Source organism: Sapajus apella, unplaced genomic scaffold (genome assembly GCF_009761245.1).
Source record: "Sapajus apella isolate SASKATOON/1434 unplaced genomic scaffold, GSC_monkey_1.0 scaffold11, whole genome shotgun sequence".
In the NCBI taxonomy this organism is placed as follows: Eukaryota; Metazoa; Chordata; class Mammalia; order Primates; family Cebidae; genus Sapajus; species Sapajus apella.
The window spans coordinates 32,730,772-32,802,860 of record NW_022436951.1 but is presented as its reverse complement, the minus strand read 5'-3'; the positions used below and the strand labels follow the sequence as shown (position 1 = coordinate 32,802,860).

Here is a 72,089-nt window from a genome sequence, read left to right as displayed (position 1 = left end):
ACTAGCCTTCAGCATCATACACTCCCAAAGCTTCTGTCCTTTTGTTTAGAAGTCACCTTTGTGAAAAAGAAGGCAGATCCTACATAGGTGATGGATTTTATGCTCAGCCTGGACCACTTTCAATCCCTCCTTCTTATTTGTGTGCAAGTAATAGAATAAAAAGAGCTTGAGTTCTATAATCCACACAAAATCTTATAAAGCCCAGACTGAGCCATCTTGTTTCATTCTTTGTGTTCTTTCTTTCTGCTCATTTTGGGGAACATCTTTTTCTTTTAGACATTTAAAGAAAAGATAAGGCAACCACAGCTAGTGTGGGGAGGCAGGACTCTGCAAAGGGGGGGGAAATATTCCAGGGGTGCTCTCAGCCTAGTCCTGCCCCTTCGGTAATACAGTGTCAACAACCCCCACATTCCTGCAGCTTCAGGACAGCATCCTGCACGCAGAAGATTCCCTGGACTTCCCGTCCTCCCAAGCAAGTTGCCAATTTTTCCTTGTTCATCAACATTAGTAAGCATAAAGCCTAAGGAAGGTAGCCGTTAGATGACTTTGCTTTCTTTCTCCATCCCTTGGTATGCTGGAGGAATGCAAGGATTTAAGAGTTGCTGGGTGTGGTTCATGACTGTAACCTCAGCACTTTGGGAGGAATAGCAGTTTAATCTTTCTTAATTAATATTTCTCTGAATCTGTGCTTAACCATCTCCCTTAGACTCCAGGATGTTGTGGAGTGTGTATCAGTGCAAAGGGCATCATTGCCATCCCTCTTTCTTGGCTGGAGGAGGAGTGTGGTATAGGGTAAAATGTGTAGGGCTCCTGTAGCCAGGGAGAAGCCTGGTGGATTGTCCTTCCTCCTGATCAGGACACATGATCAAAGCTATGATGACAATAGAAGGGTAAGACACGTAAGCACATAAAGAGAAAGCAGTCTCGGCTATCTTGTAATCAAAGAATAACAAATTAACACAAAAGTACAGTGGAAAAAAGGACATGCATCTCTCACACTTAGTACCTGGGTGGCTTGAATGAGCCTGGTAACCCTTCAGAGACTAGTTTGTCACCATGGGAAATGAAGAACATAAAACCAAGCATATAGGCCTGTCCAGAGAATTGTGAATGTAATACCCCGCATATCTTAGAGGAAATGGTGGTTGCAATGTCCTTGGTGATGGGTGTATCATCTGATGCAATTCTTTTTTTTTTTGAGATAGGGTCTCACTCTGTCACCCAGGCTGGAGTGCCGTGGCAGGATCATGGCTCACTGCAACTTCCACTTCCCCAGGCCGAAGCAATTCTCCTTTCTCAGCCTCCTGAGTAGCTGGGACTACAGCTGCATGCCAGCACACCAGGCTAATTTTTTTTTTTTGCATTTTTTTGTATAGACGGAATTTGGCCATGTTGTCCAGGCTGATCTCAAATTCCTGAGCTCAAGTGATCATCCACCTCTGCCTCCCAAAGTGTGGGGATTACAGGCATAAGCCACCATGCCGGGCCTTGCAATTAAAAAAAAATAACAAAACTAAAAGTTGGCAAAATTGAGGGCAAACAAGTAAATTATGTACACTATTATAGAATGTGTGATCTTTTAAGAGCATTGGGTCACATATGTTTAGAATTCCCCCAAATATGATTCATATCATTTGTTTCATTGATTATATTCTGGTGAATTTGTGAGAAGAAAACAATTTAAAATGTCCTATGTGTCATAATGATAAAACTATAGTAATTAAGACAGTGCCTGGTTAGATGACTAAGATCAATGTGTAAGAATGGGAAGTCTTGTCACTGAATATGTGGATATGCAGTCGCCTGACGTGTGAAAAAGTGGCTGTGCCATGCAGAAGGATAGATGGTCTTTCTGGTTGATGGTGCTGGGCCAAATGGATATCCATGAGGAAAGATGATTCTGACTCCAACATCATATTAAACATAAAAATCAATGACGGATGGAATGCAGATCTAAATGCAAATGGCAAAACAATACATCTTCTGAAGAAAATATAGGAGAACATGTTCATGACCATGGAGCTGGCACAGATTTCTTAAACAAGATCCATAAGATGCTAATTATAAAGTAAACACTGATAAATTAGAACCACATTAAAATCAAGAACTTCTGTCTATCAAAACACCGTTTGGATTGAGAAGAAAAATCACTGAATGAGAGAAATTTTTTAAAAAATGTATCTGAAAAAAACTTGTATCCAGAATATATAAAGAACTACAGATTATAAAGAAAAAGGACAGACTACCCACTGGGCAAATGGCAAAAGACTGGTGTGAGCACTTCCTGAAATAGGGCACTTCAAAGAGGAAATACACATGTGAAAATATGCCCAATGAGACTGTGGAGAAATAGGAACACTTTTCCACCATTGGTGGTCATGTAAATTAGTTCAGCCGTTGAGAAAAACAGTGTGAGAATTCCTGAAGGATAGAGAACCAGAAATACCATTCAACCCAGCAATCTGATTACTGGGTATATACCCAAAGGATCATAAATCATTCTACTATAAACACATGCACACATGTATCTATTGCAGCACTATTTACAATAGCAATGACTTGGAACCAACTCAAATGCCCATCAATGATAGACTGGATAAAGAAAATGTGGCACATATGCACCATGGAATACTATGCAGCCATAAAAATAATGAGTTCATGTTCTTTGCAGGGACATGGATGAAGCTGGAAACCATCATTCTCAACAAACTAATCCAGGAATAGAAAACCAAACACTGCAGGTTCTCACTCATAAGTGGGAATTGAAAAATGAGAACGCAAGGGCACAGGGAGGAGAACATCACACACCGGACCTGTCAGTGGGTGGGGGCAAGGCGTGGGAGAATATTAAAAAAAACTCCTAATGCATGCAAGGCTTAAAACCTAGATGACGAGTGGATAGGTGCAGCAAACCACCATGGCACATGTGTACCTATGTGACATGTTCTGCACATGTATCCCAGAACTTAAAGTGAAAAAAATATGCACCCAGGAGGCAACAGTGAAATGCGATTAAGACCACAGGAAGGTGTCACAACATAGTCATTAGGATGGCTAAAGTGCCAACGATGAAAAGTATGGACGTGGAATTAATGAAACCTTCTTACACTGCTGAACACACCATATGCCTGTGGCCCAGGGTTTAGAGCCAATAGAATCAAACAAGTATGTTCATGAAAGATGTGTAAAAATGTTTATAGTGGCACTATTTCATAGGCCCAAACTGGAAACTACTTAAATGCCCATCCACAGTAGGCTGGATAAATTGCAGTGTATATTCACACATGGGATGCTATGTAGCTGTGATAATGAATGAGCTACAACTACAGGCAACAGCACAGATGAATGCCACAAACAACGGTGAGGAAAGGAAACCAGATATAGCAGGCAAAGGGAGTCTGCTTTAGAAGTCAGTAAAGAGGTTACTCTCCAGCAGGCTAAAGGAGATGTCAGGGGATCCTCTGGTGCTGGTAATGCTGTGTTTCTTCTGAGGACTGGTTGCAATGTGTGTTCAGTTTGTGAAAACTCCTTGAGCTGTATCCTTATGATGAGTAGGATTTGTATCCTTATGGTTTGTATGCATTTCTGGGTGTACGTTATGCTTCAATAAAAAGTTTACCCTCCAATTTACAATATATATTGTAATATACAAAGACACACATGCACCCCAAGCTCACTAAGGCCAGATTGGAGAAGCAATTTCAATGTCTCAGTCCTATCTTGTAACTCCTGCAGTCCTTTTAGTTGCTAACCCACAGAAGACTTCATTTTGGACACACTCTGCCCCAATTTAGCTTGCATCTGAATTTCCTTATTGTTTCATCAAATAACAGATATATCAAACCTTATCATTGGTGTTTGTTTCCCATAAAATCCGCTGCTCCATTTCCAGGTCTCGGCTTAAGACGCTGATGGGTGGAAGATTGCCAGCTCGGCATATCTCAGACACTCCAGCTCCTCTTTTGGTTGAATCAGCAGGTCGTGAATAAATATTGATACAACTGAGCTCAAAATCACTGGTTGTCATGACCAATCCGCAGAATACAAAGAGACAGAATCATCCACATTTCCCGTTGTGAAAGGTGAAGCACTAGAACGGATAGATTTCCACAGGGTGAGGCTGTGGAAACGAAGTATCTCAGTGGTTAAATGGGAAAGCCATTTTGCATCACAGGCTCTGCTCATCTTCATTATCCAAGAACTCAGGTGCCCAGGCCTTCCTCTTTCTATCATCACAGATAGGAAGGGGGCAGGTACTGGTTCTTAAAGCCTCTATCCAGAACACTCATATCTCATTGGCAAAGACAAACCCGAGAGTCTCCTCAAGGGTGTGCCATCCTCCGTGGAAGGGGCACTGAAGACTGTGGATTCTGGTGCCCTTTACCACAAAGGCAGCTAGGGGTTATCAGAACACAGGACGCTGACAAAATCACATTGATTTTCTTCCCAGGTGTGGTGTAGAGAGAGGAGCATTTTGGGTAATGAGGGAGAGGAGGCACAGTCATCCAGCCAGTCAGCAGGATCAACCCTGGTCCTCAGCAGGTGATATTCCATCCCGTCAATTATGTGTGTATTAACTCTCATTAAGGAACAAAAGTTGGGCTGGGCATGGCTTATGCCTGTAATTGCAACACTTTGAGAAGTTGAGGCAGGAGGATCACTTGAGCCCAGGAGTTTAAGACCAGCCTGGGCAACAAAGAGAGAACCTATCTCTAAAAAAATAAAAATGATAAAAGCAGCTGACCATAATGGCACACACCTGTAGTCCTAGCTACTCAGAGGCTGAGGTGGGCAGACAGCTTGGACCTGAGAGTTTGAGGCTGCAGTGGGCCATGCTTACACTTATTGCACTCCAGCCTGGGTGACAAAGCAAAACCCTGTCTCAAAAAAATATTTAAACAGAAGAAAAGTTATTTAATGATATTTGCTAAAGCCTGGTAAGAAAGACTTTCTTCAGGACCATCTCCATAGGCATAGGGACTACTGCAATGAGATTTTGCAGTGTGGGAAAGAGATTGGGCTCAACTCTGAATTACACCTGGACAAGTGGGGATTTCCAGCCAAGTTGCTTAGTGGGGGCAGTTGATGGAACATTACAAGGAGGAAACATCAAGGGCAAGGGGAATTCTGGCTAAGCAGACCTAATGGGATTCTTACTGAAGACAGGCCATGGTGATTAGACAATACCTCTGGAATGGTGGAGGTGGAAGTTCTTGATCAGATATAGACGAGATATTGAGGGTGGGAAGCTCTTGCTAAACTGACTTGGCTGGGATCTTGCTAAACTGAACTTTACAAGGAAGGGCACAGATGGGCCGAGTAGAAGGTTCAGGAGCCTGACTACAATTTAATCAAAAAAGAATATTTGTCATTTTGCAAGTTCAGAGGTACTCCTGGGTGATCAGTAATAATTTTGGGCCATGTTCTGCTGTTTGTCCAATGTTGTACTTTAAAGAACACCTAAAGAAAAAATAAAATACGATCAAAATTTGGAGAAATAATTTCTCATGAAGATGTGAGGGGCTGTGTATTTATTTAACTTAAAGATAAGGAACAGAGTCAACAGCCATTAAGTAAGTGACTTGATAATACATAAACACATTTCCTCATTCCTCTTAGAGATGAGACAAAAAGAATTTAATAGCAGAGACATCTTAGGATGAACACTTAGGAAAAGCTGACTTTGCACTTTATCGTCTAAGGAGATTGTGAGGTGTTAAGATCCCACTAAATGTAGTATCATTGAATTAATTTGGAGATTCCCTTCCACCGTACCCCCACCCCCATCAAATTTGGAAACATCTACTGAGGCTTTGCTCATTATATAGTAAAGTTAACCTCCTCTTTATAGAAGAAGTGTACCGAACATATGCATAGTATTTGCAGTTCTATAAAGTTTAAAAGAAAAATGACATTTATACTGCAGGTGGCACGGGCTCACTATAAGTTGTTAATTTTATTGGGTGAATTATTTTACCATAAAAGTAAGTTTCAGCATTTTCTAGAAACCCTCGTTTTGTCTGAGGATATGATAGAGCTTCTCTTAATGCTTACATAGCTCAGCTTGCAAAGGGAGGACAAAATGATTGTAAATAGCTTTGCTTTTCCTCATGTGAAGCCTTTTTAGGCTTTGAAGCCTCTAATGAAGGGAGAAGACATTGGTTCCACACTCCAGGTACAGAGCTGCTTGTGATAAGATGAAAAGGATGCTTTTTTTTTTTTTTAACCAGATACCATTCTCTTCAAAAGTAATGTTTCCTAAACAAAGCAATTGCATGCCAATGACTGGCTTCTTAGTTCCTGTTATAATGGTTAGCTCTGGATTTTTCCTGGGACTTTCTATATCTGTTTTCCTCTTAATGGTAATATTCCTGCATCATAACCAGAACTCAGAAGTTGTGTTCTGCGAAAGAATTAGTTTCCACTTTGTGAATTTTCTTTTCTTATCATATCATCCTAAAAATAACTATTCCCAACAGTGTTTCACCAAATGGTTCTCAAATTTGGTGAAATTTCATTTCATTCTTCCCATTGATTTAAAACAAAAGGCATATTGGATGCCTAATCATTGCTGCAGATATGTTCTGAAATACATAATATAATATTGACTAACTGTATTTTCTATAGTGGTAAAATGTAGAAAACACACATTGACCATTTTAACCCTTTCAAGGTGTACTATCAAGCTCTGGTTTTGATGGATGACACCATCCCACGGCCGGAGACCATCTCCCTGGCCTCACACCAGGACTCCAGAAGGGACACCCAGGGTATCCTACCGCGGAGCACAAAACCAGATGCTACAGAAGAGGTCTGCATGAACTGACTGCCAAGCAGCTCCTTCCCCAGCTCAGCTCATTGCCATCTAATCCATTGAAAATATACAGGAGTGTGTGTGCCTTGGCTGTCTCTTTCAGAGTGGAGAAGCTTGACATTTGGATACGAGCGGGTGCAGAAGTTAAGAACTAAGTTTCACTTCTTTATTTAACCTGAAAGTTCTCTTAATTCCTTGCATCATTGTGCCAATAATTCTGCCTTCTGAGACTTTGCTGGATGAAGAAGGCATCTGGATTCGATTTTAAAGAAAGAAAAAGCCAAGACTATGAAATGAGTGTGTTTGTAAACGTAACTTCTTGGTTAGATGCTTTTGTCCTGTTTCTTCCCACCCCCACTCCCCAATCCTCTTCCTGTTAAAATCTCAAATCAAATCACAAACCTATCTGGTTGCTTTCAAATGTAAAAGAAGACTTTAATTTACACCAAAAACATAGACTTCTCTAATGGTCTAAACTACAACTTTAAAACTTAAATAGTTCCTATGGATGCAAATGCTTGAGAAATCAGTCGTAAAATAATCCCTCTTTAAAATATAAACCCTGGTATTTTATAAAGACAACACACCATGTTTGTCCTTGGCAAAAGCACTAAGTCTCTCATCGCACAAGAATGAGAGCCTCACTAGTCTTCCCCCAGCACCTAGAGCAGGACCTTTGCAAAGAGCTGGCCCTCCTTTAGTATCTGCATAATGAATAACTCTCCATGGAAACCAGTGCCACCATGGTCAGTGACAACATGCTGTAAGTTACTCAGGAGACAGCAGGGGCAGGGGCTCAGCTAGTTTGCACCAGGCTCTCTCTGGGTCTTTGTTTACGCCCCTTCCCCTCCCTCCTCCTCTGCCGTGGCCTCTCCCTATGAAATCTCTCCTTTCCCTCCTCACCACTGCCATCATGCCTTTTCTTCTCCCTCCCTTTAATTCCCACCTTCTCCCTTTGAGCTTTCTCTTCCCTTCCTCGAATTTTCCATTGTTCTTCTCCCTTTTCCACATTCTCCTTTATTTCGTAAATACATGGATCCAACCTGCATTTTAAATTGGCATTTTAATATCATGTCAGCCTCCATTCTTCTTTTTTCTCATGGAGCATACAAATTGTATAGGTGTTTAACTGGTAACAACTATTTTTTGCTTGTTTGTGGCCCCCCCCCAAAAAAATTGCCACGATGACAAGCACCTCTTGCCAAGTCGGGTGTCCATGTGCAGAGTCACACCCAGCCGCCCCCAGGTCTGTGCATTGCTCAGTCATCTGGCGGTTTTCCCTCTAACCCCAGCATCCTGGCGCCTGCAGTGAGGGGAATAAGTGACCCTATTGCCCGCACTCCCAGGTTATGAAGAACACAGAACACAGAGCTCAAGGGAAAAGACAATTCTTTCGGAGACAAAAGATAATTTTGGTCTTTTAATAAGGATTGCTATGGTCATTCCCTCCCTTCTGACGATCACACCCCAGTTTACTGAAGTATAATAGACTAATAGAAATTGTATATAGTTATGCTGGACACTGTGGATAATTGTGTATCGCTACAGTGGACAAGGTGGATATATGACTCCATTGTGATATGATCACTATAATCAAGCTAATCAGCACATTCACTGCAACGCTTAGTTGCCTTTTACAGCCCTTGGATGGTGAGAACATTTAAGACCTGCTCTCTTAGCAATTTCCAAGCATACAGTGCAGTGCTGTGCCTTAAAGGACTTGGTGGCTTTGCGAGGTCTAAATCCTATGGTTTATCCAGCGCCTGCTTTTTTTCTCCCTTCAAATTTTTCTGTTCAGTTAATGTTGGTGCCACATATAATAAATTGAGTATGTGGTCAGCAGAGTGTGGTTCCTGAATTAAGAAAATAAAGAGAATATGAAAACCTATGATTTATTTCTTAAGTTAACAAAAATAAGGGTGAGGCTTATTTCTGGTATTTTCCATAGGACAATCAATACCTGTTTTCATCAAATACCCGCCTCCTTAATTTGGAGCAATAGCCGGCAAAAGTTAATTAGCAATGTCAACATGACCCTATCACATTGCCCTGCTCAGACTTCAATCAAAGAAAAATTACATAATGTTAAACGATTAGAAAGGAATAACAGAAAGTCCAGCATGCCTACTTTAAAACAAATGAGTTTTCAAGCTCTCCAGATATAAGTTATCTATAATTTTTATTACATAATATATTCATGTATATAATCTAAGAAACACCTTCTTTTTCCTGCTAACATCATACACATGTGTACTGTTTCCTTTGACAACTTGTAGAAAACTTGGAGGAGAAAGCATTTCTAGCCTGTCCTGTTGGTCAGCGGATTAATTTGCCTCCACTAAGCGTCTCTGAGGTTTACTGTCCGTCAGCTTACACCTTCTTTAGCCTGAAGCTTTCCCTTCCTGGATACTCAGGACATGAGATTTGAGAATAAGTGTACCTGGGCTTCTCAGGTGCCTTCGTTCCCTTCTGTTGATTCCGAAGCTCTTGCTAGGAACAGGGAAACTGACACATCAGCAGGCAAGGACCTTTCAATGCTTGCGGATGGGTGAGGGAAGGCTGAATAGCTAGAGAACACAAAGGGAAGAAAATAACATACTTTGCCATTTCTATAACCTTAATACAATTTTAATAAAATTTTTCTTTGGAGACTATAAATTCATTTTTTTAAATAAGAAGCTTTGTTGAACAAAAATATTCTTAAAATTGCCATTAAGTGCACCATTCTGTTCAAGATGAACCCATTAAACACTTTCTTTATCATAATTAAGCCCAATGCACCAAATGCCAAAGATTAGCTAACAGCTTAGAATGAACCAGCAAGCTGAAGAATAGCTGTATATTCAGTAAGCCCCAAAGAGTTTGTTTTTGTTTTGTTTTGATGCTAAGGAGAGGCAGGTGGCTTAAACCCAGGGCAGTGTCTTTGTCTCCCCAGGATAAGCCTATTTAACTCAACTTTGTTCACCTCTTCAGTTGCAATCCTTACTGGACCAGTGACCTCGGGGAACCCTAGAACCAGACAGACCACCTGCAGAGGAAATCAGAGGATCAGAGGAAAGTTACAGGTGGCAGGAATGGTGGGCTCTGACAGGAATAAGCCTCGTTAATGGGCTGTTACGTAAGCAAAGCTGATCACCTGGCCAGGACCTCTCGCCAGGACAACCTGGACCTCAGCTTCAATCCCGTTGCATGCCATTTAGATGTTTGTCTGCAGTGCTATGTGTAGGGTTCTTGAACTTATGACTTTTAAAGACAATACAAGGATAGACTGGTAATGACTGACATTTAGTTGAATGAAAATTACCCAGAGGTTTACTAAGCAACAAACTTTGTTCTAACTAGATACCAAGTAAATTGTATACAATATGCAAGTGCAGAATTAACTGATAGAGAACATTAATTATTTTTCTGTGATCCAATTATGTAAGGAAAAGAAGGTTTTTTTTTTTTTTGTCTCTTTCAAAATGCAAAAGGGGTTATTGGGAGAAAAAAGGTTGGATTCTTGCAAGTGAAGGAGTATAAAGGAGGGGTAGGTAAAGGAGAGCGGAGGGACCTGCTCAGAGAAGGATTCACTGGGCTAAGGAGCGGTAGTGATGTGGAATCTGCTGGGGTGGAGACCTGGACTCCCAGGTAGCACCCCACTTGTGGGTCACCTGTGAAGGTAGCTTGTGGTGACTTGAAGGCTTATCTCTAGGAGCTGTGACCTTTGAGGCTGCATCAAAGATCCAAATTATCAAATTAGTCGCAAGAGAGTAGATGCTGTGAGGAGCAGGTTGTCTGCCATCGGGTGGAGTATGGAAAAGTCAGCAAACATGGCTGGTGGGCCAGATCTGGTCAGCTTCCTGTTTTTATAAATAAAGTTTTATTGGCACATAGCCACACCCATTTGTATACTTATTATCTATGACTGCTTTCATACTTCAGAAGCAGGGTTGAGTTGTTGTGACAGAGACTGTATACATAGTCTGCAAAGCCCAGATTATTTACTAGCTGGCTCTCTACCAAAAGAAATGTGTTGACCTCAGGAGAGTTAGCTTGGACTGTGGGCTGAGAGGAGCTTGCACCTGCTGTTTTGTCTTAGCCTTGAGTCAGGAGACCCTTTGCAAATTTTCTGGATCCCTGAAGTCTTCAAGTGATCCAAGGACAATGAACAATAATGACTCATATCACACATGTCATATTCCCAATTCTTGCCAGCTTAGTTCCAGACTTAGGTATGAGATGATATTTTATATTTCTGTTATGAGCACCGTAACACAAATGTTTACCTTCTAGGTGTGGCACTGGTTTCCTATTGTTGCTGTAACAAATTGTCACAAACTTAGTGACTTAAAACAACACAAATTGATTATCATACACTTTGCTGGTCAGAAGTCCAAAATCATTCTGTGTGAACTAAAAATCAAGGGGTCAGCTGGGCTCTGCTCCTTTGGAGGCTCCAAGGGGAGACTCAGATCCTTATGTTTCAGAAGTCACCTCTATTCCTCAGCCTGTGGCCCCATCCTCCAACTCCAAAGCCATCACAATAGCATCTTCTCTACTCTCTGACCAATGCTTCTACTGTCACATCCTCTTTGACTCTGATCCCCATGCTTCTCTCTTATCAGGACCCTTGTGATTACATTCAACCACCTAGATGCACTGTCTTAGATCTTTAATGTAATCATAACTGCAAAGCCCCTTTTGTTATGTAAAGCCACATTTCCAGGTGTTAGGGATTAGGACGTGGAAGTCTTTGAGGGGCATCGTTCAGCCAGTCACACATAGAGAACTCTGAGGCTTTTGATATTTGTGAAGAATTGCTGAGAAGCTATGGATGTCTAGGGGGAATGGGACTGTTCTGGTCCTGTCTAGAGTCTCTACTTTCTGTTCATTCTCAACTCTCATTCAGGAAAAGGATAGGTGGGAAACAGCACAGGCAGTCACTGGTCCAAAGGTCTTATCGGCACTGCCTGCCAGGTGAGAATGGCCAGGGACCCAGCCCTGGCAATGCAGTGGGCACTTGGACAACCTTATTTAGTAACCTTGGAGGACCCCTCCTGTCCTCTACCGCCCTGACTTGCATTTCTCCTCCCTGGAAAGGGCTTCCTTGTCCACATCATGTTCCTCCATGGCCATACCTTAGGTGGACGTTGGGAAGAATGCCTTTCTAAGGAAAGCAGGTGTAGGTTTTGCAGTGCAGTGCCTGTTGCAGGTTTAGGGATCAGGACACTGCCGTGAGGGGTCAAACACTCAGAGGCTATTTGTGACCACACTCCAACCAGCTTTATAGTTTCCTTTAAAAAAAAGGTTGGAGTGCTTCTGATTTGTTATGGGCTGGAATGTGTTCCTAACTCATAGTATCTCAGATTGTGACTCTATTTTGAGGTAAGCTCTTTAAAGGGTAGTTATGTCAAAATGAGGTTGGAGGAGTGGGCTGTCATTCAGTATGTGCTGTCCTTATAAGAAGAGGAGATTAAGACCCCAGCACATACAGGTAGATGACCATGTGAGGAGGACATCAGAAGAGGACAACCACCTACAAACAAGGAGGGAGGCCTCAGAAGAAACCAACCCTACCGGCACCTTGCTCTCAAATGTTCAGCCTCCAAAACAATAGAAAATAAATTTCCGTTGCTTAAGCTGCCAAATGTGTGGTGCTTTGTAGTGGCAGCCTGAGCAGACTAACACAGATTCTAGGCAATGGGAGCTCTGCAAGGTGTGTGTGTTGGAGGCAAACATCAGAGGATTGTTCACAGCCGACACTCACAGCAGCTGGGGGCACTGGCCTAGGAAAGGGCTTCTGGGCCAGCCACTGAAACAGCATCTACCCCAGCGGGTAAGTCCCCAGTCACAAAAAAGCAGTGCAGATGCAGGAGAGTCAAACAGAATAAGACCTTTTGACCGCTCTAAGCTATGAAACACAAAAATTGGGACACCACCAGAACCTTTTGAAGTTGGAGCTTGAAGTCTCTTTGTAGGCAGAATATATTCTGCCTTAAAAATAGCACCCAATGCTAAGCCTTAGCAACACCCATTCTGCAGATAACAGGCCTCCTTCAGGGCCCATATAGGTGCTATTCTCCCCTTCAGTCAACTGTAGCCTCAAAGAGCCATTGAATTCAAAAGGAAGCGTGGAGGTGTAGGTCGTGTTTTCTCCCTTCTAAACCTAGAAGCAGGTAAGGATACATGCTCACCAGACACAAAATATCACATTTCCTTTGCATCTTAATCCACTCAGTCCTGCTTGCAGTCACCTTCTTATTATTCACTCCATACCAGATAGATGAATTTCCAGGGCTTTCTAGTTTCCATTCTGGTTCTCCTGTTCCTGGTAGGGATATCGGAGGATACTACTATCTTTTTATTTCTTCAAAGATTCTGTCCCGTGAAAATATTCCTCTCCAGTGATCTAGTGGAAACTGCCCCACCCAGCTCTACTCATGATTTTGCTGACTACAGATTCTTTGTGACAATAGATTCTTATTTCTCATTTCTCCTGTGATGTATCCTGTGTCAAGCACAGAAGAAATAATGGGAACTACATTCACCTTTATTTTTAATGCTTGATAGAACTACTGTGGTGTATAGCAGTTGGCATCAAAAGGTGACGGTACAATAGACATTTGATTTAGTAATCAAATAGGTGACTGAAGTAAGATACATTGCCAAGTTTTAGACTAATATTTATATGGTGGTATAACCCAACTGTGAGTCGGATGTTTTTTGTTAAAGCCTACACATTTTATTCTGCATAAGACATCAGACAAGAAAATACAAACATGTAGGTTTTTCTTTTTTGTTACAATCAAAGCTAGAAAAGTTTAGGGCGCTTTCTTAGTAAAGAGTCTTGGTACGGTTAGGAAGAGGTCTACAAGCAAATGTATAGTTTATGGGAGAAATTGGTCTTTCTTCTAACAACTGCTGAATTTAGTTTTCAGATATTAAGTGTGTACAAACCAAAGGGACATCCATCAAAAGGATTCAATTGGTGCAAAAATGAGTGACTTCTGGACCTTTTTATGATTGCTTTGAGAAGTACTGCATCTAAAAGTGGACTACGATGGAAAGCATAGACCCAGCAGAGGAACACACTGGGGATGAAGAGGGGCAATTTTAAGCATGTAGGTGACTCGGGTAGGCTGATCTCAAGTAAGCAGACCACAGAGGATCTGAAACCACCAACAATGTTGCACAAAGATGTCCAGAGACACTTATGTGGGTCCCGCATGGATGGTCATCCTTTCAGGTCTGTGAATGGGGTAGGGTCATGGGAGGCTCCCAGTTCAATAAAAGGAGGCAAGTATAGAGAAGAGGGTCTCTGTTATTCACAAGACCAATATTGAAATCAGTTCCAGATATGTTTGAGTAGTAATAGTTCAACAAGAGATGGATTCCATGGGAAAGAAACTTGCAAAAGACTAAGAAGGGAAGCAATATGCAATTAAGACTGTAGTTCCACAGACGAATGCTGTCATTCAAATATTCAGTCTGGACTTACTGAGGATTTGCTACATGCATTCACCAGGTCAGCACTCGGCATCAATGGAGCAATATCCCTTCCTTCATGAAGCTAACGTTTCACTGGCAGAGCAGGTGGCGATCCTTCCGTAAGGCAGGTGAGGGGCTGAAGAATGGAGAGAAAGGGGGTAGAGTGTTCTATAATGTGTTCATGGAAGGCTTTGCTGAGTGACACCCTGAAAGGAAATGAGTGATGCAGAGATCTTGGGGTGAGATGAGAGGAAAGGGGAATATTCCAGGTAAAGAGACTGTGATGGTTAATTTTAGGTGTCCACTTAACTGAATTAAGGGATGCCTAAAAGCTGGGAAAGCATTGCTTTTGGGTGCATATGTGAGATGTTTCCAGAGGAGATTGGCATGTGAGTTGGTGGACTGAGTGGGGAAGAGCCACCCTCCATGTAGGTGGGCACCATCCAATAAGCTGAAGGCCTGATAGAAGAAAAAGGCAGAGGAAAGGTGAATTCACTCTCTCTCCTAGAGCTGGGGCAATTTTCTTCTCCTGCCTTTGGACATCAGAACTATAGGCTGTCTGGCCTGTGGACTGCAGGAGTTGCACCAGTGGCCTCTTTGGAGTCTCAGGCCTTTGGCCTCAGACCGAGAGCTACACCATTGACTTCCATGGCCCTCAGGCCTTTGGACTTGGACTGAGCTTGGTCTTTCTGGTTCTTCAGCTTGCAAATGGCTTATTTTGAGACTTATCCACTTCCATAATCTCATGAGGCACTTCCTTTAATAAATCTCATCTTTCTGTCTATCTATCTAATCATTATCTATTTTTATCATATTGACTCTTTCTGGAGGACACTGACTAATACAAAGACCAGTGCGAAGATCCTGATGTGACAATGAGACAAGCAAGTTGCAGGAACAAGAACATTGGTGAATCTGGGACAGGAGTATTGAAGGAGATGATGTCAAAGAGAGAGACAGCGGCTGGACATGTGCGGCTCTATAAGGGACTCCCACCCTTCATGTGATGGAATTCCACCCAGCATTGTGGGTTTTGTTAAGGGAAGTGATGCAACTTGATTTCTCTATTAAGAAGGTGGCTAGGTGGCTACAGCGGCGAATAAAATTCATTCTGAGATCACCAAGTGTAACAGCCAGTGCATTTCATGAAGCATTTCACCTGTTGCTCGCGGCAACCCCATAGGAGCTCACTTATTATATTCTTGCCTGGAGTCACACAGACAGAAAGTGACTGAATTTGGAGTCAAACCCAGACTTGTAGGAGTAGAATAGCCACACTACTGCATTGCTTCAAAACGGAGTGTGGGTGAAAGGGCGAGAGTAGCTCATCACAGAGACAATTAGAAAGAGGTGAGGTCCAAGGGTTGGTCTCTGCTGACATCACCAGAGAGCACTGCAATGGAAATTGAGACCTGAAATCCTGAAATGGGCTCTAGCTCCATTAGCTCATACTAGTTTGTTGGCTGAGGCAAGCCGCTAAAATCAATCTGGACCTGCTGCTTCACAAATAAGGTTGCTGAACTCCAAGACCCCAAGTTACATTTTGCTCTCAGTGATCTGTATACTGTATAAATAAAATATTACATCATCAAAATATTTTATATTAAATTTAATTATGGTTTATTAGGTTTTGTAGAATTAAAAAATTATGGGATTAGAAAGGTCCTCAACAGCTCGTTTTACTTATTTTTCGCTTTGTGGATGAAAAATAATGAAAACCACAAATAAATAAAAACAACATTATTGCAGCCAGGCATGGTGGCTTATATCTATAACCCAGCACTTTGGGAGGCTGAGGTGGGTGGATCTCCTGAGGTCAGAGGTTCGAGACCAGCCTGTCCGACATGGGGAAACCCCATCTCTACTAAAAATACAACAATTAGCTGGGCATGGTGGCACGAGTTTGCAGTCCTAGCTACTTGGGAGGCTGAGGCAGGAGAATGGCTTGAACCCAGGAGACAGAGGTTGCAGTGAGCCAAGATCATGCCATTGCACTCCAGCCTGGGTGACAGAGTAAGACTACACCTCAAAAAAAAAAATCATTGCAAATATGTATTCATATACATTGCACACACAGACATGTTTCGTGTACAGATATACTTGTACACACATACACGTACTCCCTCAGCCATCAGTACTTCTGTGTCATGAACTCCACCCCACTGTGACTGTGCTTCCTGGAGCTCCACCAAAAAGTTCCTGCCATAGCAACCCCTGGTTTTACCCTCCGGAGACAATCACTGTCTAAATGGCTCTATCTCTCCTGGACGCTGACCACATTTTCTGGTTTCTTAGCCTCTTTGAACACTCTTGGATATGTCTGGGGAATTTCCAGCCTGTGGGTCCCACCTTCCCAAAGCAGATCCCAAAGGACTCAGAGGTGCAACTTTGACAGCTGGGTCCCAGGAGTTTCCAGGCTCCACCAAGCTGATCCTCACACCCCAGACTCTGCTTTAAGAAGGATCAGCCTGAGGAAGGAGGCTCCACTGGAATCTACCTTTGCTAAAGGCGTCTGACTCCTGGAGGTGACAGCTTGCCTTTCTAGCCACCAGAGCAGATGCAGCAAGGGACGTGGGGCAGCAACCATGTCCAAGCCTGACAGCAGGGCAAACTGCAGCATCCCAGGCTTGGTGACGGGGCTGGGGTAGGAGGACTCTTACTGTCAGGCCAATTCCTGGAAGCAGTGAGCCTATTTCTCTATGTCTCTTAAGGATGTTGTGGACTCCCCAATCTACTCTTTTTCACTGAATCCACCATAATGAACTATTTTTTACTTGTAACTAACAAAATGTTGTGATCCTGACTGCCCTAGACTTGTTGAAACATGTCTCCAGAGCCTATATACATTTAAGCAACAATGTATCTTTACACTTAGCAATGAAACTCTGCTGGACACACTGGTAAGCTTAGCCCCATTCTTTCTTTTTGACTGCCCCGTGGTATTTGATGGTATTGTACTGGTACACCATAGTTTGCTTAACAAGCCCCCTATTGCTTCACATGTAAGAGATTTTTCTTATTTTTCCTGTTCTATACAATGTAGCCTGACACACATTTTTCATTTTCAACTCACGCTGTGGCTTTCAAATAGAATACTAACAGCAAGATTGCTGAAAGATTATATATGCACAATAAATTTTTTAACATGAAACAAATTTTATTTTCAAAGGTTATTCTAATTCATACCTGCACTAAAGATTTATGAAGACACCAATTTTTACCCCATACTTGCTAATATTTGATGGCATTAGTCCTTTAAAATGTTGCCATTTTGAAAGGAAAAATGCTACCTTATTTTAATTTATATATTAAAAATTATTAGTAATTTTGAGCGTATTTTTACACATTTACTAGCCATTTGTATTTTTCTTCTGTTTTGCCTATTTATATTTGCCCATTTTCTATTTTCTTTCTTTTTACTGAGAGATCACATTATATGTTGTACATAATATAGAACACATATTGCATATAAGTTGTGTATATTCTATTGCAAATATTTTCCCTAAGTTTCTCATTTATCCTTTAACTTTATTTAGGGTATTTTCTACTAGACAAAAGTCCTATTTCATACTTGCTGGGATGATTCAACTTAGAGAATTTAACAATATAATTAAATAAATTAATAAATAATTTGAGTAAAATAAATCACATCAAATCCAAAGGAAAAAGAATGATTGAATTGGGACAAAATTGTTTATTAAAAACTTTAAGTAAAATAAAATGTTTGATTAAATACTTTAGATAAATTTTTTTAATAACCTTCTTGAGTTATGAATGCTATCAGAAGTCATTATGAAAACATTACACTGAACTGTAAAATCCTAAATGCATTCTGACTAAAGTTCGAAGCAGGACAAAAGGTAGGATGTCTCCTCCCTATAACTCGATTGCGTTTGGGGGATTTTAGCTAATGCATTCAGACAGAATTAAGTGGCTGATGTAAACTGAAAAGAGACAAAAGCAGTATCACTCTTTGCAGATAATGTGATTTTGCTCCTAGAAAATGCAGAAGGTAAAACTAAAAGAAAACCTTTTAGAACTAATTTTCCTTTTAAAAAATTAACAGGAAGGTGTCACTATGTAAGTAGTGACTCTGAAACCCTCCACAGCTTTCCTCTCTGCTAGTAGTAACTATTTAGAAATTAAAATTGTTAAAGTTTCTATTCATGACAGCTACTAAAATTAAAAACAGCCAAAAATAAATTTATCAAGGAAGATACAAGAGTAGAGTGTATATTTCAAAATTAATATTTTACTGAAGACATAAACCAAGGTTCCAGTAAATGGAGACATGTCATATTCCTGAATGGCAAGGCTCAGCATCATAAAAGCTTCTCAAATCAATGTGTAAATTTTATGCAATTCCAATCAGAATTCTAATGGATTGCTATATATTCTGGCTCTGCTTTTGAAACTGGATAACTTGATTATAAATTTCATATGGATTAATTACATTGATAATTTCTGAGAATGTTTTGAGAAATTATTTTTCAGATATTTAAGTGTATGTTAGAACCACTCTTGTCAAAAGTGTATGTTACTAGTATAGGAATAGACAAATTGATGACCAAAATAGAACATAGAGTCCATTAACCAAACCCAAAATACTTATTTTTAATGGTAAATAATACTTGAAAAAATAGCTAATAGTTTAGAATAAAAAATATGCATTTATGCTAAATTACAAAATAATTTTTAGCTAGATTAAAGATCTAGTGGAGAGATGAAATCCATTTAATGTTATAGTAAAGTATAAGAGTTATGTTTTTGTTGTTTAGCCAAGTGGGGAAGGTAATTCTCAGAAAGTCTGATAACTGGAAGCCATGCAAAAACAAACAAACAAACAAAAAACCTCACCTGATCTCTGATCTCTGGTTATATATTACCCCCACCATATTATAAGTTAGGGTATAAGACCTGTTATGTTGGAATAAGTAACTCATGCAAGATCACTCAACTTGGCAGAGAGAGAGAATATCGGGCTAATCAGAGGGTCAGAATGTTTAAGTGATACAAGTTATACATTTTTCTCTTTCCAAGTGGCTAATAAAATATAATGAGCATTAAAAACCACCGGGAGTGCGCATTAAAATTTACCTGACTCCCACTCCCAATTTCTAATTTAATGGGTCAGATTAGGAACTGAAAATTTGCATTTTGAATAAGCTCATAGGTAATGTCCTTGCTGCAGAGTATAACCTCACTTGGAGTAATAATTTACTATGCAACTTCCTAAAACAAAAAATCATGCTGCTAATATATACATTAGCTTAAATGCCGTAAAAGAGCACACGTTTTATTCTAAGTTATCTTAGGGGTACATCCATGTTATGAGCTGGTGAAAACTTAGGCTGGAGGGGTAAACAGATACAGAGAGTCAACATCAAACTCCACCAGGAACAGAATTAGGTCAGGGTGAGGTTACATAAAAGCAAGATAATTAAGATATTTTGTTTAACAAAAGAAAGTTATATGATGTTAGCAAAAATGGCAGTGCAATGACATCTAAAAATCCCTTCTCTATAAAAGTGATGGGAAAACTAGTAAAAGTTGTCAGAATCAAATTTTTCTGAACTCTGAAAATTATCCAAGGCTTGGAGTAACCTGGAGAGTGTTCATTCAAGAATAAATGGCTGAATTTCAGGAAGGCCAGTGAGCTTAGGGTATTTTAACAGTCTCATTCCCTGCTCTCCAGGTGCACAGTAATCTTGTAAAATAAAACTCTGCATTCCTATTGCTGAACCCCCAGAGGTAACAAAATGAAGTTGGAGATCTTACAAGCTCCACTTTCAAATTATTGCCCTTTAAAAAGAAACCTATTTCATCGTTTCCTGGAATGTTCCCACTTACAAGGCTATCTGTATTTGACCTGACTTAGAGACTGCCCAATGCAAAAAGTCTTCTCCCCAAGGGGCATTTGTTGAGAACAATTAACAGGCACAAATTTTAACTTTGTAGCTGCTTGAGGTGATGAATAGCAGTTGAAACAACCAACAGGCTAACCAAAAAAGCTGTAAAAGAAATGCTGGGACATGAGATATTCCTAAGAACTTAGAAAATCCTGATATATTCCCGGGAATCTAGAAGGTCATGTGTATGTCAATATTGGCCACATGCTCCAGGCTGTGGTCCAATGTTCTCACCTATGGCTGACCTTGAGGCTCTGTGCAAACAGAAAGGGAAAGCTAGGCAATATCGTCAACTGCCTGGCTGAGTGTTGAAGGAGTGTTCTAACACATGAAAATAGCTCCTTGGCAGAAACAGGAAAATTTATTGGTTCCAGACATTTGAGAAAACCTTTATCTAATTATTACTTATAGAAACCTCAGTAGCCACACAAGGAAAAGAATACATATTTTACAGAATTTGTTTAGAAAAGTCCCTAAGTAAACAAAAATAACCAACAACCACAAGAAGCAATATCTGTAAACCTGGAGTGGGTGGATCTAATTTTCATAGTTGTCACATTATATTATTTTCAATGTCTAGTTTCCAACAAAAATTAGGAGACATGCAAAGATACAAGAAACCATGGTTCATATGTAGTTGGAAAAACAAGCCATCAGTGGAAATTGTCTCTGAAAAAGCCCAAACATTGGACTTACTAAAGAAATACTTTAAATAAGCTATTTTGTTCAAAGAGATAAAAGACACAATGTGTAAAGAACTAAGGAAAAGTATGATGTGTCAGAAAATAGAGAATAGCAATAAAGAAATAGCACTTTATTTGGAAAAATCAAATAGAAATTCTGCAGTTAAAAAGTACAACTAATGATATGAAAAATGCACTAGAGGGCTCAATAGCAGAGATGAGCAGACAGAGGGCTCAGTAGCAGAGATCAGCAGGCAGGAGATAGAATAAGTGAACTTGAATATAGCCAATAGAGATTATGAAGTATGAAGAACAGAAGGAAAAAAAGAATAAAGAAAATGAACAGAGCTTTAGATATCTGTGGAACACATTAAGATTATCAACAACATATGAATAATGGGAAATTCAAAAGATGTGAAGAGAATTAAACGGGCAGAAAGAATATTTGAAGAAATAATGGCCAAAAATCTCTCAAATTTGATAGAGAACAGTTAGATACACAGCCAAGTAGCTCAATGAATTGCAAGGAGAACAAACCCAAAGAGATTCACAGGTATACATCATAATCAACCTGCCAGAACCCAAATACAAAGACATAATCTTGAAAGCAACAAGACAGAAGAAATTGATCATGTACAAGGGGTTCTCATTTAGATTACAGCTGATTTCTAATCAGAAACCACAGAGATCAGAATAGGATGACATATTCAAGGTACTGAGAAAAAAAAAAAAAACGTCAACCAAGAATTCTTTATATGGCAAAGCTATGCTTCAAAGATAAAGGAGAAATTAATATTTTTTTCCATCTTTAGGAAAACTTTGTATAGCCACAGTAGATCTCATCTTATCTTGAATTGTACTCTCATAATTCCCATGTGTTGTGGGAGGGACCCAGTGGGAGGTAATTGAATCATGGGGGCAATTTTCCCCATACTGTTCTCATGGTATTGAATAAGTGTCATGAGATCTAATGGTTTTATCAGGGGTTTCTGCTTTTGTGTCTTTCTCATTCTCTGCCTGCGGCCATCCATGTAAGATGGGACTTGCTCCTCCTTCCCTTCTACCATGATTGTGAGGCTTCCCTACCCATGTGGAACTGTAAATCCAATTAAACCTCTTTCTTTTGTCAATTGCCCAGTCTTGGGTATGTCTTTATCGGCAGCATGAAAACAGGCTCATACAGGCTCATACCTGTAAGTTCATCACTTTAGGAGGCCAAGGCAGGAGGATCACTTGAGGTCAGGAGTTTGAGACTAGCCTGGGCAACATAGTGAGACCTCATTTCTATAAAAAATTTAGAAAGAAATTTTCTAAATTTATCTAGAGAGAATGAAGAGCAAAGTTTTGTGCACTGTTGAAATGAAATTAGTATGAATCTGAACTAGTTTGGTATAAATTAAGATGTGACTTGTAATCCCCAGAACTTCTATGAAAATAACTATAAAATATATAGTAAAATAAATGAAAAGAGAATTAAACTATACACTAGAGTTATTTAACAAAAGAAGGCAGGAATAGAGAAACAAGAAAAGACATGAACATATAGAAAAAATAGTGAAATGTGAGACATAAAGACAAGATGAACATTCTTGTCTGTGGTGCATGAACTGAGGTGGGATTGATGCAAACACCAGATTGCCAATACCAAGAGATTGTTAGGAGTGAGGAAGGAGCAGGAGAGGAATATGCCTAGAAGCCAATCCGTGGTAGTAAATCCTGTACCCTCGACCCCAACAGATAGTCCCATTTGTCCCTCCTACAGACTCTTGAGCTGCTCCTACCTGCTCCAAGGTTGGCTCCACTCAGTAGTGGGTTTATCGTAAGCTTCATGAGAATGAAGCTTAAAGTAGGAGACTTCCTTAAGAGACTCAAGGATGTGACAGATTCAGTCACTAGCCAGGTACATGGAGCACTGTCCCAGCCTGGGAGTCACTATTGCTGGCGAGGGGCTACAGGAAAGGTCAAGGCACTGGCAGCATTGCCTTGCATCTTGCAGCCCCAGTGGCAGCCTATCCCTTTTGGACCAATGGAGCATCCTGGGCCCATGATAGACTTCATGGAGATGGATCTGAAGGATGCTGCTCTTCTCCCTGCAAAAGCAGGAAGGTTAGTGCAGGGGGGTGGGAAACGGAATGGTCATATCCTGAGAGACTGGGAAATTAAAGGCCCAAGTCCTTTGAGGGCTTGGCCTAATTCTGCATCTCCCCCAACCCCCAAAGTCTCTGCTCCCATCAGAGGCTCTGAGGGCTTCCTTTGACTTTGCCCGCTTCTCTAGTCCCCAAAGAAGAACCCGCTGAGCGAGAAACTGCACAGAACGTCACCACTGCACGTTACCAATTATGAGAGGTAAAACTGAAAGAAGCTTTTCTAAACTATCAATAATAACAAAAATTCTGTCAACCCTGCTAGAGGAAAGATGGAATTAGCTTTCTATTCTCTCTGCAGAAAATGATATTACAAAATTGTTGTCATTGAAAGAGGCAATAAAAGAATATGCAGGAAAAAAAACCTCAGAGAAATGAGTATTACAGAGGTGTGTCAGGCAGTCAATGACAACTACTAACAATTTCATGTTATTTTTCTGGATTTAAGATGCTTGTGATATTTGGTAGCTTTTTAGTATTTAAATTTGCATATTTTTTTCTTGTTCATTATAGAATTCTGTATCCATTTTTTTCTAAAACAACTTGCTTTCAAATTGCATAGTTTCAGACCCCAAACACTTCCAGCTGGGCCTCTTCCCACTGCTTGTAGAAGACCCCCTGAAGGTCCGCAGAAGAAAGCAGGCCTCTCTTCTCAGCAGAATCTCCCAATTTCTTGTTATCTAGCTGGTCGGTGTAGTCACTTATAATTTAAAAAACATTTTACCTTATCTGTTTTGTCTCCTTTGTAATCACTCATATGATTTGTTTTTGTCTTCCTTTTCTTTATTTAATAAGCTTTGTTGGAAGATTATTTATTTTATGAGATTTTCTTTAAAAAAAGTTTTTGCTTTTGTACATTTTGTTTCCTTGTTATCTAATTCAAATTCAATTTCTGCTATTATCCTCTTTTACTCTTTCTGCCAAAAAATGTAGACCAGATTTTAAAAAACAAAACAAAAAGCTATGGATACAGCATGGATGAAGGCAAAGTCTTCACTCCCATGATACTTCTCTTCTAGCTGGGGAGAGGTAAAAAACAAATCAGTAACAATGTGTAATTCATTGTCAGGTGTTGTTTGGTACTATGAAGAAAAATGCATGAAGGTAAGTGGATATGGAATGATGGGGGTGGCATCTGCTTTAGATGGGATGGTCAGGGAAGGACTATTCAAGAAAGTGATGTCTGAGCAGAGAACTGACTAGGTGAGGAAGAGGACCAGACTGTGTGTTCTGGGCAAAGAGAGAGCAAGGGTAAAGGTCCTGAAGAAGAAAGGGACTTGGAGTATCCTAGGACTTGTACGAAGGCCACTATGTGCCATGCATATCAAGTAAGGAAAACAGAGAGAGTGGGAAAGAATTGAGAGAGGTTCCAGAGCTCAGAGCTTATGTGACACTATTAACTATCGGGAGAGTATGATTTTTATCCTACATAAGAAAGCAAGACAACAGAGAGTGTGGGGCTGCGGAGCACTGAGGCAGATTGGCGTATAAATTCACAACCACCACTGGGAGGGGAACCTCTCTTGCATCTGACTCTGCTTCTTGGAGCTTGCTTGTTGGCCCCAGAGGCACAAAGGAGCTGGGTCCCACCAGGAACAGCTGGGCAGCAGTGAATGCTGGAAAATGAGAGAGGAAGAGACAGATGGATGAGGATTACAGGAATTCTCCAACGGGTCTAGCTTTGACTGTGAGGCAGAAAGTGTGAAGGTGAGTGGAGAGTCACTGACACAGGGACAAGTTCTAAGACTTGGGACAGGTGGTAGAAAAGACCCATCAGGTCTTTAGAAGGAGTCTCTCTTTTGCCTTTATTATTCATTTGTTCCACTAGTAACATGTCATTTGTAAACATATTAGAAAATACAGATAAGAGAAGAAAAAAGGTCATTTTAAATGGCAAATTTAAAGATTGCTACATTTGCAATTTAATTGTTACTATTTTGGTCTATACAGTTCCATCTTTCCTATACATTTATGTAGCTATAAATGTTAAGTATTTTGACACAAAATCATATTTGCATTATACTCAAATTTTTTGCATTAAATATTTTATAAACATCCTCATGTCAATAAATGTAGGTTGCTATTAATATTTCTAATTAGTTCAGGAAGATTTCTTTGTATGGTTTTACTGTAGTTTATCTAACACTTCCCTAGTCATTTAGGTTTTTTTCGCATTTTGCCCTCATAAACAACCACAGAACGGAGCTCTCTAAATTTAGATGCTGGGCACTTGCTATTTCTTAATACTAAATACTGAGATGGGCTATCGCTAGGTTAAAGAGCTAAAGATTCAAACCTCTAGATAAATTGGCGAACAGTCCCCAAATGTATTGATTTAAAAATTCCCTCACATGGTGTTCCTACTCCTCCCACCATTACCAGTACTGGCCACTTCATTGTTTTGCATTTTTGGCATCTCTTAGGTCAACCATTACACTACTTAATAGTTGTACTAGTTTATCTTTTTGTTACTAATTCCATGGACCTATTCATCTTGCTGGAACTGCCTAGTTCATATCTTTTGCCTATTCCACTGAGCACACTTGCCTTTTTCTCATTGCTTTTGAAAGCTCAGATTATGCCTATAATAATTCTGTTACATATGTTGTGATAGTTTCCCAGTGTTCTTCTTTTCTTTTTTTTTTTTTTTTAGACAGAGTCTCACTCTGTTGCCCAGGCTGGACTGCAATGGCACCATCTCGGCTCAATGAAACCTCCACCTCCCAGGTTCCAGCAATTCTCCTACCTCAGCCTCCTGAGTAGCTGGGATTACAGGTGCATGCCGCCATGCCCAGCTAATTTTTGTATTTATGGTAGATATGGGGCCTCGCCACATTGGCCAAGCTGGTCTCAAACTTCTGACCTCATGATCTTCCCATTGAAACTACACAAGGTGCTGGGACTACGTGTGTGAGCCACTGTGCCCGGCCCCAGTGTTCTATTACCACGGAGAGATTTTATTTTCCTGTAGAGGTAGTTTTAAATGTTTATGTAATCAGACCTATGTACAACTTGGAAAGACTTCCCCTACCCCAAATTTCTATAATACTCAGTTTATATATCTCTTGGAAAGGATATATATTATATTGTAACTCAGCTGATCCACCGGCCTCCCCCCTTACACTAGCACTCCCTGATCCACCGGCCTCCCTCCTTACACTGGCACTCCCTGATCCACCGGCCTCCCTCCTTACACTAGCACTCCCTGTTCCACCGGCCTCCCCCCTTACACTAGCACTCCCTGATCCACCGGCCTCCCCCCTTACACTAGCACTCCCTGATCCACCGGCCTCCCTCCTTACACTAGCATCCTTGTACACTAGCCCTCCTCCTGACTCTGTCTTGTCCTCGTGGGTCATAGGGTGTCCTGAGAGTAATTAATCTCTGGCTCTGGGCACAGGGAGGCTCAGCAGGCTTCCATTAGATAAGGCACAGTCCCTAAGCCTTGCTTCTACCTCTCTTCAGGGGAGGACTGTGCCCAGCTCCTAGAGTGGCCCCATGTGTCTTCTCACAGCCACAGGGAGGAAGGAGATGAAGGAATGACTCTCCTCTCAGAGAGCTTGCCCGTTGAGCTTGACCTTTCCCTACAGATGTCTAAAGTCATGATGGATGGCCGTACTGGAGACACTCTTAGACTCTCATCAGAAGCCTGTCTGGACCACCAGTGACCCTTGACACAGACAAGTATGTGCTGTGGAAGAGGACCTTCTAGCCTTTTCTTTTTCTTCTGCAGCCACCCCCATTTAGGACATGCCCCCAGAAGTCACACAGGGTATCAAATCATGCTGTTTGAGCTTTAAAAACAGCGCTTTTTAAAAACAACTACTAGAAAGAGGTAAACTTCTTAATCCCCATAGACTTTTGATCTTCTCTTCAGATTTCTGTTCAAATGTCACTGTGAATTTTCTACCCCCTAAATTTATTAAACCAACAGCATTCCCAGAGCACATGTACATACTCAGTATTACTGAAATGCTGTCACTTTGGGGATAGCGCAGCTGTTTCTTAGAGGCAGTAAACAGTTGTTTCGAACAGGAAGCAGCAGAGAACATGTCCAGAGAAAACTTCCTGGGAGGAAAAAAAAAACATTGACTTAGTTTAATTCTGGTCAAATGACACAGTTTTGTTTTATCTAGAAAGTGACATCACAGAAACTCCATGTTCTATCTAATATTTAATTACATGATTAATAAAATAGTCACAGATTACTTAATAATAAAATTGTTAGCCTATGTATTTACTTGTCCATTTGTAAAGTAAAATAAATGAGTTCCTCTATCACTGTTCTCAAGGGCAGGGGTGGGGTGGGGTCGGGGGGAGCAATTTTGCCTGCTAGGGACATTTGACAATGTCTAGAAGCATTTTTTAATTGTGACAACTGGGAGGGGTGCTACTGGCATCTAGTGGCTAGAGACCAGGGATGTTGCTCAGCATCCCACAACGCTCAGGACCGCCCCTGCCGCTGCTGCCCTCAAAACGAAGAGTGTCCAGCCCCAAATGTAAACAGTATCAAGAGAAAGTGACCAAGAAAAACTCGAAAAGGCACTCCTACATGTTCTCTCTAGTTTTCTCCCCATTTAGTCAAAGAAGAAAAATGTAGACCTATGCCCAGAAAGACACTAGTGGTGCAATGCTGGTGTTCCCTGATGTCCTGGGAAATCAGCTCTGTTTGTGAGAGCCTAGTCCAGTCCCTCGCCCCGGGTCTTGTTCCCTCCATATCGTGACTTCAGTATCCTGCACACTAAAACTCACCAGGGAATGGTGTGTGAACATTTCCAGGCTTTCTGTGGGTCGGAGCATGGGCGCAGTTCCCAAGTGCCAGGCTGCTGAACCCAGCTCAGCTCTGCTGCTGTTCCCACAGCTGCTCCTTCAGCTTCTTTTCATGCTCTTCCTCTCCACCTCCTTTCTTCTTTTCTTCTCCCGGTTAAGGTTATGGACCTGGAGTCCTATCCACCCCTGCTCCAGGAAAGCCTCAGCAACACTTCTCTGGTCTATTCAATTCCTCCTTTACTAGAGGCTCCTTCTCTTTCTCTGTGATCTCCCAGGAAGCAAAGGTTTCCTTGAATCCATCTACCATCCTCTCCCCAAACCTCCAACTCACCTTCTCGCAGAGATGGATTCAGCGATCACCTCTGTCATTGGTAATACTCTGTGTCACACACCATGCTAAGATTTTGACCCTCAATACCCTAAGGAGATCAACATTGCCATGAGTTTGAAACCTGGGTTCAAACCATGGCTGTGCCAGTAACTCAGTCTCTGAGTCTCAGATACCTCATTTGTAATGGGACCAATAACATCTTCCTTGGGAATCATGTTTTTAAAATATAAGGATCAAGTGAATCAAAGCACATGATCACCATCATCACCACGAGTGCTTTAGCATATTGTTGATTCAGTATTAATTTCTAAAGAAACCAAATAAGGAGACAAGGTATAATCATTTAACATATTCCTGGCTCTCTATCTGTGTCAAGACTTTGAAGGAATCACACACAGTGTCTGTCTCCCTATGCCCACGGCAGCAATGACAAGCCCTCAGAGCAGGGGCCGTGCAATCCGGTCACCTGAGCCAGAATCCTCATGGCTGAGTGATTGCATGCAAATTATACCTTCCAGTGCCCCTGTGTTCTTATCTGGAACCTGAGGATGAAAATAAGGATGTCTTCCATGCTGTTGGGAAATTTATTCAATTAATCTTTACGATGAGCTGAAGACAGAGCCCAAACCATATTACACACCAGGTATGTTGCAAATCTAACCACGGCTCCAGGGAGGACTTGCAGTATTGTCACTGTCTGAAACATCCATGCTGATGGCTATGAGCCTTCTCTGTTAGCTGTAAGCACCCCCAAGTCTCTGGCCTCCGCACTGCATCTTGGAGGGAGGCCATGGCCACCCTGGCCAGCATGAAGTGGCATCCCCCACGTGCCAAGCTGCATGAAAAGGGCAGATGTGGAAGGTCCAGCGACTTGCGTAATCTTGGCAGGACATGGCGGGTGCAGAATCCTCCACATGCTAATTTTGGAGGTCTCTAACTTGCTGAGGTTTATTGGGAACACTTAAAAAGAGCTAATTGGGTTCTGTGTCAGACCCTAAGAAAAAGGCTTAAAAAATGAATATGAAAAGCAAAAGTTACTAGATAATTATTTTAAGAGAGAGATTTGCAAATTAAAGTCTCTCTCTTTGCACTTATTAAATTAGAAAATGTTAAGGAATAAGGTATAAACCAGCAGTGTTGGCCAAGATATTAAACACCAGCACACCGGTACCTGGCTAGCGGAAATGCAAATCCATACAATTCCAATAACAAGAAATTTGCCACTGCATTTCATAGCCACTGACCCAGTAATTCTCATTTTCAGAACATTTCCTAGTGAAACTGTAAATAATACAAAGAAAATCGACAAAGGTGCCCATTGCATATTATTTATAATAGTAAAAATGAGAACAAACTCAATGTCCCTGAATAAGGAAGTAGTTAAGTACATCTGTTAATTCATATTTTCAACAAATATTTACAGATTCCTCAATTTCTGCGTTCTCTGCTGTACCAGCTCAATAAAATGTTTATCAGTCATTAAAATGATCAATAATAAAATATTTAACATAAGAAGTAAAATGAAATTTACAAAAATATACTTTTGCCATGATTATAATGATGCAAAAATTAAAAATTTTTTGCTTGCTTGTTTGAATGAGAACGTGGACAAATCAAAATTGCTGATTTATTAAGACAGTAAATTCTAGATTATTTCTTCTCCACTACTCGTTATTCATTATTACATTATTTGCAATGAAGAAAAATCTTATTAAAAATATAAAAAGACTAGGCACTGTGTTTCGTGCCTGTAATCCCAGCACTTTGGGAGGCCAAGGCAGGTGGATCATCTGAGATCAAGAGTTTGAGACCAGCCTGGCCAACATGGCAAAACCCCATCTCTACTAAAAATACGAATATTAGCTGAGTGTGGTGGCGCATGCCTGTAATCCCAGCTATTCCAGAGGTGGAGCAGGAGAATCGCTTGAAACCGCAGGCGGAGTTTGCAGTGAGTTGAGATCCTACCACTGTACTCCAGCATGGGCGACAGAACAAGACTCCATCTTAAAAAAAAAAAAAAATTAAAAATGCTCATCACCACTGGTCATTAGAGAAATGCAAATCAAAACCACATTGAGATACCATCTCATGCCTGTTAGAATGGCAATCATTAAAAAAATCTGGAGAAACAGATGCTGGAGAGGATGTGGAGAAACAGGAACACTTTTACACTGTTGGTGGGAGTGTAAATTAGTTCAACCATTGTGGAAGACAGTGTGGCGATTCCTCAGAGATTTACAGCCAGAAATACCATTGCCCCAGCAATCCATTACTGGGTATATACCCAAAGGATTATATATAAATCTATTATAAAGACACATGCACAGGTATGTTCATTGTGGCACTGTTTACAATAGCAAAGACTTGGAACCCACCCAAATGCCCATCAGTGATAGACTGGATAAAGAAAATGTGCCACATATACACTATGGAATACTATGCAGCCATGAAAATGGATGAGTTCATGTCCTTTGCAGGGACATGGATGAATCTGGAAACCATCATTCTTAGCAAACTGACAAAGAACAGAAAACCGAACACCGCATGTTCTCACTTATAGGTGGGTGTTGAACAATGAGAACACATGGACACAGGGAGGAGAACATCACACACTGGGGTCTGTTTGGGGATGGGAGGCTAGAGGAAGGAAGGCAGGGGGTGGGGAGATTGGGGAGGGATAACATTAGGAGAAATACCTAATGTAGGTGACGGGGGATGGAGGCAGCAAACCACCATGGCATGTGTATACCTATGTAACAATCCTGCAAGATCTGCACATGTACCCCAGAACTTAGAGTAAAAGAAAAAAAAAGATTCCCAGATATTAAGCCCTCAGTTAGGGCTTTGGGTGAGGGTGGTAATGATAGGACATTCTAAATAAAACATTGCAACATTTTTAAAAAAATGTCAAAATCCCCACTCTTGCAGGCCTGTGTCAGACCTACTGTGGGACTCCCACTCCTGATCATGACTCTCTGCACTTAAGAAGCAGAAGAGACCAGGGTGTCTTGCTTGACCACGGCCATGGGAGGCTTCAGCCACTTTCCCAGGAAGCCCCTGCTTGTTTCTCCGGATTGTTCTGCTGTATTTTTTTTTTTGCTTTATCAAATGCGATTTAAAACCCCAAAGAGAACACACTGGAGAGTCATTTCACAAGAAGCCTATCCATTCTATTCCTATACAACAGGGAGATAGTCATCGATTCCTGGGATCCCTCTGGGAATTCTTTAGAAGCAGCAGGGCTCAGCCGGTAACTGACAAGCCCCACACAGCACATTCTAGTGGATCTGGGTGCAAAAGCGGATGAAGCGGCTATGATTGACAGGGGTGGAAACCTGGAATGTAACAAAATACAAAGCATGGGAAAAATGTGTGGCATTTTCCATTTAAATTGGCCAGCTGAGCTAGCTGAACTAAGCCCCGGCTAAACTCCTATGTGGGCAAGGGCAGCTATCTCCAAAGATAAGCCTTTCAAGAATGCCTTTAAATGGTTTATATCCACAGACATGGAAACCAGTCCCACCCAAGAAGACATTTTTATTTTTAACATTCTGGAAGCATCCCATCTGTAATCAGAATTTGTTCACTCTCAATGAGCTACAAATGATTGAATCAGTGTTTAAAAATTCTTTACTATAAGCAATCAAACACAACTTCGATGGCCCGAAGGGTTAGAATTTCTGTTCCCTGACCAATTGCTCCAAGCACCTTCTGTTCATGAAAAAGAAGAAAAGAAACACGCTTTTTAGGTTATTTGAGTTTGACCCTATGATGAGTTTCAAACTAACCCCTCTTTTTTAAAATTATATTTTAAGTTCTGGGGTACATGTGCAGAACTTGCAGGATTGTTGCATAGGTACACACATGCCAGGGTGGTTTGCTGCCTCCATCCCCCCATCATCTACATTAGTTATTTCTCCCAGTGTTGTCCCTCTCCAACCTCCCCACCCCCCACTATCCTCCCCAACTCCCCAATCCCAACAGACCCCAGTGTGTGATGTTCCCCTCCCTGTGTCCATGTGTTCTTATTGTTCAACACCCACCTATGAGTGAAAACATGCAGTGTTTGGTTTTCTGTTCTTTGTCAGTTTGCTGAGAACGATGGTATCCAGGTTTATCCATGTCCCTGCAAAGGACACAAACTCATCCTTTTTATGGCTGCACAGGATTTCATTGTGTATATGTATCACATTTTATTTATCCAGTCTATCATTGATGGGCATTTGGGTTGGTTCAAGTCTTTTCTATTGTAAAAGTGCCGCCATGAACATACCTGTGCATGTGTCTTTATAAAAGAATGATTTATAATCCTTTGGGTATATACCCAGTAATGGGATTGCTGGGTCAAATGGAATTTCTATTTCTAGATCCTTGAGGAATCACTACAATGTCTTCAACAATGGTTGTACTAATTTACACTCCCACCAACAGTGTAAAAGTGTTCCTATTTCTCCACATCCTTCCCAGCATCTGTTGTCTCCAGATTTTTTAATGATTGCTATTCTAACTGGCTTGAGATTGTATCTCAATGTCATTTTGATCTGTATTTCCCTAATGACCAGTGGTGATGAGTACTCTTTCATATGACTGTTGGCAGAATAAATGTATTCTTTTGGAAAGTGTCTGTTTATATCCTTTGCCCACTTTTGGATGGGTTTGCTTGTTTTTTTCTTGTAAATCTGTTTTAGTTCTTTGTAGATTCTGGATATTAGCCTTTTGTCAGATGGGTGATTGAAAAAAATTTTTCCCATTCTGTTGGTTGCTGGTTCACTCTAATAATTGTTTCTTTTGCTGTGCAGAAGCTCTTAAGTTTAATTAGATCCCATTTGTCTATTTTGGCTTTTGTTGCCATTGCTTTTGGTGTTTTAGTCATGAAGGAATGTATCTCAATATAATAAAAGCTATTTATAACAAACCCACAGCCAGTATCATACTGAATGGGCAAAAACTGGAAGCATTCCCTTTGCAAATTGGCACTAGACAAGGGTGCCCTCTTTCACCATTCCTATTCAACATAGTATTGGAAGTTCTAGCCAGAGCAATCAGGCAAGAAAAAGAAATAAAGGGTATTCAGTTAGGAAAAGAGGAAGTCAAATTGTCTCTATTTGCAGAAGACATGATTGTATATTTAGAAGATCACGTCATCTCAGCCCAAAATCTCCTTAAGATGATAAGCAACTTCAGGAAAGTCTCAGGATACAAAATCAATGTGCAAAAATCACAAGCATTTCTATACACCAATAACAGACAAGCAGAGAGCCAAATCATGAGCGAACTCCCATTCACAATTGCTACAAAGAGAATAAAATACCTAGGAATACAACTAACAAAAGATGTGAAGGACCTCTTCAAGGTAAACTACAAATCAATGCTCAAGGAAATAAGAGAGGACACAAACAGATGGAGAAACATTTCATGCTCATGGTTAGGAAGAATTAATATCATGGAAATGGCCATACCGCCCAAAGTAATTTATATATTCAATGCCATCCTCATCAAGCTACCATTGACCTATTCACAGAACTGGGAAGGTGGTTACCTTAAACTTCATATGGAACCAAAAACAAGCCTGTGTGGCCAAGACAATCCTAGGCAAAAAAGAACAAAGTTGGAGGCATCATGCTACCTGACTTCAAACTGTACTACAATGCTACAGTAATCAAAACAGCATGGTACTGATACCAAAACAGAGATATAGACCAATGGAACAGAAAAGAAGCCTTGGAATTAACATCATACATCTAAAACCATCTGATGTTTGACAAACTTGACAGAAACAAGCAATGGGGAATGGATTCCCTGTTTAATAAATGGTGTTGGGAAAACTGGCTAGCCATATTCAGAAAGTTGAAACCAGACCCCTTCCTTACACCTTACACAAAAATTAACTCCAGGTGGATTAAAGATTTAAACATAAGACCTAACACCATAAAAACCCTAGAAGAAAACCTAGGCAATACCATTCAGGACATAAGCCTAGGCAAACTAACCTCTTTTTAAAGACAATGTCCTGGACTTGTTTTGTTTTTGTTTTTTGCTATATTTCAATCACTGCACGTTTGTGTTCAATGGCCTGTAAAATGTCTTGTGTATTCTGAAAAAAGAAGGAGTTCACATTGAAATGGCAAGTGTCTATCTGGATTCTAAGAGAATCTGGGTGCACAATACTTACCTGCTAGCTTAACCTAAACATAACCTGATTCTAACGGTGAAGACTAATTGAGGTTTAATCCTGAGTTCATTCACAATGGAGATTTAGCCACCCATGTTTTCCCCAAGAATATACTGGTAGAAGTATACTTGGTCCTGCTTCTTTTCCTTTTTGGTAGAATTACTTTTTTTTATTGTCGATATATATATATATGTTATACATTATGTACATATACACATACAATAGCATTTACCATTTTAGTGTATAAGTCAGTGGCCTTCAGTCGTGCAACTATCACTACCATTTCTGGAAGTTTTCAGTATTCCAAACAGAAATTCTCTGTCCATTAAGCTATCACTCCCCATTCCCCCTGCCCAGCACTTTGTAACTTCTATCCTGCTTTTTGTCTCTCTCTGATTTTGCCCTCTCTAGGTACCATATATACATGGAACTCTGCAATATTTGTCCTTTGTGTGCGGCTTATTTCTTTAACATCACATCTTCAGGGTTTATCCATGTGGTGACATGTATCCAAACTTAATTCCTTTTTAGGAGTATGCCATCGTGTTAACATGCACATTGTCTCCGCATTCATTTGTTAGTGGACATTTGTTTTACTTTTACCTTTTGACTATTGTGAATCATGCCACTGTGAACGTGGGTGTACACGTATCTGTTCCAGTTCCTGTTTTCAGTTCTCTTAGGCGCATATCTAGGAATGGAATTGCTGAGTAACGTAGTCATTCTATGTTTAACTTATTGGGGAACCGCCAAGCTACTCTCCATAGTGATTGCACCATTTTATATTCCCATATGGTAGGATTATTTTATTCCCAAACATTTGCTACCCTTCTCTAAGGAATTCCATATCTCTCCTATATACATTGGGCTTGGCTGCTTGACATGCAACTAACTGCATATGACAAAAGCTTTAGACCTCCCCGTCTCCATCGTTTTCACTCTTTCCCCTAACCTGTCCCAAACAGGAGCTGCTCTGCAGCAGTGTGAACAGTAAGAGGGCTGCTGTACACCCACAGCCAACACACAACACAAGTGAGAATGAGCCTGTGTCTTGAAGGTGCTGCAGTCCTGGCGTCATTTTGTACTGCAGCAAAGCAGCTCCTTATACCTTTTAATTGCTCCCTTCACCTTTCCTCTCTTCACTTGTGCGTGATTCTCTGCAGGGTCTTTGCTTCCTTTCTTTGCCAGGTACTTTTGCATGTGCTGTTTCCTTTTTCTAGAATTAGCTGTCCTCCAAAACCTGTGACATTATGAGGAAGAAGCATACAAAACTGTCATTGTTGCAGACAAAAAGTCATCAAAGTCTAGCAGTTTCCTATGCTTAACATAACTAAAAACAAATATGGCAGTACGCAAGCATTGTGCTGGGAACTTGGTTCCAGTAACCCCTCAGCTCCTCTCATTAAGCTTGTAATCACTCCTAACCCCATTACGAAGATGAGGAAATGTAAGGCTCAGGCTCATCAAGTCACTTAGCTCATTAGTGGTGGATCTAGATTGCAAATCAGGCTCTTAATTAGGACCCTCTATTGTTCATCGTGTTCCCTCCTGTGCACTCCCCTCTTCTCTGGAGGGGCTGCTGGAGATTCTTTGTGACAGTACTTACTACGGTTCCCATTACCTGGAGGTTACATTCATTTGTGCTCACAATGATGAAGAAGCTTAGCCAAGCTTGTGTTATGTATTATTCTTAATCCCATCTTGCAGATGAAGAAACGGAGGCTCAGCTCATTAAAGTGTTTACTGCATTGCACAAAAGTTACCTAAATCACCAAAATAAACGGGTGCGGTTCTAGGGAGGAGAGCTGAGGAAACTGTGTTGTTGGCTTTGTGAACACAGTGGTGTGGCTTGCCTGTGGACTAATAACCTGTCTTTCAACAGGACTACACAAATCCACTCAGCCTCCCAATCTAAAACGTCACACTCAAGGTTCCCTCTCATCCCATAGAGCCACTTCTGCAGACCCATCATCAACCAATGATGCTGAAAACATCATACCTCATGATCAAAGGCATAAATTCTTAGTTCAGGGATTTCAAGTATTTTAGCAGATAAGCAGTGGTAGTTTGGAGAACATTAATCATGAAACCAAACTTCCTGACCAAATCTATATCTGGTCAATGTTTCTAGAAGCCACCAGCCTGGGTTTCAAGTGAAGTAAGACTCACTAATTCACAATCACAAATGTACCATGTGCTGTTCAAATGGGTGGATTTTTTGCCGGAGGACATTCCATGTATTTAGTGATGTAAGATCCTAGTCCACTATTAGCCACTTGTTTATTTTCTACACTGCTTTTCATCTGTTCATCCTCAGAAGAATCGGAAATTTCCCCAGCAGTTCTGGAATTTGGGTTATTCAAGTGGTGCCCACCAAGTGCCAAGTCCAGTCTAGCTACAGGACTTAGTCCCTGCACACTCCCAAATTCAAACATCACCAGGCACACTTACGTGTGTGCTTACCTTGCAGTACTTACACCGATCCATGGAGGGGAGAGAGTTTAAGTCATGGAAGTGATACTCTCTCTGAAGACCATGCATCCCAACTTCAGAAGTAGCAACAGAGTTACCCTGTATCACTTTTACTCTGAAATGTCGAAGTTTCAACAAAATGAATCTTTAGTCATTTAAAAAATTGATTTGTCATCAGAAGTTTAAGTCAATTTTTGATTTAATATTATGTTGATGATCTTGTGGAGAAATGTTCAAAATAGAAATGATATAAAATGCCAAAAATAATAAAAGGAGACCCACACTTCATTGATATAATAAATACATTTTACATTTAAGGATACCAATTACCAATTCCTGATTCCCAGTCAAAAAGATTAAGTAGATCCAGATGTCACAGATGTGAATCCACATGTTTATATCACATCTTAAAAACAATTGTTATTTTAATCCTACCAAGGTAGAGGGTGCTGTATTTGAGTGAGAGAGAGACTAGTTTTGTTTAGAAAGACAGCAGTGAAGACAGCAGTGAAACAAATGTCCATGAGCTATCTTGAATTCGTATTGACTCTCCCCCAAATCTTAGCATTTTCAGCTCATTGAGGAAATTTTCCTAGTATATAATCTTCTCTTGGCATAAAGTTTTCCTAGAAAGTCTGCAATTTTTAGGTAACAAAGAATATTAATAACAAATGAATTTTCTACCGATCTCAAGTTTGTGTTAATATGATGTTCAGTCTAACACCAAACTCCTTCACTAGCAACACCCTCTTTAAAACATGTGGGTCTCCCAGACCTCGTCATTTGGATTTTTCTCCATTATGGGTGCCATCTGTATGTAACATCTGTCACCCCTTTGATTGCCAATGTGAATTTCAATGGTTTGGCTGGTTTCTTTCTCTTTTGCATATTTCTAACTACCTGCTTCTCCTCTCACCCAAAGAGGTATAACTCTACAAAGACAAAAGTTATGGAAACTATGTATTTCAAACCTAAAATCAGAATATCCATAGCATGAGAAGTATGCCTGCACTTAAACACACGATGGGCGTAACATTCGAACTGCCCGGAGCACCTAGGATGCCTGGTCATCAGCCTCGAGAAGACAGATGGTAGACATTACGTGTCTTCCTAGCACCTTCTGGCCTGGAGCATTGTATCTTCAAACAATTGTCACATTTGAATGAGTGAGAATTTAAAAGGCATTTTCTATTTGTGAGACTTTTGAACTGCGTTTAACATTCAAATTATGAATATATATATATATATATATATATATTTTTTTTTTATGGAGTCTCACTCTGTCACCCAGGCTGGAGTGCAGTGGTGCAATCTCAACTCACTGCAATCTCTGCCTCCCAGATTCCAGTGATTCTTCTGCCTCAGTCTCCTGAGTAGCTGGGATTACAGGTGCACACCATCACACCTGGCCAATTTTTGAATTTTTACTAGAGACAGGATTTTGACATGTTGGCCACGATGGTCTCGAACTCCTGGCCTCAAGTGATCCACCCGCCTCAACCTCCCAAAGTGCTGGGATTACAGACTTGAGCCACCATGGCTGACCAACATTTATAGTCTTAAAAGTCTATTTCTATCAACACACAGATTTAGCCTTCTCTGTTGCTGTTATCATCTTCAGTCAGTGGAGACTGTATAAAACCCCTGGATTGGGGACTGAAAGAGCCAATGTCAGAATAGAGAGTGGGACAGAGTAAGAGAGCCCTTCTCCCCTGATTTGGAACTGCTCATTGAATCCTGATCTAAAGTGGAATGGAATAAGACTGCTGGGTTCCGTTTCAGTGAGAGTCTGCCTCCTGGTGCAGAGTCTATTTGGAAGCCACAGCCAGAAGCCACTTAACTGAGCACTGGGTGTTGAATCTCCTTGGGAAGCCACAGGATGTAGAGGAGGTGTGGCACCACCACATCCTGCAATCAGCAGTCAGCCGGCCTCACCTATGGGCGTGTTATTCCACAGCCAAGACGCCCCAGGGCCATAATGTCCAGCCCCATCTCTAAAAGTACAAAAGTGAGTACAAAAAGCTGTTGCACCATGATAGAGGTCAACCCACTGCTTGACGAGGACAAAAGCAATTTGGCAAGGCTGGAGAGTGCAGATGAGCGTGTCTCCAGAGAGACAAAGGCTCAGTCTGTTTTGCTTCTAAATTTGAGCAATTAGTGTCCTACCCAATACACATCAACTCAACAGCTAGGCAACATTTCTGGAAGAAATATACTTCTAGGAAAGTAGACAATGAAAATGTTTTTAGAATAGTTTGTTTTATTATGAACTCTTTTTTAAAACAATTCTTGATAACAGCATACAATGCTAGTCATACCTTAATATTTATCTAATTAGGGAACATTATTGAAGCAGGAATTGCTTGAAATAGAATCAGAATTTAATACCAGAAAAAAAAAAAAAAAAAATTGAGAGTTGTATACTGACAAATTTCTCTCTGAATGTTTGCAATTGCTCCCACTCTTTCAGGTACACATATCACAGATTCAGGGAACAGGATACTCCCTGTATTTGAGATGTGAGAAAAATAAAAGTGACTTTTCCTTGTCCTTTCCCCCAATCAAAAGAAATAATTACATCCAGGATACAAATGATCTTCCCACAGCTGATTTCCGGAGTGTGTGATTAGCTACAAACCTTCCTACCTAGTGGGACATTGGAACATGAGATAGCAGGAAGATGGAGATGGTTATTTTGCTCCTTGGGGAATGAAGTGTGAAACCTGTGGGAAGCTGAGAGTACCCTCAGCTCTTAGTTCCCATGCCCAAGAAGATAAGTACATCCCTGAATCTTCTGATGCAAAATCCTTCATTGGTGTATTATAACCAGGCCTGCGTGGCTTGGCTTAGAAAAGCTGTATTTGGGTTCCTATTACTGGTGATCGACAAATCTAAACCTCAACCTACTTTGCATCATCACGCCTGAACTACAAGTTATAGCTAAGCTTAAAAACATTTTTTACTTTATTTACTTGTCTGGAAGTGAAAGTGTTCTGAAGCTGTTTTGAAAATATACAAGTATATCAATATCTATAATATCTCTATATCTCTATCTATCCCTATCTATCTATCTATCTATCTATCTATCTATCATCTTAGTATTCAACATCATCAATCAAACAGAAAATGCATTTGTGAATTCAAGCAGATGGAGACACCCCCAGCTCACCCACCTACTGATGTTGCTTCCTTCGGAGGCCATGCAATGCAGGAGGAGTTCCAAATTACGGTCCTTGGTTGAAAGAGTCTCAAAGTCAGGCACACAGATACAAGATGAAACATCTTTGCAAGTTATTGTCTGTTCAGAGTGCACAGCTAGGGAAAAGGAAAACAAGCATTCAGTCCTCCGTTCCTCCTCCTCCTCCTCCGTCTCCCCTTTTATCAGTTGATTGGACATGTCACCAAAGCATCTAAGTTCTCTGCAGGATGAAGTAGGAGAATATGCTTATAAGGATGGAGAAGACCTGCTTGTTCTCACTTCATTTGTGATCTGAGGAGAAAGAATGGCTCCATTGCCTGTGACTCCAACAAACAGAGCAGAAATAATATCCAGGTAGACAAGAAATGAATAGTCAGCCCATTAAGGTCAGGATAAACCATCTAAGACTAGGCATCAGATAGACATGGACCATACAGCATTCATGTATCCTTCTGACATCACAAGTTCAAACATGTGCTTTTCTTTTTCATCAAACATTTTATGTTGAAATCACTGTAGATTTGAATGCATTTTTAAGAAGGAATACGGAAAGACTCCCGAACAATTTACTCACTTTTCCCCAGTGGTAACAACTTGCAAGATGATAGCACAAAATCTTAACCAGGATACTGACATTGATGTAATCCATCAACATATGTTGTGCTTTGAAAATCAGTTTAACTGTTTGAAAAAGTACCAAATCTATAAAAATGCCTCAGGCTGGATAAACAGCCTGAAGGGGATGTTTTGTATATTTATGAACAGGCTGCTTTGTCTGGCTGAGAGAAGTGTCGCATGCGTGGGTAAGTCATTGAATCATGGGTTCTTTTGAACCGATCAAAGTTCTCTCTCACTGACAGCCCTTACTGTGGAGGAGGAACTTTTTTGCATTTTGTTTCAATTTAGGATTTCCTAAAATTAAGATGAGAGAGTGTCCAGAAGGGTATGTGCCAATCGCAAGGATGCAGAGCATAAAGATGAACCTTCTGATGTGAAACCTTATAGAATAGAGAAAAACTTTCATCATGTAGTGGGAAACATAGAGGATTAGGAAGGACAGGATGGACAGCCAGGCGCTGATGTGGCCACTCCTGCCAGGAGCCCTGCTACTGGCTATTGTGTTTCTCATCTGCCAGGTGTGCCTCCCCAAAGAAAAAATCAAGAGCAGAACAGCAGCAAGGAAAATAAGCAGTGGCACTAAGAGCTCAGCAGCAACAGAGGTAATCTGTATAGCAGGTATATCTTCTATTTGAATTGTGGCATTTTGGGAGAAAAAGTTCATGAGGCTGTGTGGAACAAAACACACTGAATATTTGCTATGGAAAACACAAATGATAGATACATATAGCAGAGACCCCAGGATCATCCACGGGACCAACTTGGATATCTTCATCTTCAACCAGATGAAGAGTGGGTGAGGGACGCTGGAAACCTTGGCGCAGTAGAACACGCCAAGCCATGTGGCAAGCCAAAGTTCCAATTCGTTTATAAACATGACAATTACACAACTCTCAGGATACATGATTAATTTCATCAAGAAGAGAACAACCAGATTAATGTAGAAGATGAAAAACTGCAGAAAAGTTCTAGAAAGTGCCAGGCAGGAAAGAAGGAGATCCACTGGAGCCATTTTTCTGTGCTTGATCAAGTCCATGCCATTCACCACCACAATGATGCCATTCATGAAAATCCCAAGAAGAAATTGTATCACTGCAAGAAGAAAGCAGATAATGAGGTCAGACTCCAGCATTTTAGGAAGAAAAAAATTATTGACTTAAAAATAATAAAGTTTTAGAGTTTTGGACAGGTTGGATTATTCACGCTTTTCTTCAGTTGAATCAGGACTTCTCTGGGGAACAAGACAACAAAGGCATGAGTCAGGAAGGTGGTGTACATTTGCTTATGTCACTGCTTTCTCAATTTAGTTCTGAGAGAGTCAAATAAGGAAGAGATACTCTGCAACAATTTGCTTCTTATTGATGGCTTTTGCATTTTACAGTTTTGCCTAGCTTTCAAAGTCATCACAAGGCAAATCATGGAATCAGACACCTTCAGAGGGCTGGGAGAACAGCTTCTCCATAGTAATTAGCCAAAGGTACTCAATTCTTCATCTCTACTACAAATAATTGATTTTGCCTACAGGTGTGATTCTACTTAATGCTATCTTTGCATTCTTTAAAAATATGTATTTTTGAAATTTTCGCTTGTGTTATGATGACATAGTACAACCAGCAGCAAAGGACTCCTGAGTAGATCTCCGATATGCAATGGTTGAGCAATTCAAAACTATCTATAAAATACTTATAGAATAAAATATGCGTAATAAAACAAAAGTATCACTAAGTATAAAGGCAAAGTAATTAGGCTTGCACGTACGTGTGTGCACCAGGTCATAGTCCTAAAGGAAAGTAAGGTGCAATGAAATGAAGACCGGCACTGAGCACTGTTCGCTCTGATAAGCATCCGCAGGATAATTCAGGGGTTAAAACTTTCTCTCTCTTATTTTTTCAAAACTATGAGTTTTATGACATGAGCTGGTCACTGTAGGAGAAAGTAAAGATAAAATAGTACAGGATTAAATTTGTTGCTTTCACTCTGTAACACGCTATGAAAAGTTAAATTGGCATTTCTTAATATGTATACCATGCTACCTGTTATGCTGAAGTGAGTTTTCTCGGTCTTCATACTATTGACATTTTGGGCTGGCTAGTTCTTTGTTGGGGCAGGGGCTGTCCTGTGCAATGTAGGAAATGTAGAATGTCTACCACGTTCCTGCCCTTTACCCACTAGATGTCCTCTCCAGGCTGTAACAACCAAAATGTTTCTAGACATTGCCAAATGTCCAAAAGTGGCAGAACCACTATGAGGAGACAAAGGTAGATGAACTATAGTGTCTATCTTCCAGGCATTTCAAGACTAAAGGCAGAGCAAGCCATATGTATAATGTGATATAAAACTAAGTTAGTTCTCTCTTTCTCTTTAGAGACAGAGTCTTGCTTTCTTCTAAGTTGGAGTGCAGTGGTGCAGTCACAGCTCACTGCAGCCTCAAATTCCTGGGCTCAAGTAATCCTCCTGCCTCAAGCCTTCTGAGTAGCTAGGACTATAGATATGCACCACCACGGCTGACTGCTTTTTAAAATTTTTCATAGATATGGAGTCTTGCTGTGTTGCCCAGGCTGACCTTAACCTCCTGGCCTCAAGCAATTCTCCTACCTCTACCTCTCAAGGTATTAGGATTATAGGCATGAGCCACCGCTCCCAGCCAAGTTAGTTCTTTATACAATTCACCACCAGAACACAAAGTGGGGACCAATTTAATAAACATTGGGAGAATTAAAGCTTCTCCATCTTAGCACTTAATCAAAATATACCTGGCAGACCTGATAATGAGGCATATGTCTTAATGAACATGTGTTACTTTGTCTAAACATGTCATAAAGAATACTTAAGATTAATCTTATTTATAGAAAACTGGAAGGGAAAACTTATTTTTAAAAATAGTAGAAGTGAAAGTGAATCTGTAGGTTCTTTTATGGCTCTTCTCTGAATAGGACTGTCTGTGCCGTCTTGGACTCCACTTTGTTCTTCCTGACACAACTACAGTGAGATGAGGAGAAGGAAGAGACAGGATCATCTTTAAGAAAGCACCAAGGGAAGTGTTCATGAGCAGATGCCTCAGAATAAATCCAAATTTAAGCATATCAGGAGGATGAGCCTTGTTCTCCATCCACTAGAAAGAAGAAGAAACTTTGTAATTTCACATTCTGCAGGTTAGGAAAACAAAAATGTAAGGGCATCCAGCTATGAAATACAAGCACACTTCCATAAAACTGTGCATTAAATTCTAGAACACCAAAATAAAAGAATATTGGTATAAGGCCAGTCACACTAACTTTTTGGTTTCCTAGTGCATATAAAAATTGTGTTTATACTGAACTGCAGTCTATTAAGTGTGCAATAGCACTATGTCTTAAAAAATATATACATGCCTTAATTGAAAATACTTTATTACCAAAAAATGCTAACGATCATATGAGCCTTCAGTGAGTCAATCTTTTTGCTGGTGGATCTAGTTACCACCTGATTGCCATCAGTCATTGCCTTAATGTTGATGGCTGCTGACTGATCAGGCTGGTGGTTGATGAAGGCTGGGTGGCTGTGACAATTTCTTAAAATAAGACAACAATTAATTTTGTACATTGATGAACTCTTCCTTTCACAAAACACCTCTTTGGAGCACGTGATGCTGTCTGACAGCATTTTACTGCCAGTAGAACTTTCAAAATTGGAGTCAGTCCTCTCAAGCCATGCCACTACTTTATTTACTAAGTTTATGAAATGTTCTAACTCCTTTATTCTCATTTCAACAATGTTCACAACTTCTTCATCAGGAGCAGTCTGCATCTCAAGAAATTACTTCTTTGCTCATCTGTAAGAAGCACTTCCTCATGTCTTAAAAACTTCATCATGAGATTGCAGCAATTCAGTCTCCTCTTGAGGTGCCACTTCCAATTCTAGTTCACCACATCTCTGGCTATTTCCTCCACTGAGGTCTTGAACCCCTGCAAGTCATCCAGGAGGGTTGGAATCAAATTATTTTGTACTCCTGTTATTGCTGATTTTTTTTCTTACCTCCTTGCATGAATCACAAATGTTCTTAGTGGTATCTAAAATGGTGACTCCTTTCCAGAAAGCTTTCAATATACTTTGCTCAGGTGCATCAGAGAAATCACTATCTATGGCAAGTGTAGCCTTATGAAAAGTATTTCATAAATAATAAGACCTGGATGTTAAACTTACTTCTTGATCCACATGTTACAGAATGAATGTTGTGTTGGCAGGAATGAAAACAACATTAATTTCCTTGTACATCTCCATCAAAACTCTTCAGTAACTAGATGTACTGCCAATGAGCAATACTATTTTTAAAATAGTACCCTTTTTTTCTGAGCAGTAGGTCTCATTCATTTTTTATGGCTGAGTAGTATTCCATGGTGTGTGTGTGTGTGTGTGTGTGTGTGTGTGTGTGTGTGTGTGTATCTCTCTCTCTCTCCTGAAATCAGGTTATGTGTTGCTTCCAGGTTTTTTTGTTGTTGCTTAGTCTTGCTTTGGCTATGTGGTCTCTTTTTTGGTTCCATATGAATTTTAGGTTTTCTCTAGTTCTGTGAAGAATGATGGTGGTATTTTTTTGGGAATTGCATTGAATTTGTAGACTGCTTTTTGCAGTCTGGTCATTTTTGCAATATTAATTCTGCCCATCCCTGAGCATGGAATGTGTTTCCATTTGTTTGTTTCATAGATTATTTCTTCCAGCAGTGTTTTGTATTTTTTCTTGTAGAGATCTTGCACGTCTTTGACTAGGTGTATTCTTAAGTATTTTATTTTTCTGTGGCTGTTGTAAAAGGGATTGAGTTCTTGATTTGTTTCTCAGCTTGCCCGTTGTTGGCATATAGCAGTTCTACTGATTTGTGTATGATGGTTTTGTATCCTGAAACTTTACTGAATTCATTTATCAGATCTAGGAGCTTTTTTTTTCCATTTATTTATTTTATTGCATTTTAGGTTTTGGGGTACATGTGAAGAACATGCAAGATTGTTGCATAGGTACACACGTGGCAGCGTGATTTGCTGCCTTCCTCCCCATCACCTATATCTGGCTTCTCTCCCCTTGCTATCTCTCCTCAACTCCCCACCCCCCACCGTCTCTCCCCTATTTCCCCCCAACTGACCCCAGTGTGTAGTGCTCCCCTCCTTGTGTCCATGTGTTCTCAATGTTCAACACCTGCCTGTGAATGAGAACATTCGGTGTTTGATCTTCTGCTCTTCTGTCAGTTTGCTGAGAATGACGGTTTCCAGGTTCATCCATGTCCCTACTAAGGATGCAAACTCATCGTTTTTGATGACTGCATAATATTCCATGGTGTATATGTGCCACATTTTCCCTGTCCAGTCTATCATTGATGGGCATTTGGGTTGGTTCCATGTCTTTGCTATTGTAAACAGTGCTGCAATGAACATTCGTGTGCACGTGTCCTTATAGTAGAACGATTTATAATCCTTTGGATATATACACAGTAATGGGATTGCTGGGTCAAATGGAATTTCTATTTCTAGGTCCTTGAGGAATCGCCACACTGTCTTCCACAATGGTTGAACTAATTTACACTCCCACCAACAGTGTAAAAGGGTTCCTATTTTTCCACATCCTCTCCAGCATCTGTTGTCTCCAGATTTTTTATTGCTCGCCATTCTAACTGTCATGAGATGGTATCTCAATGTAGTTTTGATTTGCATTTCTCTGATGACCAGTGATGATGAGCATTTTTTCATATGTTTGTTGGCCTCATGTATGTCTTCTTTTGTAAAGTATCTGTTCATATCCTTTGCCCACTTTTGAATGGGCTTGTTTGATTTTTTCTTGAAAATCTGTTTTAGTTCTTTGTAAATTCTGGATATCAGTCCTTTGTCAGATGGGTAAACAGCAAAAATTTTTTCCCATTCTGTTGGTTGCCAATTCACTCTAATGACTGTTTCTTTTGCTGTGCAGAAGCTGTGGAGTTTCATTAGGTCCCATTTGTGTTTTTTGGCTTTTGTTGTCAATGCTTTTGGTGTTTTGGTCATGAAGTCCTTGCCTACGCCTATGTCCTTAATAGTTTTGTCTAGATTTTCTTCTAGGGTTTTTATGATGTTAGGTCTTATGTTTAAGTCTTTAATCCATCTGGAGTTAATTTTAGTGTAAGGTGTCAGGAAGGGGTCCACTTTCTGCTTTCTGCACATGGCTAGGCAGTTTTCCCAACACCATTTATTAAACAGGGAATCCTTTCCCCATTGCTTGTTTTTGTCAGGTTTGTCAAAGATCAGATGGTTGTTGATATGTTGTATTTCCTCTGAGACCTCTGTTCTGTTCCATTGGTCTATATCTCTGTTTTGGTATCAGTATCATGCTGTTTTGATTGCTGTAGCCTTATAGTATAGTTTGAAGTCCGGTAGTGTGATGCCTCCTGCTTTGTTCTTTTTGCATAGAATTGACTTGGCTATGCAGGCTCTCTTTTGGTTCCATATGAAGTTTAAGGTGGTTTTTTCCAGTTCTGTGAAGAAGGTCATTGGTAGCTTGATGGGGATAGCATTGAATCTGTAAATTACTTTGGGCAGTATGGCCATTTTCATGATACTGATTCTTCCTAACCATGAACATGGAATGTTTCTCCATCTGTTTGTGTCCTCTCTTATTTCGTTGAGCAGTGGCTTGTAGTTCTCCTGAAGAGCTCCTTTACGTTCCTTGTTAGTTGTATTCCTAGGTATTTTATTCTCTTCGTGGCAATTGTGAATGGCAGTTCGTTCTTGATTTGGCTCTCTTTAAGTCTGTTATTGGTGTATAGGAATGCTTGGGATTTTTGCACATTGATTTTGTATCCTGAGACTTTGCTGAACTTGCTTATCAGTTTCAGGAGATTTTGGGCTGAGACTATGGGGTCTTCTAGATATACAATCATGTCGTCTGCAAATAGAAACAATTTGACTTCCTCCTTTCCTATTTGAATACCCTTTATTTCTTTTTCTTGCCTGACTGCTCTGGCTAGAACTTCTAGTACTATATTGAATAGGAGTGGTGAGAGAGGGCATCCTTGTCTAGTGCCAGATTTCAAGGGGAATGCTTCCAGTTTTTGCCCATTCAGTATGATATTGGCTGTTGGTTTGCCATAAATAGCTTTAATTATTTTGAGGTATGTTCCATCAATACCTAGCTTATTGAGGGTTTTTAGCATAAAGCGCTGTTGGATTTTGTCAAAGGCCTTCTCTGCATCAGTTGAGATAATCATGTGGTTTTTGTCTTTGGTTCTGTTTATGTGGTGAATTACGTTTATAGACTTGTGTATGTTGAACCAGCCTTGCATCCCCGGGATGAAGCCTACTTGATCATGGTGGATAAGCTTTTTGATGTGCTGTTGCAATCGGCTTGCCAGCATTTTATTGAAGATTTTTGCATCTATGTTCATCATGGATATTGGCCTGAAGTTTTCTTTTCTTGTTGAGTCTCTGCCGGGTTTTGGAATCAGGATGATTTTGGTCTCATAAAATGATTTGGGAAGAATTCCCTCTTTTTATATTGTTTGGAATAGTTTCAGAAGGAATGGTACCAGCTCCTCTTTGTATGTCTGGTAGATTTCGGCTGTGAACCAGTCTGGACCTGGGCTTTTTTTGGGTGGTAAGCTCTTAATTGCTGCCTCAACTTCAGACCTTGTTGTGGGTCTGTTCAGAGTTTCGGCTTCTTCCTGGTTTAGGCTTGGGAGGAGGCAAGTGTCCAGGAATTTATCCATTTCTTCCAGGTTTACTAGTTTATGTGCATAGAGTTGTTTGTAATAATCTCTGATGATGGTTTGAATTTCTGTGGAATCTGTGGTGATATCCCCTTTATCGTTTTTTATTGCATCAATTTGGTTATTCTCTCTTTTCTTTTTTATTAATCTGGCTAGTGGTCTGTCTATTTTGTTGATCTTTTCAAAAAACCAGCTCCTGGATTTATTGATTTTCTGAAGGGTTTTTTGTGTCTCTATCTCCTTCAGTTCTGCTCTGATCTTAGCTATTTCTTGTCTTCTGTTGACTTTGAGTTTTTTTAATCTTGCTCCTCTAGCTCTTTCAATTTTGACGATAGGGTGTCAATTTTAGATCTCTCCTTGCTTCTCATGTGGGCACTTATTGCTATATATTTTCCTCTAGAGACTGCTTTAAATGTGTCCCAGAGATTCTGGTATGTTGTGTCTTCATCTCGTTGGTTTCGCAGAACATCTTTATTTCTCTCTTCATTTCATTGTTTATCCATTCAACATTAAAGAGCAAGTTGTTCAGTTTCCATGAATCTGTGCGGTTCTGGGTTAGTTTTTGAATTCTTAGTTCTTGCTTGGTTGCACTGTGGTCTGAGAGACTGTTTGTTATGATTTCTGTTCTTTTGCATTTGCTGAGGAGTGATTTACTCCCAATTATGTGGTCAATTTTAGAGTAGGTGTGATGTGGTGCTGAGAAGAATGTATGTTCTGTGGATTTGGGGTGGAGAGTTCTGTAAATGTCTATTAGGTTTGCTTGGTTCAGGTCTGAGTTCAGGTCCTGGATATCCTTGTTAATTTTCTGTCTGGTTGATCTGTGTAATATTGACAATGGGGTGTTTAAATCTTCCACTATAATTGTGTGGGAGCCTAAGTCTCTTTGTAAGTCATTAAGAACTTGCCTTATGTATCTGGGTGCTCCTGTATTGGGTGCGTATATATTTAGGATCGTTAGCTCTTCTTGTTGCATTGATCCTTTTACCATTATGTAATGTCCTTCTTTGTCTCTTTTGATCTTTGTTGCTTTAAAGTCTAATTTATCAGAGATGAGAATTGCAACTCCTGCTTTTTTTTGCTCTCCATTTGCTTGGTAAATCTTCCTCCATCCCTTTATTTTGAGCCTTTGTGTATCCTTGCGTGTGAGATGGGTTTCCTGGATAGAGCACACCAATGGGTTTTGGCTTTTTATTCAATTTGCCAGTCTGTGTCTTTTGACTGGGGCATTTAGTCCATTTACATTTAAGGTTAATATTGTTATGTGTGAATTTGATACTGCCATTTTGGTGCTAGCTGGCTGTTTTGCCCATTAGTTGATGCAGATTCTTCATTGTGTTGATGCTTTTTACCATTTGGCATGTTTTTGGAGTGGCTGGAATTGTTTGTTCCTTTATATGTGTAGAGCCTCTTTCAGGAGCTCTTGTAAAGCAGGCCTGGTGGTGACGAAATCTCTGAGTACTTGCATGTTCACAAAGGATTTTATTTTTCCTTCACTTATGAAGCTTAGTTTGGCTGGATAGGAGATTCTGGGTTGAAAGTTCTTTTCTTTAAGGATGTTGAATATTGGCCCCCACTGTCTTCTGGCTTGCAGGGTTCCTGCTGAGAGATCTGCTGTGAGTCTGATGGGCTTCCCTTTGTGGGTAACCCGACCTTTCTCTCTGGCTGCCCTTAGTATTTTCTCCTTCATTTCAACGCTCGTGAATCTGACGATTATGTGCCTTGGAGTTGCTCTTCTTGAGGAATATCTTTGTGGTGTTCTCTGTATTTCTTCAACTTGAATATTTGCCTGCCTTGCTAGGTTGGGGAAGTTTTCCTGGATAGTATCCTGACGAGTATTTTCCAGCTTGGATTCATTCTGTTCATCACACTCAGGTACAACTATCAAACATAGATTAGGTCTTTTCACATAGTCCCCCATTTCTTGGAGATTTTGTTCATTCCTTTTTACCCTTTTTTCTCTATTCTTGCCTTCCCGTTTTATTTCATTGAGTTGGTCTTTGACCTCTGATATCCTTTCTTCTGCTTGGTCAATTTGGCTGTTGGTACTTGTGCATGTTTCGCGAAGTTCTCATGTTGTGTTTTTCAGCTTCTAGGAGCTTTTTTGATGTGTCTTTAGGATTTTGTAGATATATAATCATATTACTGGTGAACAGCAACAGTTTGACTTTCTGTTTACCAATTTGGATTCTCTTTATTTCATTCTCTTGTCTGATTGCTCTTGCTAGGACTTCCAGTACTATGTTGAATAGAAGTGGTTAAAGTGGACATCCTTGCCTTGTTCCAGTTGTCAAGGAGAATGCTTTCAAGTTTTCCCTATTCAGTATAATGTTGGCTGTGGGTTGGTCATAGATCGCTTTGATTATCTTGAAGTATGTCCCTTATATGCCAGTTTTGCTAAGGGTTTTAATCATAAAGGGATGCTGCATTTTGTTAAATTCTTCTGCATCTATTGAGATGATTATATGATTTTTGTTTTTAATTCTGTTATGTGGTATATCACACTTATTGACTTGTGTATGTTAAGCCATTCCTTCGATCCCCAGTATAAAATCTACTTAATCATGGTGGATTATCTTTTGAATATACTGTTGAATTTGGTTAGCTAGTATTTTGTTGAGAACTTTTGCATCTATGTTTATCAGGGATATTAATATGATGTAAGGAGGATTCCCTCTTTCACTGTCTTTTGGGATAGTTTTAGTAAGATTGGTACCAATTCTTCTTTGGATGTCTGATAGAATTCAGCTGTGAACCCGTTTGATCCTGGGCATTTTTCTTGGTAATTATTTTACTACTATTTCAATCTTGCTACTTGTTGTTGGTCTGTTCAGAGTTCCTATTTCTTTCTGACTTAATCTGGGAGGATTGTATATTTCATCCACCTCCTCTAGATTTTCTAGTTTGTATGTGTAAATGTGTTCATAATTGCCTTGAATGATATTTTGTATTTCTGTGGTAAGTTGTCTCACTATTATTGTTCAGCTCAAGGAATTTTTTAAAATTTCTATCTTGATTTCATTGCTGACCCAAAGATTATTCAAGAGAAGATATTTATTATAACATATTTGTATAGTTTCGAGGGTTCCTTTTCGAGTTAATTTCCAGCTTTATCTCACAGTGGTCTGAGAGTGTATTTGATATAATTTATTTTCTTAAATTTATTGAGACTTGTTTTGTGACCCATTATATGGTCTATCTTGGAGAATGTTCCATATACTGAAGAAAATAATACATAATCTTCAGTTGTTTGGTAGAGTGTTCTGTAAATATTTGTTAAGTACATTTGTTCTAGGGTATAGTTTAAGTCCATTTTTTCTTTGTTGACTTTGTCTTGGTGAGCTGTCTAGTGCTATTAGCGGAGTATTGGAGTCCCTCATCTATCTCATTTCTTAAGTCTAGTAGTATTTGTTTTATAAATTTGGGATCTCCAGTGCTAGATTCATATATATTTAGGATTATGATATTTTCCTGTTGGACTATCCATTTTATCATTATAATGATAAATATAATGTCCCTCTGTCTCTTTTTTACTGTTGTTGCTTTAAAGTCTGTTTTGTCTGAGCTAAGAATAGGTACTCCTGTTTGCTTTAGTGCCCATTTGCATGGGATATCTTTTTCCACCCCTTTACCTTAAGTGAGTTCTTATGTGTTGGCTGAGTCTCTTGAACACAGCAGATACTTAATTGGTGAATTTTTATCCATTCTGCCATTCTGTATTTTTTAAGTGGAACTTTTAGGCCATTTACATTCAATGGTAGTATTGAGATGTGAGGTACTTTCTATTTGCTTGCTAGTTGGTGCCTTAATACCTTGTTGTTTTTTCTCCATTGTATTATTATTTTATAGGTCCTGTGAGAGTTATGCTTTAAGGAGGTTCTATTTTGGTGTATTTCAGGGTTTTGTTTCAAGATTTAAAACTCCTTCAAGCACTTTTTGTAGTGATGGCTTAGTAATGGCAAATTCTCTTAGCATTTGTTTGTCTGAAAAATACTTTGTCTTTCATTTATGAAGCTTAGTTTTGCTGGGTACAAAATTCTTGCTGACAATTACTTTGCTTCAGGAGGCTAAAAATGGAACTCCAATCCTTTCTGGCTTGCAAGAGTTTTGCTACTTGTTCAATTCTATTGTTGTAACTTTCCATTGCATTTTGTATTTCTCTGTGTGTCTTTTTATTTCCAGAACTTGTTATTGTTTTAATGATATATATGTCTCTGGATAATTTTTCATCCATATCCTATATTTTTACAATTTTTTTAAGTTGGTCTTCACCTTTGGTATCTTCTTAAGTAGTTTAATAATCAGCCTTCTGAATTCTTTATCTGGCTCTTTAGGGATTTCTTCTTGGTTTGGATCCAATACTGGTAAGCCAGTGCATGTGATGTTTTGGGGTGTTATAGAAACCTGTTTGTCATATTACCAGAATTACTTTTCTGGTTCCTTATCACTTGGTTAGACTATTTCAGTGGAGAGGTCTAAAACTCAAGGCTTGCTGTTAAGATTTTCTTGTCCCATGGGGATAATCCCTTGATGTGGTACTCTCTTTCTTTCCCTAGGGATGGGGTTTCCTATAGCTGGACTAACTGTAGTGATTGTTGTTGTTCTTCTGGGTTTAGCCACCCAACTAGGCTATCAAATTCTGGACTGGTATCAGGGGATGTCTGCAAAGAGTCCTGTGAGGTGGTCTGTCTTCAGGTCTCCAAGACGTGGCTAACAGCTCCTGCTCTGTGAAGGTGGCAGGGAAGTGAAGTAGACTCTGTGATAATCCTTTGTTGTAGATAGGTTTAGTGTGCTGGCTTTCTTGAATGCTGGTTATACTACCAGTGAAGTTGTCATGTGGACAGACTCAGGGCTTCTGCATAGCCAGGATGTTGCAGGCAGTGGAATTAGGTGTTGTCTTCTCTTTCCTGGGGTCAGGGTTATTTTCTCCTGAGTTGCTTTAATGGCCTGAGTTGGTTGCCCTCCAGCCAGGAGGTGACACTTTCAAGAGAGCACTAGCTGCAATAGCAATAGGAGGCTCTAAGCTTGTCCTAAGATAGCCAGTGTAATGATTTTGGTTTCTTGTGTGATAGTTAGGTCCATAAAACTCCCAGGAGTTTCAGTGTCTTGTGTTTGGCTACCAGGGAAGGTAGGGAAATATCACCAGGTTGAGGCAGGGTTAGGTGGGTCTGGGGTCAGACTCTCCTTGGATGGGGCTTGCCACAGCCATTGTGGGGAACGGGGGTAGTGGTTCTCAGGCTTGACCTAGCCCCTCTCCAACTGCCCACTCCATTTACAGCAGCTACTGTGCTTGCTCATATCTGCAGCAGCTCCTGTTCATCCCCCAGACTCCACTCAAGAAAATTCATGCCCAGTCAAAACCATTAACAATTTCTGATGGGAACTTCCTTCACCCAGCGACCCCTTCCCAATTGCATTGGCTGCCTTCCCCAAGGGCCCCTGTGAGATATAGTCAATGATGGCTTCCCTGGGCTCAAGCTGGAGACTGGGAGTGCATGCAAGGCACTTCCTGCTGCTACTTCTATTTTTATACTTGGCACAACTTGTTAAATCCATTTTATCCCTAGGTAAAGTTAAATTCTTCTCCTGTGATCTGGATTTTCAGATTCTCCAGTAGGTATATGTGTTTAGAGGCAGGTTTCCCCCTCATGCTTTGGGAGCTCAGTTTTTTGCCTGTTTTGTGGAATTTGCAGCAGCAAGCCACTTCTTTCACAGGATCTGTGAATTATTTTGGTTTTCCTGGCATGTTCCTACAGTGGTTCTTAGAGAAAAAGATCATGGTGTGAGTCTCCACATACTGTTCTGCCATCCATGAGGAAGATGCACATTAGGCCCATCTTTTATCTGCCATCTTCCCCCAATCTCTGATCTTAGCTAAATCTTCTGAATTGCTGCAGCTTCTACACAAGCACTTGCTGCTTTGCCTTGTACTTTTATGTTATGGCGATGGCTTCTTTCCTTAAACTTCATGATCTAACCTCTGCAAACTTCAAACTTTTCTTCTGCAGCTTCTTCACCTCTTTCAGCCTTCACAGAATTGAAGAGTTAAAGCCTTGCTCTAGATTAGGCTTTGGCTTAAGGAAATATTATGGCTGGTTTGATTTTGTATAAGACCCCTAAAACTTTCTTCATATCAGCAATAAAGCTATCTCATTTTCTTATCACTTGTGTGTTCACTGGAGTAGCACTTTTAATTTTCTTCAAACAGTTTTCTTTTGTATTCACAACTTAAGAATTTGACCTGTCATGGCTTTCAACATGCCTTTCTTACTAAGCTTAGCCATTTCTAGCTTTTAATTTAAAATAAGAGACATGCAACTCTTCCTTCCACTTGAGCACTCAAATGCCATGTTAGGTTATGAATTGGCCTTATTTTAATATTTTTGTAAGTCAGGGAATAGGGATGCTCAAGGAGAAGGAGTGCAATGGGACAACCAGGTAGACGGTCATCAGAATACACACAACATTTATCAATCAAGTCTGCCATCTTGTATGGACACAGTTGGTGGTGTCCCTCAACAATTACAATAGGAACATCAAAGATCATTGATCACGGATCACCACAACAGATACAAAAACAATAAAATTTTCAGATACCGAACGGAATACCAAAATATGACAGAGACATGAAGAGAGCACATGCTATTTAAAAAAATGACACCAATAAACTTGCTTGACACAGAGTTGCCACAAAGCTTCAATTTCTTAAAACACACACACACACAACACAATATCTGTGAAGCACAATAAAGTGAAGTGCAATAAAATGATGAAACGAGGTATGCTTGTAAGGAAGCCAAGAACTCTCAGAAGAGCAGTTACTCCTACTCCCTTGGTTTCTCAATCAAGCTTCTATCATTGCACCTGTCCTTTCTATTGCAAACCTTGGCAAACCTTCCTGTGCCCTGTGAGACTCAGCTCTGTGAAGCAGATCTGTGCTTTCTTCTCATCCTCTGCACTCTACATTCATTAATTTATTTGGTGTTTAACATATGCTGAGTTTGTAAGTATAACCAGACTCAATCATATAAGGGAGGAAAAGAAAAATAAATACTACCAGAAGAAAAAAATAAATATTACCAAGTCATTTTGAAAGAGAGTCATTGTTTTCTAGCTCTCTCTCTTTCTAGAGAACCCAGGCCATCATACCAGCATGGAGCTCATCCCTGTTGGCTGTCATATCGCCATGACATTTATGTACTGAGCCTTTGGTGTACACCTTCAGCAAGGTCTGGGCATTTCAGTACTGCAAAAAAAGGAACAGGAACACTAAAGGGGGGAAGTAAAAAAAAAATTTCACATCCTGAGTCTAGATTAGCAATACAGTTTTTCAGCACTGACAGAAAACTAGCAGAGATGACTCATATTGCACCAAAGACTTCAATGAAATAACAATATCTAGTTCTGTTTATTAGCATGCTATTTGTCTTTTGGATTCTAGTATCTTGATGGGCCATTTGGTTCTCAGATATTCTATTCTAACTTTTGTTAAAACTAGCTTGGGGAGCAGAGACAATTCTTCATAGAGAACTCTATCTCGTGTAGAATGGGTCTTCTGACATGGGAATCCCATGGACTGAAAAGTAAAAATTCATAAGCCTTGTGCTACAGTTTTCTCATTACATAATTTCTGTCACTTTCTCTTCCATGAGCACACACAGAGGCTGCCAAAGATTCCCATTCCTCGCTCTCTTTAGACTTGCTCTTCTTACCCTGCAGGATGGAAGAATAAGAGATGTCTGTAGGGTGCAGCATTCATGTGACTGCTACACTAATGCCGCCTTTTGCTTCTTGAGTCAGCCTCCTTTCAGTGCTGGGGTGAAAATCTCCATGGACATGTTCTCCAGCCTTTCTCTGAGGATTCTACTGCTTCAATCAAACCACAGACGTTGGTCATGCTCTTGCACTAAGCAAGAGTGAACTAAATATTTTAACAATCAATGCAATTAATACAATTTTTTAAACAATGGTCCTGAGTATAAAATCCTTTTAGGCCTTTAAATAGTTTGTTTTAATGAGAAGGGCACATGAGAGAATTTCTGGCTCTCAGATGAAAAACGTACATGTCTGGCCTCACCTGTCAGTCAATGGTTCGGAATGTTGACAGTTTTACATGGACAAATGGCTTGGAACAGATGGTACAAGACCTGATGTGGAGAAATTCACATGATTATTACCCTGTATTACCCTGATTAAATCCGTTCACTTGCACTTGTCTGTAATGAGCAATCATTAAAGGAGACAGCACTAAATATTCTTGAGGTAACTGACAGGCGGAAAGATTGCTTATTTATATTCAAATCATTTAGCTCCTCAAAAGCAAGTGTGATTTTTTTTTCACAAGCAGTTAGATTGACGTTGGAAAGCTTTTCATCAGGTAGAAGGCTGTAATGTTCATCTTTCTGCTTTCCAGCAGCACTTGGACATTTGCTTTGGTATTAGAGTCATCACGGAATTGAATGGTGGTTTTTCTACCTTTCCCAAGTGGGCCTTCCCACTTCATTATCAAGGGAACAATTCCTGCTTTAAGAAACGTGCGCATGTATTAACATTGTTGTATATTTAATAAGATCACTCAAATAAGAAAGAAATAGACCCTCAGCAAACCAACCCAGGCATCCTTTCTGAATCTTCCCTGTAGCAGAGCTCAGCCCTTGTAAAGCCTATTTGGAATTTATTTCATTTAAAATTCACAACATCTTGGTTAAAAAGCACCAGACTCTTTCAGACTAATCATTCTTCAAATCCATTCATTTGCTACTCTCCACTTGAATTTGCAGTTGATCTTTTGGACTAAAATTTTTGTCTTTAATATTCAGGTCACTTTCATATACTTGTCCCTTCCCTTGCTCGATTTATTCTAGTAATATATTTCTGTGTTTTTTCTTACTCCACTCAATATTCTGAGATGTATTTGCATTGCAGCAAATAGAATAATGGAGCAGTGCAATACATTGAATTTAAGTCTTCTACATAAAGAACTCTAAGTGCTTTACAAACAAGAATCCCTTGTTAGTTACAATGAGGAAACAGAAGCCACCGATGCTGCAGTTGAATCATGGGAATAGTCTCTAGTCCTCACGATTTTGTCCTCAGCTCTAAACTGAGCTCCTCTGTGGAATTTCAAATCTTCCCTTGCTTATTCCCTTCCTCTCTCTCTTTCTTTCCTTTCTCTCTTTTTTTCTTCTTCCCTCTCTTCCTCTTTATCCCTCCTCTTTTCCTCCTTCCCTCCCATACTCCACCACAAACTTATTGTGTGTCTTATGAACTAGGCACTGTTCTAAGCATACAGCATTTATAGCCAGGCATTGCTTAAGAATCACAGGGGTAGGAAATACTCGCTGAGAAATTAATTGATAGGCAATTTCATTATTGTGCAAACATCATAGAGTGCACTTACACACACCTAGATGGCATGGCCTAACTACACACCTAGGCTGTATGGTATTGTCTGTTATTACTCCTAGGCTACAAATCCATACAGCATGTTAACTGTCCTGAATACTGTAGGCAGTTATAACACAATGGTAATTGTTTGTTTGTTATTTGTGTAGCTTAACATAGAAAAAGTACAGTAAAAATATGGTATAAAAGGTAAAAAATGTGATACGTGTATGAGGCAATTACCATAAATGGAGCTTGCAGGACTGGAAGTTGCGCTGGGTAAGTCAGTGAGTGAGTATTGAGTGAATGCAAAGGCCTAGGATATTACCCTGCTGTAGACTTTATAAACATCATACACTTAGGCCACCCTAAATTCATAAAAAATAAAGTCATTGTGCTAGGACATTACAATGGCTTTGATGTCACTAGGTGGTAGAAATTTTCTAGCTCCATCTTATGGAACCACCATTGTATATGCAGTCCACTGTTGACCTAAATGGTGTTACACGGTGCATGACTGTAGCAATGAACAAGACAAAGCTTCTGCCATCTTGGAAATTACACTATAATGGGGAAGATGAGAGTTAAACAAGTGAAGAAATCAACAATCCAGGTAAAGCAGAAAGAGGTGCTGTTTTAGAAACTGTGTTCAGGAAAGCCTGACCTCCCCAGAGAGGAGGTGGTAAAAGACCTGGATGGAAGGTCCAGGGATGAACACATCAGGCAGAGAGAGGAGGAAATAGAATCCCCAGTCCCCATCCCATCAATAAAAGAGCTTGCAGAATTCCAGGAATAAACAAAGCCCAGCAGCCCTGCAATGTGTGGAGCAGTTCAGGGAAGAGCAGAGAGGAAGTTAGAAGGGCAGGCACAGAGACTTCAGCTCACCCTCAATTTAATGGGAACCCACTGCAGTGTTTGGGTGAGGGAGAAATTTTGCTATAATCACATTTATATCCTACAATATTTACTATGACTGCTGTTATTTAAAAAAAGGCATTTACTCTGGAGAACATACTTGGAGGTTGGGAGGAGGCAAGTGTGGAAGCAGAAAGAACAATTTGAAGGCTGATGCAGTAACTGGGCAAGGCATGTTGTTAGCTTGAATTAGGCTGGTGGTCAAGATGGGAAGAAGTGGCTGGATTGGGAAAAATTTTGATGGCAAAATGAACAGAAAATTCAGTTGGCTCTGATAGGGGAGTGAGGGAAAGAGAGAAATCGAGAATTACTCTTGGGTCATTGGTATTATCCCCTGGCGAGCAATGGAGCCATTTTTCAAGAAAGAGAAGGTTGAAGGAAGGTTAAAATCAAGAGCTCTGTGTGGACATGCTCCTGAGGTGGCTACTAGAGGTAGAGATGTTGTTATGTAGTGAATGATAAGTTTGGAGTTCGTGGGAACTATAAAGTTTGGAAATATGCAATTGGAATTTGCTAGCATATAGAGGATACTGAAAGCCATGAGGTTTGATCAAATTATGTAGGGATGAGATTGGTAGCTGGAATATCTGAGCACTATAAATAAGAAACCACATTTTGTGCATTCACGTCATTTCGACTGTCCTGTTTGATGCCATCTCTTTGTGGAAGGAAGCCCCAATGAGAGCAGAGTAGGTGAGTCAACGCTTGGATTCCTGAGAGCAATTGCGGAACGAGTACTAGTCATGGTTTCCTAATCTCTTTATGTAAGGCTGATTCTATTTGCTCTTTCATTTAGAATTTTTGCCCCTTTACTCATAAGGAAGATTGGTCTGTAGATTTTTATTGGTGCTATATTTAATAAATTTGATTATCTGTGTTATGCTGGGTTTATCAAAAGATTGTTAAGCTTTTCTTATTTCTATGCACCAGAACAATTTAAACAGCATGGGAATTATCTGTTTTTTTGTGGGATGGAAAGAATTCACAGTGAAAAATTCTGGTGCCAGAGGCATTTGGGAAGAAGCAGAATACTTACCATTTATTTAGTGCTTAAAATGCTAAACAATTGAAAGGCATCAATTTGCCCTCTTGACAACTTTATGAAATCAGCATTCTTTCCACTTTAGAGATTATTAAGTTGAGGTGCACAGAGGTCTGGAAATTGCCCTCAGTCATGCAATTAAAAAGCAGCATTTCCAAGTTGTGGACCACAATCTGATTTTAAAAGCTATGCATACATTTAGCCATTAAGCAGCACTGCCTCCTATTTTAATACCCACAGCGAGGGTGAAGATTCCTTTCAATGGTTCAGAAATAAAATGCGAACAGCTGCCATTTACTGCCCATCAGACATTTGTCCCCTTGTCTTTACCGAGACTTTCTTCGCAGTAACCACTCACCTCCACCCTTGTTTATGGGCCTTACTTGGGGCTGACTCCATCACTGAATCTAGGAGTAGTCACAGAAACCCAGGTGTGGCAGTCAACATATCCACTCACCTGACCAGAAGAGATATATTCACGGATAAACATGAGACCCAAAGTCATCAAGTCAGAACTAATCCCAGAACTTCTCATTGGGCAGGCTCTCTGCAGATAGGATGGTTGTCTGGCACAACTCCTGGCCATCTTGTCACCAAGAGAGAAAGATTTCAGCCTGCCCAAGAATGGATTCCATCCAGAGAAAGACCATGTTCTGCTCAGAGTATGTCAGCCCCAGAACTAGCCCTCACTTACTGCTGGCCTTGACATTTAAATGAACCCACAAGTTCTCGGTTGTTACTGAAGTGAGCTTCAGAAGGGGTTTGGTCACATTGGGTGTGCTGTAATAGTTGTGGACTATTATAGAAAGGCAACGATGTATTTTCTATTTCTCATATTTAGTAATTGGAACCAGTATAGTTATCTGCCTACAGCGAGTCATTTAGTAAGGCAAGTAGAGCCCATACCTGTCATCTCTACATGAGAGTTTTGAGTATTCTATTCACTAAATCACACACTTTTCTCAAAAATATTTGTGAAAGACTTATTTAGAAAAAAATAAGATACCAATTTCTTTTCTGGAATCTTTCCCTGTACATTTAGTTATTCCTTTTCCATCACTTAGTGACTCTGACAGCTCAGATTTTTATTGTGCTATGGAAGAGTTCTCAAAACATAAGGTTACCATATGGGGATTAGAAGCTTTATTCATTCCAAACTGAACGGAATGTCTGTGGCATTCACTGGCTATACTTTGTTCAAAAGATGCATGGTCAAATATATTTTAATATGCATTTGCATACATGTGGCTGCAACCATTGGATTGGACACGTGGAAAATGATAACATGTGCTCTTGAAACACACAGTGCCATTTCTGCCCTGGTCCAAATGCAAATGGTTCTCTTTTATCCTAGGAGTCAAATTTATTTTGCCTTCCCTTCAAAGATACAATACTTGATTACAATTTACAGTGAAATGATAGGACTGGGCATTCCAGATTTTCACGTATAGAAGCTGCCCTGGGTCTTGCTGCTGCTTCTCCCTTCAAAGCAGCCATCTCCAGATACAATTCTGTCAATTCCCAGAAGACCCAAATTGTTGTGCCTTGTCTTGTTTTTTCCAGAATCTGGGACCAGGCTTTGTGGTTACTTAGCCCATCGGGTTCGAGGACACTGAACCTATCTCCCGCACCCAGGACTACACGTATATGTGTGGGTAAAAATAGGGATGTTCTAGAAACAGCTGCTAAACTAACAACAAAAACAAGTGAATACAAGTTCTCATCTTCAGGAAGTCATTGCTAGCCAAACGTTATAACTATGCAAACTTTGTAATGTTTGTCATAGCATGCAAAATATTATTCCACCTACCCATATTTATGGGCATTTGTAGCAAATAAGTGGGATGAAGGATAAGGACTGTGACCAAAATTGGCATGAATCTCACTGACTCAGAGGAAATGAAAAACCGTGGACTTGGCTTTTTAAATTCAATACAGTAAACTTAATACAAAACCACATCAAATTAGATCTGTAAAGGATATTAATGATTATATGTGCCAACTCCTTATCATATGTAAAAAGAGAAAATAGAATTCCAATACATAAGACCCTATACCTTGACCCAAGGAGTATGCAGATGTCTTGTATTCTAGAAAAAAGAATATCGTGGATTTATTTCCTTTAGTTGTGACTAGCGGAGCCTCCACAGGAGCTCAGTGCAACACAGTGGGTAGATGGCACAGTGGCAGCTGTTATCACCCCAAGGCAAGACTAATGACCATGCTTCTGAGGAGGGCTGTGCAAACCCCACATACATGCATCTGAATCTCATTACAGTTGACTGCAAAACCTAGATATAGGAATCTGCAACCCTTCTTTAAAATGTGAGAAAAGTCAAAAATATTGAGCAATGGTACTTAAGGTCCTCCAGCCATTTGAATAGAGTAAAATTGGTCCAATACATTTTAAATTGCAATAGTAATATATTAGCACGGGAAATATACAGGAAACTTTTAGTTATAATTTTCTGTAGACAGTAATATTTATTCTTATACACATCAGACTTTCTACATATATATGCCATGATACTATAGAAGATTCATTTTGTGAAATATTCTTTCTCAATTATTCACAAATCTGAATGTTGTCATGTTATAGTTAAGAACATAATATGAATTTATTATCTATTCTCTCTGCCTGGCATGAAACGTAATTTAGATAGTCATAGATTCTACTGAAGAAGAGGAAATTTGAATAATGTTAACAATTAAGCAATTCGTAGTGAGGCTTTTGCTAGGTTCAGTCAACTTTACTTTTCTAGTTTGACTTAACATGGTGATTCACAAAGCTTACTTCCTCCTAAGGGTTCACATAACCATGAAAAAAGTACTTTTGGCCATAAAACAGGATGAGATCAAATGTATCTCAAAAGCAATTATTGTCAGGTATATTCAAAATGCGTCACTCTTTGATCTGAAACAGAGAAAGTAAGTGTGACCGTGACTACACAGCAGTATGGATTGGGGAGAGAATAGTGCAACATGCAAGAGGAGAACGTGATCTTAATTATAGAGACTTGCAACTAATGCATTTCAGGCCCCGACATTTAGGTTGCATTTTGGTAAATTTTAAGTAAAAAACAATTTTAAATGAATAAAGTTTTAAAATAAATTTTAAATAAATAACTTAAACTGACAAAGGAAATCTGTTTTTATGCCTTTTATTTTTTCCAAACAATCTACAATATAACAGGGCTGCAGCGTGCCCGCATCATCTCAGGTGGCCTGAAATTGACAAGAAGAGGACACATGAATGTCTTCTGTAAGGTTTAATGAAGATCTCAATGCACTGAGCCAAGGCCTCTGAATCATGGGGAACATGAAATAGTTACCCCAAGCAGAAGCAGAGGCCACATCCCTCCGCTAGGTTTCCAGTGACCCCACATTCATTAATATTGGGGGACAGCAGCAAGGAATGATACTTCCTTTGAAATGCATGGTACTGTCAAAATGAAAAACTCAATAATCCCTTATAGGATCTAGGATATCCATCTTTTTTTTGGTCTAGGGACTTATAGAAAGAGTCTATACTAACAATCTTTGCCCTTAACTAGAAATCATGGCTGACCAGTGACATTTTGGATACATTTGGATCTCAAGCCAAATACAGCCACAGCAATGCCACAGGCTCATGAAGAGGAAGGAGGCAGGGTCGATGCCTAGGCATCCTTCAAGAAGCTCTGTCTCCAAATTTTCCCATCTGGAAAGCCTCTCTTCCTTTTGCTCATTGCAAAATCTGACTTAACACTCTTTTATCTAGCAGTGCTTAAAGTGAGTTTGACCTGCGGTCCACAATTGCTAGTTGTTAAAAGAGAACTAGAAACACTTGCTTAATTCCGAGGGTCAACATCAAAAACAAACCTGACCAAAGTAGCTGAGGAACTGTTTTACGACTAACAACAACCTTAACCTTACTTCGTTTACCAAATGTCCTCAGGATTATGACACACTCAGATCTTTGGCATTGCATTTTTTTGTGTACTAAACAAATACTTGCTGGGAAGCTACCAAAAGCCATGCATGGAATTCACGTGTTCCACTAGCAGTGTGAGAGATCAGCAGAATGTTTCTGAAAGCTAATAGATGTATTCAAAGAACTGATCACAATTGCATTTGAAGTAAGTTATTTGCCACTATTTCTTTTGGCCATAATGTAGCAAATGTTATGTAGACAAGAAAATATTTAATAAAAGTTGTAAGTATTTACAAAATGCTTGTGCAGAAGTTTGCTGACTTTAATTGTATGACCTCATTGCAGTTGCTCAGGGAGACTCTAGCTACATCTTTTCTTTTCAAAATACTCCTGAGCACTGACTTTCCTACAGCCTCTTTGGAATGTAGCATTATCAGCTTCTCTTTCCCCAATTTCCCACAATTCCATAAAAAATCAGCAATAACATGTCCAAGGGCAAGCTCTATCTCAAATATGGATTTTAGTGAAACACAAATATGTCCATGCATGTTTTAGCAAATAGCTCTGTACCATGCAAAAATGTATTAAAAATGGAGCCACATTTGCATTTGTTTTGCATTTGTTATTTAAGAAGTCAAAATATGCAAAGTGCATCCACATTTGTCAATAACGTCAAGAAAAAGAAAATTTTATTAAAGTTAGATTCATGACAAACAGATGAGTGAACACGTCTCATTTGGGGGAAAGGGTTTTGAGAGGCTACATTTTAAAAATAAAAGCCATTTATTACTTATCCAAAACTGAGAATACTTAACAAATCTGCCTATTTTAAACAACGTATTATGGTCTGCACGTAAATTTCCAATTAAAAAGCAAACTTAATCATAAGCACTTTCCAGCACAAAGGTAGATTGTTATACAGTCTACAATTGGTCCTGGAAATTTTAATATAAAAGATATAATTAGTAATAGAAGAATAAAAGACATTTAGTGATTTCCAAAAACTTTTAGAGACAATTCTTGCTCAAGATTTACAAATAAAGAGTACAATAGAAAAATTCATATTCCAAGATGATAGAAAAACGTATATTCTAACATTGCTTAATAGTTATAATCTTATATACCTGCTGAATTTGTTTGTGGTTGCCTTTGCCAAAGGAAACTTTTTTTTTAAAATTAAAGAAGTTATTTTTTTTTTTCTAAACCAGCCTCTGCATTTTCCCCTGAATGCTGAAAAAAAATGGGTGGAATGAGGGGTGGACAAAATTAAAATTGTGTGCGTGTAGTGCATTTTCTATACACTCCTGGCTATGTGGGATGGGCAGACCCATTTCTACAGGGTTACCTGGATGCTCTATGTAGCTACAGATCCACTGCATTGGGGATTACACAACTCTATGTCTCTATGTTGGACTTTGTTGGATACAGCACACCAAATGCCAGGGTGGAAGTGGTTTGCACACATGACATCTGTGAAGCCTGAAGTCTAACATGCTTAGAACATTCCTTCTTCCATAGTCACATGTTTCCCCATCTCTCCCAATTCATATCTCTATTTAAATGTCACCTCATCAAAAAAGACTGTCCCATTACCATACCCCATGTCACCGCAGTCTTCTCATCATTTTTCCCCTGCTCTGTTCTCCTTTTTTAGTTAGTACTTATTACTATCCAACATTATTTTCTATCCCTCTTCCTAGAATAAAAAGTTTCATTAGAACAGAAACTATTTTTGTTCACTGCTTTATACCCAGTAACTAGCTTGGCACATAGTGGGTGCTCACAAATTTTTGTGGAATGAACATGTAATTAAATGTTTAAAATAAAAATACATCTACTGATCAATGACATTGCAAAAAGGTCCACTAGCAAATGCAGCCTGAAGATTGGCTGGGAAGTAATTCATTTAATGGCTGTTGTTTGGAACACTTAGAAAGTAACAGGATTTCTTCTACCTGCTTCTGACAGACTCAGAGTATAAAAAGTATCCAAAGGCTGTGCTGTGGTGTGGAGAAATTCCAAATGGAAAAATTGAACAGATTCTGTCATCAGCTCCTTTCAGATAGATGCTCTCAAGGTGATCAATTTGGCAGACCTGGGGAGGGACGATATTACATTTCACGTATACATCACTGGATTAATCCTCGTTGTGTTATTAAATATAATTAACATAAATCTGTGCAGTGACTTATGTTTTAAATAATGAGGTAATTATTTAAACGCTTTCTACTATGAAGTTAGGGGCTTGGGTTGGAGAGACATAGCTAAACCAGAAATAGGCAACGAAAGACTTTCCAGGAGAAAAATGTGATATATTATCCAGAAGAAAAATTCAATAATATGAGTGTTACTTAAGAACATGCAATATGCTAAATACTGATCTGACAAAGAAGATGAATTGAGAAATGATGATTCATTCACATTCCTAAAGATTTTTTTCATGTTAATATAAGCATATTTAATGGAAAAAATCTGCAACAGATTTTAAAGCTTTTATTTTCTAGAAGATTACAACTCAAATTTTTATAAGCGTATGTACAATATCAATAGAGGTAAACCCATATCTCATTTAAGTGAGTGCAGCTCCAGCTTTGTATAGATCTTGAACATCCGTGGTGAGGATTTGAGTATGAAGAACACTCCAGAGGCCGGAAGCAACTTATGACTCACCAAAGCTCTGGCTGCCACTCAGTAGCCTTCTGAGCCCCTCTGTTCATTCCCATTCCACTGCAATGCCAAACATCTGAGATGGGAAATCGCCTACAGCCCACCAATGATCCCTGAGCGGCTGGACGTCCACCTCCCCATTTGTACAAGTGACACACATCACTGTTCCATTCATCCCGTCTATGAACTTGATCTGATATTTGTCATGACTGTCACCATAAAAGTCACTCTGCCTGAATGTCAGAAGGAAATTCAGAGGTCTGTTGCTGAGGTAATATATTTTCAGATCAAAACCTGGGTTAATTGAAATAATTATATGTATATTCACATATTATCATGTTAGGATATGGGACTGATCATTGGGACATAATATTTCTCTGCAGACTATGAGAAATATCTTTCTTATGCAATTCCTATTGCTGGGAAGATCACTGAACTTTCCAGAAAGGCATTCACCAAATATGCTCTTCCAGTGGGACCCAACTGCACAACGTCTGTGGCAGAGACCTACAGTTCTCATGAGTGTCTGAGCATCTCTTCTTCCTGGACACATAGCTGAACATTTCCCAGGATCCCTTGGATTACATGTGTCTCTGTGGCAAAGTGCAGCCAGTGGAACATGACTAGAATCAATGTGGGACTCTCAGAGGCAGGGCTCATAAACACTATCCAGCTATGATCTTCACCCTCTACTTCTCTGGCTGAGTAGAGAGGATTCCAAGGAGCTACAGGGAGGTGGAGCCACAAGATGGAAGGAAGTAGCTTCCTGAATAACGGTATGGAGATTTACCCTGCCTGCCTGCCCCCACCAAACACACATGAGCAGAAATAAGAGAGAGAAATAAACTTTTATTGTATTAATCCATCCACATTCAGGGCTTGTTTGTTTTGTGGTTAACATATCCTGACAAATACAATGAGCTTTAAGGGTGTTTTAGAATCTGTTGCATTTCATTAACTAAAAGATTACAACTCAAATTTTTATAAACCTTGTATGATATCAACAGAGATGTATCTGTATCTCATTTGAGTGAGTGCAAATGCGATATGCAATTTTCTTCTGTTGCATTTACTTTTCTAAAAAGTAGTTTAATTGTGGTAAAATATATTTAGCATAAAAATTGCCATTTTAATCACTTTAAGTGAAAAATTCAGTGGCATTAAGTATATTCACATTTTACTGTACATTACCACCAGCCATGTCCAGAATGTGTTCGCCTTGCAAACTGAAACCCTATCCCCATCAAGTAACTCCCCATTTCCCACCCCCACCCCAACCCCTAGCATCCACCTTTCTGCTTCCCGTCTCTATGATGTTGACTATTTTATGTTGACTATTTTCCAAGTGGAATTATATAGTATTTGCCGTTCTGTGACTAGCTTATTTCCCTTAGCATGGTGTCCTTCAGAATCACCCAAGTTGTAGCAAATGTCCCATGTTGTAGCATATGTCAGAATTCCGTCCTTTTTAAGGCTCAATAATATTCCGTTCTATGTATAGACCACATTTTGCTTATCCATTCATTTGTTGATGGATGCTTGGTTTACTTCTACCTTTTAGTTGTTGTGAATAAAGCTGCTATAAATACAGCTGTACAAATATCTGTTTGTGACTGTATTGTCAAGCTTTTTGAGTGCAAATCCAGAAGTAGAATTGCGGGATTATGTGGTAATTCCATTTTTAATTTTTTTGAGAAATCATCACTATACTGTTTTTCAGAGCAACGACACCATTTTACATTCACACTCATAGCGTACAGCCATTCCAATGTCCCCATATACTTGCTCACTCTGATTTTCTATTTGGATTTCCTAGGATCTTAACCTCCAGAAAACATAAACAAAAGAAGCTGCATGATACTGTATCACTTACTGTCTTAGATTTTAATGAATATATCTGAAAATTTGTTTCAACCGAACAGCCACTCCCAAATATTCAGCATCGACTGTTCTTTCCTTAATGTGAGCCACAATCATTCTCTTCTAAAACCAAGCTTTTTGGTTACAAGTGATCTGTATGTATGCAGGTAAGGTTAGAGCTGGCTTTGCGGCGAGTGAATAATCTCCTGGTAACAGACTTGCTTCATTGGTAGGTGATTCTGTGAAGTCAGGCGGAGGGCTGAGTCAGACAGCTCAGCTGACCTGCCCTGGTGGCACGCCTTGAGAGTGTCATAGCCATATCTGGAGCAGATTAACAAGAAATGTAAATTCCCTTCCAAAAATAGATTCCAAGAAGTAGAGAACTTTTAAAATTACTTTCTATAGGAATTTCCATGATGCCTGAAGCTCTAATTAAAAAGACTTCTGAACTCCTCCAGCTAGCCATAGAATTTTTGAAAAACTCTTCCTGCATTCGCTATGTAAGAATAACACCTAGTGCTTCTTTAAAATAATAATAATGAGATTTTGTGCTGTTATTTTCTTGGGCAAAAATGTTTAGAAGGCTGGAACAATTTTGTAATTTTATACTTCCACTATTCCTTTACTTATAAAAAAATCAAATTTCTATTAAAATAATACTGAATTCCATGCAAGATTAAACACATGAGCATAGTCAGGAATCTTTTGAAACTAAAAAACAAGTAAAGAAGAGTGACTTTCACTATCAGATACCTAAGTGTATTATGAAACAACAGTGATGAAAACTGAGCGACAAAGAGCCCACAGGAATAAGTAGATCATCCAAAAAGGAAAAAAAAATGCCTATAAAATCATTCCGGTATTTAAAGCAATGGAGCAATTATGAACTATTTGAGGAAGACGGTATTACAGGAGCAAGTGGCTAAGCCACTAGAGAAAGATAAAGTTAGGTTCCTATTGTCTCAGGGTTTACACAGAAATTAATTAAAAATATGAAACAAGTCTTAGTAAAGATACAGAACAATGGACACTTCCATTCCTTACTGGTGAGACTGAAAATAACACAGCCATCTGGAAAACCGCTTGCCAACTTATGAAGTGAAACGTACATCGTGACTGTGATCCAGCAATTCTACTCCTAGCTATTTGCCCAAGAAATATTTTAGACCAGTCTTTTGTTCCCACAAAAAGACTGGTCTAAAAATGCTCACACTAGTTTTATTCATAGTAGCCCAAAATATGTAGCAACATGGGTGAAACAAAAAACATTATATTGGAAAGAAAGCCAGATACAACAAAGAACACACTATATGGCTACGTTCATAGGAAGTTTTAGAATAGGCAAAGTTAATCCATGGTGATAGAAATCAGAGCAGGGATGGCCTGAGGCCTGCAGGGTTTATGGGAAGAATGAACTAGAACAGGACATGAGGGCCCTTTCTCAGGAAAGAGAAATGTTCTGCATTTTCATTGTAGTCATGCTTACATGAGTCATATATTTTCCAAAACTTGTCAGTGCAAACCTTATCAGAAGTCTCATATGTATCTCAATAAAAATTTATTGGGAAGGGTTTAGCATTTCAAGGAAAAGGCTGACAAATATATCTACTTCAAAATTTAAATTTCTATAGAATCAAAAAGACTATAAATAAAAGATGAGTAATAAAGAAAAAAAGTCATTGACTATGAGACTGAGTTAATTTAATTAACTTAATTTAGAGAGAAATCTTAAAATGAAAAAAACATGAAAAACTGCTGAACATCTCAAAGGAAAAATGAACAAAGGTTGTTAATAGGCAATTTATGAAAAAAATACCTCCAAACAGTATGATGCATGATGAGCCAAGGGCTAATATATTTCCAATAAGGGTTTATAGAAGCAGATAGAAAAGAAATACACTGTATATTTGGATTTTTAGAAAAACAGGCAAAGTATAGGAATAAACAATTCACAAGAGAAAAAACACACACGCATGCTCAGTAAGTGTCTTAAAGTGTCTAGCCTCTCTAGAAATCAAGGACATACAAATTGAAACAACTACATACCGTGTCTGACCTTGCCTCTGCTTTTTCCTGCCTCTGTGGTTTGTTTGTGTTTTTGTTTTTCAGAACCACTGACTCTCCACTGAATGCCTGGAAAACTTTAATCAGTGTTCAAGTTATCAACTTGGATGCCACTTAACTGGTAGCTTCCCCTGACTCTCAATGCTAATAGGAGCCCGGCTTTGCCATGCTATACCACTCTGTATGTCTCCCAGCAGAGCACTCATCACGGCCCTTACTATCCAGTTTTCCTACAATCCCCACAATATCAGTTCTGTAAGGGCAATGCTACAGTCCAAGTGCCTGCCAAGCACAGTACCTGACACATGCAGGTGCTTAATAAATATTCCTTGAATGTTTTATTAATGATATAGCATTTTCAAATTGGGAAAAGCTAAAGACAAATATCTAGTATTAGCAAGGTTTAACTTGAGGCACTTTTACTCACGACTGATAGAAAGCATAAATAGTTACAGTGTTTTCTGAAGATGTGTTAGATGGAGCTCTCCAGAGATGCTGAACCAATCGCATATGTAAAGAGAAATAATTTACCATAAAGAATTGGCACACATGATTATGTTCAAGATCTACAACTGACCAGCTGGAGGCCCAGGCCAACTGATGGGATAAGTTCTACTCTGAGTCTGAATCTAACTCCAAAAGCAGGAGAAAATCAATGTCCTTCTCAAAGGCAGGCAGGGAAAAACAATTCTTTCTTGCTCAGCCTTTGATTCTATTAAGGACTTCAGCAAATCACATGAGGCCCAGCCACGTTGGATAGGGCAGTCTGATTGACTCAAACCTGTGATTCAAAAGTTAATCTCATCCAGAAACTCCCTCACAGACGCATCCAGAATTAATGTTTAACAAATATCCAGGCACCCTGTGGCCCAGTCAAGTTGACATATAACATGAACTATTGAAGAAGGTAATTTGCCAACATTTAATAGAAGCCATGAAAATGCTTAACTTTTTTGATCTGGCAGTTCAGTATTGAAGAATGCTGTCTAAGAAAATTATCAGAAAAGTGTCTCTGAATATCTGTTAATAACATCTCTTTGTTCATTGGTTGTAAGATAAAAGAACCTAAAAGTGATTGAAAAAATTATAAATTACAATAAAATATAATTCAATATCTAATGATGATATGTAATATAGACCTGTAATTATTGGCATAAAAACATATTCATAATATGTTAACTTTAAGTGTATCAATAAAGACAAATATGATCCAATTTTAATATAAAATGTACAATATATACATACAGAAAAACTTCCAGAAACATACATTTAAAACTTAATGTGTTTCTTTGGGTCTAAAATTATGCATGAAGTTTTTTTTTTTTTTCCATTTTGCTAACCTGATATTTCCTACTTTTAATTTCAATTTAATTAATTCACTTAATTATGTAATTTTAAACAACCAAAAAACTCAACATGTGCTGTGAAAGCTTGACTTAGATAGGCTACATCTCAAAAGTCTGTTCCACTCAGGATTAAAATTGAAGCAATTAGCTTAGATCCTTTCCCCCTAAGCATTGCATATGCTGTCTACTAAAAATACCCAGCTCTGATTGCTTTGATCACCGGCCTAAACTATTCCTCCCAATGGGGCCTCAGCAGGACAAGGGACACGATGACGTTTAGGTAGAGGATCAAAAGTGATCTGAAAAAGTGACAGATTCAATACAATGAAATATTCGTCCATACAGTGAAATATTCAGCCTCAAAAAGGGGAAGAATTCTGACACATGCTACAACATGGAGGACATTAAGCTGAGTGAAATAACGCAGACTCGTGAAGACACATGCTGTATGATTTCAGTAAGATGAGTAGTTAAACTCTTAGAGACAGGAAGTAGAATGACAGTTAACAGGGGCTGGTGGGGAGTGGGGAATGGGAAGCTACTTAACGAGTGCAGAGTTTCAGTTTCGCAAAATTTAAAAAGAGTTCTGGAGATCCGATGCACAACAATGTGACTGCAG

The 72,089-nt window shown here is 39.6% G+C and overlaps 1 protein-coding gene across 1 annotated transcript; it reads right to left on the bottom strand.

Moving 5' to 3' along the window:
- Positions 1–38,264: 38,264 nt before the first annotated feature.
- Positions 38,265–42,155, bottom strand: TAS2R1 (taste 2 receptor member 1). The gene has a single exon (XM_032279107.1). The coding sequence runs from the start codon at positions 41,712–41,714 to the stop codon at positions 40,815–40,817; it is 900 nt and encodes a 299-aa protein (XP_032134998.1). The 5' UTR covers positions 41,715–42,155; the 3' UTR covers positions 38,265–40,814.
- Between the last annotated feature and the right edge of the window lie 29,934 nt (positions 42,156–72,089).

Excerpts from the sequence above, each read along its gene's own strand:
- TAS2R1 (XM_032279107.1), bottom strand. The coding sequence starts at position 41,714 with ATGCTGGAGTCTGACCTCATTATCTGCTTTCTTCTTGCAGTGATACAA.